Source organism: Hylobates moloch, unplaced genomic scaffold (assembly GCF_009828535.3).
Source record: "Hylobates moloch isolate HMO894 unplaced genomic scaffold, HMol_V3 SCAFFOLD_9, whole genome shotgun sequence".
Lineage (NCBI taxonomy): Eukaryota > Metazoa > Chordata > Mammalia > Primates > Hylobatidae > Hylobates > Hylobates moloch.
In genome coordinates this window covers 17,308,675-17,379,999 of record NW_026652284.1, presented here as the reverse complement: position 1 = coordinate 17,379,999, position 71,325 = coordinate 17,308,675, and the positions used below count along the sequence as shown (strand labels likewise).

The 71,325-nt window shown below is 48.0% G+C and overlaps 1 long non-coding RNA gene across 3 annotated transcripts; it reads left to right on the top strand.

The window, feature by feature from the left end:
* The first annotated feature begins 14,769 nt into the window (after nucleotides 1-14,769).
* On the top strand, nucleotides 14,770-55,106 carry LOC116812997 (uncharacterized). Of its 3 annotated transcripts, XR_004370859.2 has the most exons (8): nucleotides 14,770-15,414; nucleotides 17,736-17,821; nucleotides 17,932-18,017; nucleotides 31,689-31,940; nucleotides 35,910-36,118; nucleotides 39,639-39,771; nucleotides 52,959-53,224; nucleotides 54,546-55,106. It is a non-coding gene; the product is annotated as an uncharacterized LOC116812997 (long non-coding RNA). The 3 variants fall into 3 exon arrangements; XR_004370860.2 differs by lacking the exon at nucleotides 17,932-18,017; XR_004370861.2 differs by lacking the exons at nucleotides 52,959-53,224; nucleotides 54,546-55,106 and adding an exon at nucleotides 44,769-44,997.
* The last annotated feature ends 16,219 nt before the right edge of the window (nucleotides 55,107-71,325 follow it).

Here is a 71,325-nt window from a genome sequence, read left to right as displayed (position 1 = left end):
TGGCAGTTGTGGGTGCTTTTCCTGATGCAGGGGCAGTTGACAGGGCGAAGTGATGCTGATGATGTTGATGATGGTGATGGTGACAGAGAGGCTTAAGACTGATCAATTGTCAGTTAAACAAGCAGCATGTGTTTTGTGTCAGCAAATTTGGGGGAAAAATAAATACGACCCTTGATTTTCAGGAGTCATGAATAAAATAGAAAATTCACACACATATGGTAGGAATAAAACAAGGTGGCACATGATTGGATGTCAAGTGGATGCTTTCCATCAGAGGAGGAGCAGGGTGAAGGCACCAGGGGGAGGTGGTTCCGAGGCTGGGTGTTCCAGGAGGCAGGAAAGGGGTAAGCGCAGGGATGGTGCTTCTTGCAAGCCGAGGGAAGAGTGAGAGGTGGGAGCCAGGGCTGGGGGTGGGGGACCAGCGGGAGAGGAAGAGGAACCTTGGTGTTTAGTCTCAAGCTCTGGTTCTAGTCCCAGCTCCACTCCTGACCTTCTCTATGCACCTGGGCTGTCTCTGTCCCTAGAAATAGGCCCTGGTTTCCCCATGGCTTCAAGCCTCTTGATTTAGCGTCCATTGTACAGATGGACACACTGAGTGCATTTGAATCCTCATTTTAGCAAGCAGATGCTGACCTTGAAGAAGGCATCCTCGGAGGTAATCAGGTCGGCATGTGTGACATCAGGGTTGAGATCCATTTCTGAGGAATCACACAGGGATGTCTGAACATCCCTCCTTTCTTCTCATTTGCATGTTTAAAATGTATCTGCAGATGCATCTCTGGCCGCCAGCCTCCCTTCCCCCACGGCCAGCAGTTCTGGGAGCTACTTATCTACATGCATCAAAGCCTAAAAAAGCACATTCCATGCCAGTGCCTCCTCTTCTGATGTTGGTGTCCCAGATGTGTGTCATGACCAGAGAGGGCAGCACCTTGCCCGATGCCACACAGCCAGAGGAGGCAGAACAGCAGCTCAAGGGACACAGGTGAAAGCCACGGTGTGACCTCCACCTTGTCCAGGGCTCTCCCCTCACTGGGTTGACCACAGGGGTGGGGAGCAGTGGAGGACAGGGAGAATAGGGACAAAGGAAACTACCCCTTATCTAGTGGACACAGTGTAATTAAGCCTGTGGACTTTGGAGCCAGAAAGGCCTGGATTTGAATCCTAGCTTTACCACTTAGTGCTGTGTGACCTTAGGCAATCTACTCAGCCTCTCTGTGCCTCGGTTTAGGATTAAGTGAGTTTGTATGTAGGCCCTAGGGCGTAGCTGCCCCATGGAAAACCTAGCTGTTATTATGTGCCCTGCACTTTGTATATGCAAAGTTGCTTTGTTGAATCCTGTCCCCCCTTGGAGTAGGAATTATCCCCGCTTTGCAGATGAAGAAACTGAGAAGGGAGGTAGGAAGCTTGTCCAGCCAGGTTTCATGCCCAGGCCTGGCTGGCTCTGTGCCCGCTGAGCCGCCTTGGCAGAGGAGAGTGAGGGAGGGGTCTGGAGGGCTGATGGGGGGCTGGCGGGTTGGGGAGGGGAGTGGGAAGCAGCTAGCCTGACATAAGGCCCTCAAGAATGTGGTCTGCTTCCTCCTGGGCTCCCGGGACCTGGTTATCCTGGATGTGGGGAGACAGCTGTGGCGGGTGTGGGGGGAGCCTCTGGGAGCCTGGGCCCCCGTTCTCTGCTTTTCCTACAGGGGTGGGAGCTGCAGGCCAGTTAACCCTGGCAGGGCTGGAGTCGGGAGGTGGGGAAGTGGGAAGAGAAAGGCAAGCAGAGGCGACTTGGGGCTGGGGAGGGGAGTAGGTGAGGTCTGAAAGAGCCTGTGGGTGAGCCTGCCCTGGGTAGTCGATCCCTAGGAGGCCCTGGGAGACTAAACTTCTGAGCATGACAGAGTGGGAGGAGAAAAACAGGCTTTTCTTTTTTAAAGACGGAGTTTTGCTCTGTCACCCAGGCTGGAGTGCAATGGCATGATCGAGCTCGGCTCACTGCAACTTCCGCCTCCTAGGTTGGAGTGATGCTCCTGCCTCAGCCTCCTGAGTAGCTGGGATTACAGGCGCCCGCCACCACACCTGGCTAATTTTTATATTTTTAGTAGAGAGGGGGTTTCACCATGTTGACCAGGCTGGTCTCCAACTCCTGACCTCAGATAATCAGCCCGCCTCAGCCACCCAAAGTGCTGGGATTACAGGCATGAGCCATCGCGCTTGGCCAGGAAACTGGCTTTTAACAGGGTCACTGCTGGAAAGGCTACTGGGGGACTCTAGCCCTACCCTCTTGCTTTATAGAAGGGGAAACTGAGGCCCAGAGAAGGATGGGCATCAAGTGGCTCAAGGTCACCCAAGCATCAGTGGCTGAGTTAGGAACAGGCCCAAGGCTCCTGGCCCCAAAGCTGGAACCTCCTCTATTGCCCAAGCTGCTCCTCATCCTCCCCCGGTCTTGGGGAGGGAGTTTAACTGGACAGTGGACACACAGACCCCGTTGGCTCAGCTTACTTACACAGGGTGCCACATGTCCGCTCACCAGCCGGGAACTCCAACCTTGAAACAGTAATAATGAGGATACTAATAACATTTCATAGCTTTTTGATTTTATAAACATTGAATAGCTTTGGTAGTTTCTATTTTATAGTATTTCAGAGATTACCAAGCCCTTCATGACCATGACCTCGTGTGATCCTAACTGCGCACTCTGTGTATGCTGTGAATCCGTTGTGCAGTTGTGGACACTGGGCCTCAGAGGATTGAGGTGATTCGCTCAGTCACACAGCAGATAATAATAGTAGCAAATCTTCCTAGACACTGAATGCAGGCTAGGAATTGTGAACTCTTCACAGACCCAGTGGCTCCTGCTGGCGATACAGGAGTCATCCTTAATTTCTCCCATCCTCCTGCACGTCTCCCAAATCTTGACTCTATCTCCACGGGTGCCATGTTGAAACTGGCTGCCATCTTGTTTGTTTGTTTGTTTTGAGACAGAGTCTCTTTCCATCACCCAGACTGGAGTGCAGTGGTGCTATCATGGCTCACTGCAGCCTTGACCTCCTGGGCTCAAGCAATCCTCCCACCTCAGCTTCCTAAGTAACTGGTACCACAGGCGTGCACCACCATGACTGGCTGATTTTTGTATTTTTTGTAGAGACAGGGTTTCACCATATTGCCCAGGCTGGTCTTGAACTCCTGGGCTCAAAGGATCCTCCCACCTTGGCCTCCCAAAGTGCTGGGATTACAGGTGGAGCCACCGCGCCCGGCCTGGCTGCAATCTTTTCTTGCTCGGATACCTACAGCCTCTTTGCTTGTTTCTGCCTCCATCCTTCCTCCCACCCCACCCCAGGCCATTCATTCTTCCCAAAGCAGCCAGGGACACTTCCACTAGTGGGAATCAGATCGTGTCACTCACCTCCTGGTGGCTTCCACCAATTTTAGAAGAAACTGTAGGCTTTTCAGTCAGCCCATAGGCCCCCACGCAGCCCTGTGTCTCTCTGCTCTGATCTCATCTCCCACAACTCTCGTCATTATTCTTGCCACCCTCTTGTTGTGTCAGGCACAAATGCCCTCCTTCCGTTTTCTTGAACCCGCCAAGCTTGTTCCCACCCCAGGGCCTTTGCGCGTGCTCTTTCTTCTGCTTGGATTGCTCTTCGCCACATCTATGCACGGCTGTCTCCCTGTCGATTCAGCCTGGACTTTGCTGACATTGATCTCCAGTTACATCACTGGGCTGGACTGTCTTCACAGTGCTTAGCAACGTCTGAAATCATCTCACGTGCTTCTTTGCTTTTGAGTTTATGATCCGTCTCCCTGACCTAAAATATAGACATTCTGAGAGCGAAGACTTCGTCTGTTCTGTTTACTGCTGTGACCCCAGTTCCTAGTACAACGTCAGCACATCAGAGGTGCGCAACAAGCTAGTGATTGACTGACTGACTGACTACATGACCGAGATTGCCTTGAGTTCAAAGGTGACATTTCCTCTCTAGCCACCTGCCTGTCTGGCTGACACTCCCAGGCTGGGACCCCACCCCTGCTGTTGTCAGTGAGCCAAGGACACTTTGGGCCTAATCCCTGAAGCACTGAGACTCATGTTTCTTCCTGCAATACTCAAAGCATGAACTTCTTGCTATGTGCCATGTGGCCTACTAGGCCCAGGGCAAAAAAAAAAGTGCACAAAAAGAAGATTCTGACTTCAGGGTGCTTAAAATGCAAAGCATAAGAGAAGAGACATTGGCAATGCTCTAAAGCAAGCCAGGCAGCACCTACCATGTGGGAGGTGCTTTGCAAACATCATCCCATTGAGTCCTCATTGAATTAATAGCAGTTGGAGAGAGGATGAGATGAATTATCAAAAAAAAAAACCCATTTTACAGATGCGGAAGTTGAGGAATGCAAGGACAGTGCATTGCCTAAGCTGGCACATGGCAGAGCTGGATTCAAATCCAGGTCTGTCTGGCTCCAAAATCTATGCCTAAGAGAAAGCAGGAGGTCACCTGTGATTGGGATGGGGGAGGACACAATTGAGGGCCAGCGGAAACAGAGTGGGGAGAGAATTTCCGACAGGGGGTCTGGTGTGAGCTGGGGAAGGTGGTAGGAAAGAGCAACTGGCTGTGGGATCGGGGAATGGCTTAGTTTTCCTGGGGACATGGGATGACAGGAGAAGGGAGAAAGATGAAGGAGGAAGGTGGGCTGGGTTAGACCATGGTAGGCCCACAAAGCCAGACCCTTGGCGTTTGTCTCACTATCTTGGTAACAGTGTGGGTAATAAAGGGAAAGTGTGGGGTCGAAGCTGGACCCTAGGGCGTTTCCCAGGGAGTCAGTCCAGAGGGAGAGAGACTCAGGGAGGAAGCTTCTCTAAGCTCAGCTCCGTGTCAATTGTCAAGGCTTGTGGAGGAAAGGAGAGGTCAAGTGGAATATCATGTGAGTTGGAGAGAATTTGAGACTTCAGTTCACAAGGCTGTGAGGTGGTAACCCCATTGCCTTGAACAAGAAGCAGTAGGAGCTCCGAGTTTTTGGAGTCACTGGACTTGGGTTTGAGTTCCAATCCTGCCATTTCCAGGCTGTGAATATGATCTTTGTGTGCCAGGTCACTCTGAGTCTGGTGTCTTTGTTGATGGACTAGGAATTCCCATTGTTATAAGAACTAAAGGACTTAATATATGTGACATACCCAGAATAACGTGCGACACAGGGTTTTTGCTCAGGCAGGGACTGTGGGGAACTCTGCAGCCTGGACATTTGTTTTAACAGAGGCTAGAAATGCGAATTTTAATGCAAATCTCCCGCAGCTATGATGCAAGAACCCTCACTCTTCAAATAAAATGGCCGTGGGCCCAGAGCCTGCCAGTGTGGAACCTTGTCTACAGAACACCTGGCTGAAGAGATTTGGGACTTTCTGAGGTTGCGGCAGGGGGAGATAGATCAGTCCAGGGTATTTGAGGCAGTGCATTGTTAGCTGACAAGTTAATGAGGGAGAAAAGCTCTGTTGACCTGGTCAAGGTCACAGTCAGGGCAAATCACTGGCATTAGACTGGGATGCAGGAAGCAGCAAGGTCTGGGAGCAAGGAAGCCAGAGATCTGGCCTTGGCTCTGGACAAGCCTGCTCTGTGACCTTGGGCCAGCCCCTCTCCATCTCTGTGCCTCTGTGACATGAGTGAATAAATTCTCTCAACAGTTCTGCCTTTCCAAGCTCTGGGGACAAGGGCCTGGGTCTCTCACCCCCAGCAAAGTTGGGAGGGACGCGGGGGAGAGAGCCCCCCTCACCCTTCTTGGATCCTGGGAACAGTGTGGGGTCTAATCTGCTGTTGACAGTCCGCTGGGTCCCCAGGCTGCATGCGGAGCTAGGGTTTCTCCCAGCCTGTGTGATCCTCCGCCCCTCGCAGCAGGCGGGCGCTGGGATAGAGCACTTGCTCCATGTCACTCTGGGGGTGGATTAAGGACCCTGGGGCCTGGGGATTGGGGGTACTGAGAAGAGGGGGAGAAGAGGGGCAGGGCTGAGGGCCAGCTGCTGGGTCGGGGCTCCTCTTCCTGCAAAGACCATTCGAGGAGGCTGTGCTCAGATGACCAGGCTGGGCCAGGGTGAATAGGCAAGGAAAAGTCTGCGGGATCTCACTATTATTATTCCCATTTCACAGAGGGGAAAAACTGAGCCCCAGGGAGGGGAGATGACTCATCCAAGCTCATGTCATTGTTAGAGGATGGTGAGTCTGGAATCCAGCTAGCTGGACCCTCAAGCCTGCACATTAAACTCACCTGCTGGGTATGGGTGTCCATGGCTGCAGGGGCAGAAAGAGGAACCTGAAATGGTTTTCATGATTTCTCTCTGAGCTATGCCTGGAGTGCAGGCACCTGGAGCCAAGGCCCTTGGGTTGGCTGGGACCCCTGCCCCTGTCCCCTTTTCTGATCTCCCTCCTGCCTTCTTCTTTCTTCCCTCTCCTTCATGCCTTCTGGGTGCTTGGTGCCAAATGAGCAAGAAGAGGTCTCAGTGACAAACTGGCACCACCTCTGTCCCCAGCACACTCTTGATTGACTGGGAGAACAAAAATGGGGACCCCCATTATGAAAGTGGTCAGTCTCCAGTCGAGGCCAAAACTGAGGGCCTGGGGCCTGCAGGAGGAAGGGAATGCTTCTGAGAATGCCTCCTCAGTTTCCTCAGCATGGTTGGGGTTAAATGAGATATTTTGTAGGAAGCACCAAATGCAGCCTGGCATATCAGCTTCATTCATTCATTCACACAGAGTGCCAGACAGTCTCCCAGAATCCAAAATCATAATCGGCAACTATAATTACTCAATTACTCAACACCAGGCTCGATGTTAAGCACTCTGGATTCATTGCCTCATTTGTTCCACACCAGAATGCCAAGTGGTAGATGCTATTACCTGCCCATTTTACAGATGAGGCATGGAAAGGCTAAGCAACATGCCCAAGGTCACGTAGCTCCTAAGTGGCAGAGTTGGGATTCAAACTCAGATCAGCCTGGAGACGGAGCCCGGGCCCCAGTTGATGCTTGAGTCTTGGTCTGGTCTTCAATCCTGGACGCCGTGGGTGGGCACGAAGTCTCAGAATCGCGCTTTTCTGGGTCTGCTAGATGGAAAACTTCATGAGGCCAGGAGCTGTCTCTGGACTATGTCTGGCCGAGGCTCACCTCTGGAACTCCTTTGCCTGAAATAATCTAGTAGGTATTTGGGAAATGAATGAATGGATGAATGAATGAATGAACAACCACCCAGGCAAGTTTCCCGAGATTTCTGGAGGGGACTCTGTAGGCCACTCTCAGGGCTGGAGGTAAGCCCAGGCACCTCTGCCTTGTGGCGTGGCCTCAGAGGGTGATCCGACTTCCTCTCTTGCCTGCCTCTCTACTCCTGCCTCCTCCAGGGTTTGGAGGGCCCATGGAGATGGGCCGGTGGCAGCTTCTGGAAGGCCCCAGATAGAATATCAGTGGCTGAGCCCTTGAAAATCTGATCTCGCCCCAGCCCATCTCCCCAAGGTTTCCTCCAGACCATCAATCAGCAGCGAGACACGATTGTATTTTATAGCCAGACCAGGGTGGGGGTGGCATGAAACCCAAGCCCCGACTCCGCCTGGGGTCCTGCCTGCTTAGGGGGATCAAGCAGACCCGGGCAGAGCCTTAACCCTTTATGGTCCTGTTCCTACCAGCTGTGGGCACAGCTCCTCTCCTCCAACCCTACCAAACTAGGTCCCTCAGGGGTGACAGAGGGACTTACACGGAGGTGACAAGGTCTTCTGGGGTCTCGACTGCTCCCAGGGACCTGCAGGAAGGCCCGTGGATTAGAGGATGGTTTGGGCCCCACCTGGAAATCTGTGTTCTGGCTCGAGGTCTCTCTACTTTGTGGCTGTGTGACCTCAGGCAAGTTGCTTCCCCTCTCTGGGCTTGCTCCTCACCTCCCAGCAGCCCCCTTGCTGATCTCACCGTGGTTGTCCCAGTGTCTTCAACGTGGGTGAAACTGGCCTTGGGCTCCACCATCTTCACACCAGGGTCCTTCCTCTGGGAAGAGCTTCTCCACTGAGCCTCTTAATTCCTGTTTCCATTTTGGAAGCTGAGGCCCAGATAGGAGTTTCCATAACCCAAGATCATATAGCAGATTGCTGCAAATTAGGCTGGAGCTGCTGATCGCAGGGCTAACACGCTCCTGCCTTCTCCTTTCCTCCCTCCTGCCACTGGAAGGGGATCTGTGGGCCATTCCAGGGTCTTGGGTTGCTGTCAGGGCTAAGGTGATCAGATGGATGTCCAGTCTCCCCTGTGAATGGAGGCTTGGGGGACTCGGGCCAAGGAATAGAAGCTCAGAGTTGGCTTGAAGCCACTGCTCCCAGCTATGACCTTCCAGGGACATCCTAGGTGGTCTTCAGGGGAACCAAGTCTGGTGGGAGAAGCCATGGAGTGAAGGAATTTGTTTACTACCAGGAAGGAGAACTGGGGAGGCAGGGGTGACACCTACACCTTTGGGGTGAGCCAGCCCTTGGGCAGAACGGTTGACCTTGGAGCCTCAGTGTTGTCATCTCTCAAATGAGAAGGATAACACTGCCTTGCCTAATTATCTTGAGGCTTAACTACAGTGATGACCACTCCCAGTTGCTCCAGGATCAATGGAACCTGAGTTATCATCAGGGCTGCCCCAGGAGGGGCTGAGCACCCTGTCACTGAAGGGTATTCAAGTAGACCCAGTATTGTGAGGCTGCACAGGGCCTCTGGGGGAAGTGGTTGAAAGCCCCTTTCAGAGTGATGGGGTGGTGGGGGGAGGAGCAATCACAGGGGAGGTGCTGTCTTGGGTCTCCAGTTACCAGTTCCTGGAATCACAGAGGTCATTTTAGGGGTGAGGGAGGGCGTTCCAGGAGCAGCTTCCTTGGGTGGATTAGGCTCTGGGGACGCGGGTGTCACACCAACAGCTGGAGGTGCCGGGTTGATGGATGGCTGTTAGGAAATCAATTTTCTGAAGCCCGGTCAGTGGGGTGAGCAGGCAGGCCTTGGGGAACCTTGGGTCTAGGATGGGGAGGGGCTCTGTGTCCAGCAGGTGGAAGGCAGCCCCTCCCCTAGCGCTAGAAGTCCTGTCACTTCCCCTACCCCCCGCCTCTTCCCCTGGCTGTGCCTCAGGCTGAGACCCTCCCCTTCCCTCCTCCTGTGCTCCTGGGGAGGAAAAGAACCCAAGTCTGGGTACAAGGGTCAAGCTTCTAAATGGCTGTGTGACCCCTTTGAGTCTCAGTTTCCCCATGCATAAGTAGAAGAAGTTGGTCTAAATTTCTCTCATTTCCCAGGAAACAGTGAGCCAGGCTGGCTCCCGCTCATGCTTTAGGTCTCAGTTTAAACATCACCTCCTGGCCGGGCATGGTGGTGGTCGCCTGTGATCCCAGCACTTTGAGAGGCTGAGGCTGGAGGATCGCTTGAGCCCAGGAGCTCAAGGCTGCAGTGAGCTATGATTGTGTCACTGCACTTGAGCTTGGGCAACAGAGTGAGACCCTGTCTCTAAAAAAAATACAAAAGTATCACCTCCTTAGAGAACCTGCCCCTCTCCTCCACCCACCCTATTATCCTTCCTCCACTTCTTTCCCTCAGCACTGTCCCCAGTGGCTTCATCTTTGCCCATTTCTCCCTCCAGAAGGTAAGCTCCATGAGGGAGGGTATGGCTCCTTCTTCCCTGTTGTATTCCAGGGCCTACATCTGGCACATAGTAGGTTCTCAATGAATAATTGCTGAATGAACGAGTAATTGGTGGGCCCTCTGCTGGGCTCTCTGGAGGCCCCAGGAAGCAGTAAGATAGGTCCTGGCCTCAAGGAGCCATAACAGTCTAATGGGGCTGGTGGACGTGCTCTCAGATTACTCGAATTCTGAAGCAATAAGCCAAAGGCCAGGCAGGGGTTGGAGAGACGGTCTGGAGCACAGAGTGGGGTGAAGGGCAAGAACTGATTGGGGAGGGGATTGGGGAGGGTCTGGGGTGAGTCTGTGCCTCTCGGCCGCTGGTTTCACGTTGGAGCGTGGGCATCACAGTGGCCACAGGAAGGCCAGCCCTGGAAGCTGGGCCCAGGTTAAGGGTCCCTCCTCATGGGCTGCCCTGGGGGCTCCTGGCTTCGGCTCGGGGCCTTTAGCATTGCTTAGGTTGTGCATTCTTTGTGTCGGAGAAGGACACCCACAGGCAGCCAGAGGAGGCAGGGGAGCATGTCGGGTGCAAATCCCTGCTGCTCACTCCTGAATGACCCTGGGGCGGGCCTTAGCCTCCCTTTCACACCTGCTGTATGGAAGGAGGTCAGCACCTCTACTCAGCATAGACACTGCTGTGCTAAACACAGGGCTTCAGTGGGCCTGGCACATCGTAAGCACTCAGTCTCCTCTCCATAATCAGAGGAACCTTCATACTCATATCCCAGCAGGGAAAATTGAGTCCCAAGAGGGGAAATCCTGAATATTTAGTTAAGGTCCTAAGTTGTCCGCAGACTCAGGGGAGAAGCCTCTCAATGGTTGTCACCCTCTCCCCACTCTGCCTAATTTCTCTGCTTTGGATGAGACTTTTCAGAAACTCCGCTGGAATCCTGCCTCTGCTCCTGATGAATCCTGGTTTGTAGAAAATAGAGCTGGGAGGGCATTGTCCAATCAATCTGGCAGATGAGTGACTAAGGCCCAGAGAGCTCCCTGGCCCAAGGTCAGCCGAGCTTGCTAGAGGCAGGGCAGGTCAAAGATGGGACCAGGGTCCGTTCCGGGAGCTGCTGGTGTCTCCCGGCCATGCTTCTGGATATGGGATTGGGGGTAGCACTGCAGATGGTCTTTCCTCCTCCTCCTTCTCACTCTCTTTTTTCTTTCTTAAAAAGAAAACAAAACAATGGATCCCCCATGACTTGAAGAATGGCCCAAATCCTGTGTCTGGCCCCGGAACTTTTTATGGCTCTTTCCAGCCAGGGATGTGAAGCTCTGGCGACATGAGCTCCCCGTTCCTTGGCCCTGGCCCGGGAAGGCCCATCCATCTTCCCAGCTGGCGGCTGCATGTGGGAAAGGCCCCGCTGGCAGGGGCAACACCTGTCGCTCTCACTCTCCCTAAGCTCAGCACCGAGGATCCTTCCAGTCCCTCGTGGAGGGGGTGATAGGGGTGGGGAGGGGGACTGGGGATCCTCTGTCAGTCACAGACCCTGAGCATTGCTGACATGGTCAGGGTGACAGGGCTGTGATAAGAGTGGGGGTCCCTAAAAGCCTGGGCTTTCCCACTGCTCTAGTATGCTGGTTTCTCTTCCAGAAGAGGTGGCAGGCCCTGGGGGCCCCCAGAGAGGAGAGGAGCCAGGCCTGGCCCTGCTAGGACTTGAACTTCAAAAGCAAGACAGAGTCAGCAGGCAGTTACAGTGCAGAGGTGGCACGGGCAGCGAGGGGAAGGGCAAGCTAGGCTGCAGGAACAGCATCTGTGAAAGCCCAGAGGCTTGGCAGGGCAGGGCATGTTGGGAAACTCATAGGGTATGAGATTGGCGTGGGGAGCTGGATTAGAGACAGGGCATGCGTGTGGACTAATTTTGATAGTGATCGCGGGTGTCTGTGTGTTCACAAACAGCAGCGGTACACCTAAAAACCTCTCTGCTCTCAGAGCGGAGGAGGGATTGAGGTGAACAACAAGGCAGAGAACGATAGGGGAGGTCAGGGATGCGTTCCCAAGGAAGGCAGAGGGGAGACTGAGAACAAGCCTGAGAGTCAAATCCTCTTGGGCTGCACCCAGCCCGGCACTCCTGGCAGTGTCCCTTGTGAAGGTAACTCCCTTCTCTGGGCCTCAGTTTCTCCACCTTTGTAATGAGGGAGTTGGACAGACAAAGTGTGGTGGACCTCTGACCAGCCCGAGTTACTACGCAGCTCTGTCATTAATCAGTGATGGAGACCTGCCCCAGCCTCAGTTTCCCTATTTGTAAAATGCCAAACTCACAGGCATGTGGGAGCACCCACTTGCCATTTGTAAGGTGCCTAGCACAGGGCCTGGCACACATAGGGGAGCAGTGACTGAGAATTTCTTTGTTTTAAGTCCGTCCCAGGTTAAAGTCGCCCGTTCCTGTTATTGCTGTAATTGGAGTCTTGTTGGGAATACAAGAGCGCTTGGTGCTAAAGGAAAATGGTGGCCAAGGGAGCCCTGGGTGGGGCCATGGAGGCGCCACTCAGGTTTCAGCGATCCAGGGACCCGCGGAGCACTGAGGAATTTTCCCAGGCTGGGGGCGGCAGGCAGCTGGAAGCCATCCGTCCCAGGGAAGGGAAGGATCAGGGATCTTGCCAAGGTCTTTCCCTGGGAACAAGAACTCGGGAGGGAGGCAGGATTCTCCCATCCAGCCTGGAAAGACGAAACCCTTCTGCCCGGGCAGCTGCTCATGAGGATGCCAAAAACCAACCGGCCTGGCCCCTGGGCTCCCTTGGGGCTGTGATAGTTGGGGGGTGGCATTTGGATCCCAAAGAGCTCTGGGAGCCAAGAGGGCCCTGCCTGGAATCAGCCACCCTCTGTGTGCCTGAATAGCCTTTAACATAGACCTGCCCTGGGAGGGGACCTGAGGACATTGCCTCCAGGGTGCTGGGGTTTCCCCTGGGTATCCAGAGTGCCATGGCCCAGGAGACAGGGAGGTAGGGGCCCCGTGGCACAGCAAGAGCCCCACTTTGGAGCCTGGCGGACTCCAAGTTCAAGTTCATTTCAGGGTCAGTATTACCTGCTCTGCAAGGTTGTTGTGAAGATTAGAGATAATACCGGAGAAGCACCAGCACATAGTAGGTGCTCAGTAGAGGCTAATTATATTACTGGAGGAGGTGTAGACAAATGACGAAGAGCATAGGCAGAGCCTGGCTGCCTGGGTTCAAATCCCACCTCTGCCACTTCCCGGCTTGGTTAATTCATTAACATTTCTGAGCCTCAATTTTCTCATGTGCTGCACTTTGGACATGCCTGGCAACACAGTGAGTCCTCCATAAACACAAGCTGTTATGGCTGTGATTGTTGCTACCAACATCGAATGAATGAATGCAGCCTTTCAGCCCCAGTCGGCAGAATGAGAGTACTCTTTTTTTTTTTTTTGCCAACCCTGATAACAGTAACATGCCCCTTACTCCATGCCTTCTGTGCCCTGGGTACCCTGCCTGAAGACTTATGTGTGCAATCTCAGGGTCTGCCTGCCACTCAGGATAGAATAATGTACTGTCTCGTTTTGCAGGAGGGGATAGAAAGACCCTGAGATATGGAGAGACTCACCCAAGGCGTCAAGCTTGTGTGTGCCATGGAGAAAATTTCAGCCCAACTTCACAGAGCAAGAGGAGCAGGCTGGAGGAGGATGTCCAGGCAATGGAGATAGACACAGATACAGTGGGAAGGGCACTGGACTGGGAGTAAGGAGTCCAGCATTCTTGTCCTGATACACAGTGGCTAACCTTTGTGAGCCTTTGTATTCTCCTATATAGGTGGAGATAATAAGAGAGACACTGAATGGGGTTGGGATGAGCCTTCATTGAAATCATGTGTGTAAAGTGCATGGCACAGTTCCTGGCACGAAGTGAGTGCTGGTGGCAGTGGGGTGTTGGGAAGGGGGTTTGTGTTGTTGATATTCATGGTATTACCGGGTTTGCTACTAATGTAGAAGGTGTTACTGGTGGGTTAAGGTAGTAGCAGTGGCTGTTGTTGGAATAATTGTTGCTGCTGTTGTTGATGGCAGTGATATGGTATTGGTGATGGTGTTGGGGTGTTGATGTAGTTGGTAGTAGTGTTGGTATTGGTCATGTTTTGCTATTGGTGTTGGGGTTGTTGATGGTGGGGTTGACACTGACAGTGTTGGTGTTAATGTCACTGTTGGTAGCGTTGTTAGAGAGGGATCGTGTTGTTGGTATTGATCATGTTGAAGTTATTGGTGTTGGTGTTGAGGGTGTTATTACTGGGAGTGGTGGTGGTGGTGGTGTTAGAAGTGTTAATGTTTTACTGGTGATGTAGGTGTTAAGTTGTTATTGGTGTTGGGGGTATTGTCACTGCTGGCAATGTTGAAGTTATTGGTGTTGGTGTTGAGGGTGTTCTTTTTATTGTTATTGGAGGTGGTAATGTTATGGGGTTGATAGTGGTGGTGTTGCTATTAATGTTATTGCTAATAGTAGTGGTGGTGGTGGTGCTAACATGATTACGGGTGGTGTTAGTGTTGGTGATGGTGTGGGTGCTAACGTTATTACTGGTTTTGGTGATGGTGGTGGTGGTGTTAACATGATTACAGGTGGTATTTGTGTTGGTGATGGTGTTGGTGCTAATGTTATTAGTAGTTTTGGTGTTGGTGGTGCTAACATGATTACTGGTGGTATTAATGTTGGTGGTGTTGGTACTAGTGTTATTACTGGTTTTGGTTTTGGTGGTGGTGGTGTTAACATGATTACTGGTAGTGTTAATGTTGGTGTTGGTGCTAACATTATCATTGGTTTTGGTGGTGTTGGTGTTGGTATTAATGTTATGCTGATGGTGGTGTTGGAGGTGGTGCTAACATGGTTACAAGTGGTGTCAGTGTTGGTGATGTTGGTGCTAACATTATTACTAGTTTCGATGATGGTGGTATTGGTATTGGTGCCAACATTGTTGCTGGTAGATGGTGTTTGTACTAATGTTATTACCGGTTTTGGTGGTGGTGGTGGTGCTAACATTGTTACTGGTTTTGGTGGTGGTGGTGGTATTGGTGTTGACATTGTTACTGGTGGTGGTGGTGGTGGTGGTGGTGTTTGTACTAATGTTATTACTGGTTTTGGTGGTGGTGGTGGTGGTGTTGATGCTGACATTGTTACTGGTGGTGGTGGTGGTGGTTTGAGGCATGCTGTTGTGTTCTGGGTGTAGCACCCACCCAGCCATGCTGAAACAATGCCATGGCCAACATCCCTTCAGCTGTCCAGCCAGACTTGCCTGAGGGCATCTGTACCTGCGGCCATGCCTGTGTGCTTTCTTTGGCTTCTGGCTTTCTTTGCCGTTCCTTGTTTTCCTTTTGAAAAATCCAACATGGTCTGGAAAGCATATGACCACAGTTCAGTGGGGTTAGGGAGGGGATCAGGATGTCCGGTAAGGCTGCTAAGTGAGGTCCTTGAGTTGGGTGAGAAGTTGCCCTAGGTTGGGGGCAACCTAGGATGTGGGTGAGACCTGGGGAAGGTGAGGCCCACAGAACCTTCCCTACGGGGGCTTTTCCTCCCCACTTCCTCCTCCCCCCAACTCTCTTTCTGTCCACCCTTGTTGTTCTCTGATCCACTTATTCAACAGACTCAGTGGGGGCCCTTGGTGCCAGGCCCTGAGAGGGCCCCTGAGGTACAGAGATAAATACGGCACTATTTTAGGCCACAGGTGACTGCGAGCACCTTGAGCACAGGGAGCTGGCCTACCTTGTTCATCACAGCATTCCCAGCACCTGTTGAATGAACGAATGAATGAATGCGCAGATGCAGCCATGCCATCCCTGTCTCCGGGAGCTCACATACAGGTGAGACCATCAGGGCTGCACTGGCATGGAGCCCCAGGGAGGGAGGGATCAACTCTGCCTAAGGGGTCTAGGGAAGCTTTCCTCAAGAGGTGGCGCCTGACCTGGACATGACAAGGGCCTGAGCAGGAGGAGGGAAGAAGGAAAGGCCATACATCTGCAGAAACCAGCCTTTACTTGGGGCCAGCTGACCTCACTTCTCCCCTTCCTTACTTCCTGAGACATGGTGGGGGGTGCTGGTCAGTGAGGAGCCTCTTGGGCACGAGGCCCTGGTGAGCTGCCTCCTTGGGTCGAGTTGGGGTGGGGCTTGGTCAAAGCGTTGCTGGAGGGTGCTAGCATGGGCCCAAGTGCAGCTTGGGGATGGCCTAGAATCCTCATGGAGCCCAGAAGGGTCCTTAGAAATTGGCCACCCTAGTAGTTCCCAGCTGGGTTCCTTGAGGCCTTGGGATTCCACTGAGGCACTTCTGCAAATGAGAAGGGGACTGAAGTCCCCAGCCCCAGGCACAGAAGCACCTCTATTCCATCTTCCCCTTCCATGGCTTCTTGTTAGAGGATCAAAATCCTTACCGTGGCTGGCAGGGATGATGGCCCAGCCCCCCGGGGCCTTTTGGTCCTCCCCATATACCAGCTTCCCAGTCCCAGCCATGCTGTTCCCTGAGTCTGGGATATCCAGTGGATTCCTATGTATCCAGGTCTTTGCTTCCTCAGGGAAGCCCTCCTGATCCCCCAGGAGGACCCTGCCACATCCTCGCAGCCCCTGGCACCCCGGTCTGCCCCTAGCACCCTTTCACTTCCCGTCTCACATTCCTTATTGAAATCTTTTGTTCTCTGCCTTCCCACCCACAGTCAGCTCCAGGGGGCAGGAAGGAGGCCTGTCTCCTTTGCTGCTCTGCCCCCAGGGGCCAGCCCAGGGCCCGCAGCAGGAGGTGCTCAGTGAATTCTTGAAATAAACTGTCTCATCCAGCCCCTGTGGATTGTAGATGGACTGAGGTCCAGAGTGGGTCGTGACTGTCCCAGGGTCATGCAGCAGGTCAGCAGCAGTGGCAGCCTGTGTGTCCTCTGTCCCAGGCTCCTCCCACTGATCCCTGTGACCTCTCCAGGGCTCTTCTCTCACCTTCCCTGGGTGGATCCTCTCCTGTTCTGTCCCCTACTCTCTATCTTAATCCTTGCACTTCCTGTGAACACTCTCTGGAACATCTGCAAGCTGGGATGGGCATGGGAAGCTGGCAGTGGCTTCGTCTCCCCCTGGAACGCAGGAAGTACCCCACCCTCAGCTCTGACCACTTGGCCTAGACCCTTCTTCTCTAAGCCCCAGCCTGGGAAAGGCTCCCCTGGCCCCAGTGTGGCATTCCTGGCCCAGCCTTGCCAAGGGCCTCCGGGGGTGAAGGCCAGGACATGGCGGGCAGGGGGTGCCGGCATCCAGACCCTCATGGGTGAGGTCGGGGTATTTTCAGGAAGCGGCTTCCTGTCCCAGCTGCTCCCCCTTCTCACTTGTGATGGGGGCCCCAATTGCAAGAGGCGCTCAGGGCAGAGAGGGCTTGGTGGGGAGTGGCTGGCGGCCAGGGTGGGATGAATGACGATACCAGAGAGGCCAGACCACTTCTGGGAAACACCCTCGAAAATTGATTCTTGGTGTGGAAAACCAGCAGGCAAAGCGGGGTCTAGCGGAGTCTTTCGGGGTCTTGTGGGCTGTGGCATGTTCCACTCTCCTCTGGGGCTGCCATTCCCAGGGAGGCTCGGTTCCACCCGGTTCTGCCAGGTTCCCAAGGAACCACTGCCCGTCTGGATGTACAAGGCTGCCGCCAGCTAGGCAGGGACAAGAACAACAATAACAGCCGTGATGTTTACTTAGCAATTCCTACCTCACTGTGCTCCAGGAGGGATTTGAGGCAGCGTTCAGTTTTGCAAATGATCAAATGCTCTCACCTAGTAGGCACACAGCAAATATCATATCGGTGGAATATTACCATCTTATTCCATTGGATCTTCACAACAACCTTGACAAGCGGGAAGTATTACAATTTTGCATTAATTCCCATTTTGCAGATGAGGAATCTGAGGCTCCCAGGTTAAGAGTTTTGTGCCAGGGCTCCTAGTGTGTGTGAGTAGCCCTGGGGCTTTGACTGCAGACCCCACTGTCTACAGTGGGCAAGTGGGGGTGCGTGTGGCAGAAGGCCCTGGAGGTGGCTCCCGTCCTGGGCAGCCAGGAGAGTGCCAAGGAGACAGAAATCGTAGACTGTGGTGCCACAGGCTCCAGAAGAAACAGGCAACCCACCAAGGAATACTTTCTAGTGTTTGCTTATTTTTTCTTCTGATTATTACAGGAAGGCATGCTTATTAGAGGAAATACAGAGAAGTAGAAAGAAGAAAATAAACACCACCACCCATGGCAAATGAGACTAAAACAGAGGTGAGGGGCAGGTGGGGGGGTTGAAAGTAGGACACTTTGGGCTTAAATTTCTCTTCTGCCCCTGGGACAGCGACTCCAATTTTCTGAGACTCAGTTTCCTTTTTTGTAAGATGGGAATAAGAATCCCTTTCAACATCACGGGAGGATTGTCTGAATAAGATGAGCTGATGCTTGTAAAGAGCCTTTCATGGATCATGTGAGTCTACCATGGTGTTATTACGGAAGAGCGGCCTCCACCTTCCCCACAACCATCATCCCATCATCAGAGCCATGTGTATAGACTTTTGAATCCTGCTTAAAGGAAATCTTTATTTTGAAATCACTATGGATCCGCGGGGATTTGCAAAGATAGTACAGAGGGGTTCCATGTACCCTGCACCCAGTTTCCCCCAATAGTGATATCTTACATGGCTCTAGTTTATATCAAAGCCAGGCAGTTGACATTGGGACAATGTGTTGTATAGCTCCCTGCTTTTTTTCTTTTTTTTCCTTTCTTTTTTTTTTTTTTTTTTTTTTTGAGACAGATTCTTGCTCCGTTGCTCAGGCTGGAGTGCAGTAAGGTGATCTTGGCCCATTGCAACCTCTGCCTCCCAGGTTCAGGTGATTCTCCTGCCTCACCCTCCCAAGTAGTTCGGACTACGGGCGTGTGCCACCACGCCTGGCTAATGTTTGTATTTTTAGTAGAGACGGGGTTCGCCATGTTGGCCAGGCTGGTCTCAAACTCCTGACCTCAAGTGATCTGCCCGCCTTGGCCTCCCAAAGTGCTGGGATTACAGGCATGAGCCACCGAGCCCAGCCAGTTCCCTGCCATTTTATCACATGTGTAGATTTGTGTAACCACCATCACACCCAAGATACAGAACACAAAGACCCCTGTGCTACCCCTTTATAATCACACTCCCATTCCTCCCACAACCTCTGGCAGCCTCTAATCTGTTGATCTATGATTTCATCATTTCAAGAGTGTTATAGAATTGAACTCATACAGCATGTGACTTTGAGTTGGCTTTGTTTATTTTACCCAGCAGGGTTTTTTTGTTTGTTTGTTTTTCGAGACAGGGGTCTTGTTCTGTTACCCAGGCTGGAGTACGGGGGTGCAATCTGGGCTCACTGCAGCCTCACCCTCTCGGGCTCAAGCAATCCTTCTACCTCAGCCTCCAGTGTAGCTGGCACTACAGGCACATGCCACCACACCTGGCTAATTTTTGTAGGTTCTTTTTTGTTTTTGTTTTTGTAGAGGTGGGGTTTTGCCATGTTGCCCAGGCTGGTTTCAAACATCTGAACTCAAGGGATCCATCGGCCTTGGCCTCCCAAAGTGCTGGGATTATAGGAGTGAGCCACTACACCCAGCCCCAGCATGACTCTTTAGAGATTCACCCAGGTGCTGTATGTATCAATAGTTGATTCCTTTTCATTGCTGAGTATTATTCCATGGGATGGATGAGCCACGGTGTGCCTAACCATGTACCCACTGAAGGGCATTTTGGTTGTTTCCAACTTTTGGCCATTCCAACAAATACAGCTGCTACGAATCTGTGTGCACAGGTTTTGTGCAGACATCAACTTTCCTATCTCTGGGATAAATGCCCAGGAGTGCCACTCCTGCGTTGCGTCGTATGTGTATGTTTGGTTTTTAAAGGAACTGCTAAATTTGGTGGCAAGTGGCAAGAGATGAGGCAGCAGAGACAGAGGCTGAGGGACAGGACATGCGGTGATTTGTGCTAGAAAGATAACTCCAGCCACAGGGAGCCAGAGTGATTGGGGGAAAGAGGCAGGGAGATCGTGGAGACCCCCGAGCATCCAGGGACTGTGGGAATCATAGCCAGATGGAACCTCGGAATCCCTAAGCTTGGGGAGCCCCCAAAATGTTTGATCCCATCCCTTTGCAGTCATGGAAGTGAGCCCTGGAGAAGGCAAGGGACTGGCCTGAGGTCACAGGGAATGGTGGTGGCAGATCGAGAATAAGGGTGAAAAAGGGGGAGGCTGAGTGAGCTCCTGACCCCGTGATGGATGTCAGAGCACCACTCAGGGAACACTCCTCGCTGCCCCTAGCTTCCCCCACCCATCCCTCACCCCGCCCCAGCCTTCCCGCAGAGCTTGGACTGTCACATTGCTGAGACCCCGGATGCTGAGTCTCTCCCAGGCTTTCTCCTGCCCAGGCCTCTCTGGAGACCACCTTCTTGGGCAACAGCCAGGCTTCCCAGCTAAAATTTGATGCAACTAATGGAAGCTGATGGCCCAAAGGCCTCTCTGTGAATCGGGGCCTAATCAGAGGCGGCTGCAGCCACAGCTGGGCTGTGGGAAGGGTGCGGCCCACAGTGCTGGTCCCCCTGGCATCCCTCCTGCCATGGCCACAGAAGAAGAGGCCCAAGTTCCAGGCTGTGGGGTCTTCATGGACCCCCATTTGTTCATTCCACAGAGATTTACTGAAGACAACCACATGCCAGGTGCTGGCAACACAGCTGTGACCTAGACTGATGTGAGGCAGACGGCCGTGGCGCTGGCTTCATGGGGCTGGCAGCCTAAACAAGGGGGGGGGGGGGGGGGGGGGGTGCGGATCAGGTAGACAGGGCCCTCTCCGCTGGAGACAACACGCTTGGAAAGCAAGGCAGGGAGGGGGATGGATGCTGCCCTGGAGGGAGTGTGCCTGGGCTTGAGACGATAGGATTAGGGAAGGATGAGAAGGAGGGGGCTGGGCAAAGATCTGGGGGAGAGCATTCCAGGCAGGGGAAGCAGCAAATGCAAAAGCAGAACTTCGAACCAGAAGTCCTGAGTTCAAAGCCTGAGGCTGCCACGACGTGCTGAGGGGCCTCGGGTCAGGGCCCTTTCATGTCAGGTCACCTGTTGGAGTTGGACTTGCTCATGCTTCCAAGCCTTAGTTTTATTTTACTTTATTTTATTTTATGTATTTTACTTTAAGTTCTGGCATACATGTGCAGAATGTGCAGGTTTGTTACATAGGTATACACGTGCCACGGTGGTTTGCTCACCTATCAACCCATCATCTAGGTTTTAAGCCTTGCATGCATTAGGTATTTGTCCTAATCCAAGCCTTAGTTTTGGATACGGGAAGACTGGGAAAGCCACATGGGGTGTGGAAGGGGAGCTGAGATTTCAGAGGTGTGGAAAGTCCCCCGGAAGCCTGCTGGTCTGTGCTGCAGGCAGACAGCAGGCCCAAGCTTTCTGTGCTCTGGCTAATTGAATTAACTCTTAGCACTTGAGCTGCCAACGCCCCCAGCTCTAGGTTTCTCACATTCAGCCAACTACGATAGTAATTTAGGAAAGGGTATTACCATATTCATTTCTCCAAGGCGGCTGGAGAGAATCATCCTGCAGGTGGTGCCCCTGAGGAGGTAGACCAGATGGCTCCAGGAAGGGCTGGGCCTCTGATGGGAATTGGGGAGATTAAGAACAGGCAGGTGGAAAAACTGCCATGAGACCCAGAGCTCCACTCCTGTCCTCACTCTGGGGAACCCCCAGAATGATGGGGGAGATCAGCCCCTGTTTGAGGGAGCTACCGGATGGGGGAGGCATAGCAATTGCCCTGATAAAGTTTCCTGCCTGATTCTTAAAACCAAACCAAAAGACAGAAACACATACCAAGAAAGGTAAAAATAAAATGAGACCTGGTTGCCGTGGACTCCGAGAGAGCATTACAGAGGCGTTTGTTTTGCATGAACTCTGGGGAGGCGGAGCAATGCCTGATTGGGCCAAGGTGCTCATGGATGGGTGGTGAGAGACGCCAGCGCAAGGGGCTTAGGAGAGCAGGTACTGGAGCCAGACTGCCTGGCTGTGTGGCCTTGGGGCTGCTATTTGACCTCTTGTGTTTCAGTTTCTTTCATCTACAAAATGGGAGGTTGTGGAGCTTAAATTAACTCATATCTTCTGAAGAGCTTGGAACAGTGCCTGGCACATAGTAAGTGCTTGACAAATAGATACTATTTGGGCTATGTCTGCTCTCCCCACTTTGCAGCGAGAAGACAGGCTCAGGGAGAAGCAGTAATTTGCCTGCAGCCCCTCAGCCTGCTGGTGGCTGTACCGGGAATTGAACCCAGACACCCTGACTCTGTGTTGGGTCGTCTATTCTCTGCACCAACTGCTTTCCCACTATGCCCACCTTAACGACCCTCCAGGATCCTCACAGTCGCTCTGTGAAGCCATCCAGGGAGGGATTGGTGGCCCGTTCTGCAGATGAGAAACTGAGGCCCAGAGAACACTGACTATCTACAGCCGGGAACTGTATCTTATTCCCTGTAGCATCCCCAGCCCTTGGCCCATAGGCTGTGATCAGACAACACTTGTTAAGTCAAAGATGAAAAGAGGAAGGAACTGGGGTGAGGGTCGGGGGTAAGTAGAGAGCTTAGGATGATTTAATGTCCTCTAGACTGGGGCTGACAATCTAACCCATTTCTTTTGCATCCCAGGCTAGCCTCTCTCTCCCTGTGCCACGCGGCCCATCTCAGATTCAGACATCTGAATGGGGCTTCCACCCTAGGCCCCTCCTCTGGGCTGGAGTGTCTCATTTGCAGCCTGTACTTCTAAGCTGGGGAGGTATATGAGGACGGGATGGAGCATGGAGCCTCTGAGCCCGGGTGCTGAGGCTTCACGTTCAGGGCCTTGGGAAACCTCACACCTGGCTGGGGAAGATGACAAGCATGGCAGAACAGTGTCTGTGACGTCCTGTGAATTAATCTGAGCATCCTGGGCCCCGGGCAGTACAAGCGGTGGCAGCGGGGGGAATCCTGTCTCCAGCCTTGATTAAATCGGAACACGCTGCCAGTCCATACCCATTAGCACAGTCACAGAGGGCAGCTAAGGTGGAGAAGACGTGGCTGATGCATGAGGGGAGGGGGTGCCAGGGTGTGGGGCCCAGGGCCAGGCAGAGGCTTGGGCAGCCCAGACAGGGCAGGAGCATAAGAAGGGCTCACTGGCCTTGGCCCCGCATCTGGGCAACGGAGCTCCCCATCTCCAATCACCCTCACCTGGTGATGTAAGCTACTCCTGGGGGTCTTGGGTGGGTACCAGCTGAGCAAGTTCACTCGGTCCCTGCACACCCCAGAGGTACTTATTATTCTGTATGCATAGAGGAGACTTCTCAAACTGGGTGTTGCTGGATGAGTAGGAGTTTTCTTGGCTCGCTGGCCTTCTCTCTTATTTTCTCCACTTCCCATGGCTGGCTAATTCACACCTCTGTGCCTTTGCACATGCCGTTCTCTCTGGCTTCTTCCTTCCCTTATTGTGCCACCTGGCAAACTCCTACATCTTGTGGAACTAAAGAAGACTGACCCAATTAGAAAAGCAAAGGCTATTTCTTCTGAGCCTGCTGTAGCAAGGGAGTCAGCCTCCGTTACTTGTGTTTTGGCAGAGATTCAAAGAGAGGAGCGGTGGGGCGGTGAGGGGAAGAGAAGCCTCGGGTGTGGCCTGATAGGAGGCCATGGGCATGGGGAGGCTGGAGGTGGCTAACTAGAAGCAGGGCATCCCATGTGATTGATTAGGGGTGCACATTTGGCTTTCTCTGTCTGGTTGTAAGTTGGATGCAGGAATAAAAATTAGAGAAGCTGTCAGTTATTAATCAGGGCCTGACCATTTTGGGTCTATTGTTACAGAAGTTATTGTTTGGCTTTCTGGATTGTCCCTAGAGATAGCATGTGTGACTTCCAGCAGGCTGGTTTCCTGGGTTGTTTTTTCTTTTGCAGATGAGGGAGTTTGTTTCTTGGGTAGGGTGCTGTGGGTTGTGGGTTAAAGTTCTGTCTTTATATATGGTCTGGCCATTGTCCGTTTGTATATTCAGTCTTTCAACATCGTTCAAGAACAAGATCAAGGGCCACTGCCTCCAGGAAGCCTTCCCTAGCCTCCAAGATCAGAGTGGGCGTCCTCCTTCCATGCCCCCATACTCCTCTCCAAGGAGGCACCTTAGTCATTAGGTCAGACGATTACAGGTTTGAATCTCATTTCCTTTCCCATTAGCAGTGTGTGTCCTGAGCCATGGGACTTAACCTCTCAGCTTCCTCATCTGTAAACTGGAAGATAATAATAGCACTGAAGATTAGTTGCTTGGAAAACTGCTACTATTATTATTAGCACTATTATTGCCGCCAGCCCAGCAAGCATCTTGATGGTCGGTGATCATTTGTTTATGAATCTCTTTCCTCTTTAGACGTGGGGTGGGGGGATGCCGGGAGAGAAATATCAGCTCCAGGTCCTGCCACTCCCCATCAACCACCTACCTGAATTCAAGTGCAGCCCAGGTACTGCACAGGTATTCTTACCTGTCAGCCTGATCCCCACCGAACTGGAAGCTCCTTGAGGGCAAAAGTGATTTCTTATTCATAATGGTTATCCTTTTTTTGAGACAGGGCCTGGCCTCTGTTGCCCAGGCTGGAGTGCAGTGGCACGACCATAGTTCACTGTAACCTCCAACTCCTGGGCTCAAGTGATCCTCCTGCCTCAGCCTCCCGAGTAGCTGGGACTACAGGTACATGCACAACCATGCAGGGCTGATTTCTTTTTTGTTTTGTAGAGACAGGGTCTCACTTATCTTCCCCAGACTAGTCTTGAACTTCTGGCCTCAAGTGATCTTCCCACCTCGGCCTTCCAAGTGCTGGGGTTAAAGGCGTGAACCACTGTACCTGTCCTCCTTTCAGGTCTTAATGCTTAGCTCAAGATCTGCCCAGGAATGGGAGCCAAGAAGTTAACTGATAAGTGAATAAATGAGTAAGTGAATGAATGAATGAATGTACAATGTGGTCTCAGATTATCTTGTCCTTCCTTTCCCCACTCACAGGCATGAGCAGATTTCCCCTCCTTCCTTGGTTCTAACAGGGAACCTCTGTGTGTGTGTGTGTGTGTGTGTGTGTGTGTGTGTGTGTGTGTCTGTAGCTGAGACCCATGCCCCTTGGGGGAGGTTTATACTGAAGGAAGGTTGGAGAAATGGGAAGAGGAGGATGGAGAGGAGAACGAGGGCTCCATTAAGGGCAGCCTTTGCCAACTGGACCTCCTCAGTGGCAGGTCAGGCTTCCCCTAGAGGGGATAAGTTACCCGTCACCAGAGGTGTGTAACCAGGATCAGGGGTGCTACAGAGCCTTTGTTTCATTCATTCACTGATTTTTTTTTTTTTTTTTGAGGCAGGATATCTCTCTGTTGCCCAGGCTGGAGTGCAATGGTGCGATCTTGGCTCACCGCAACCTTCTCCTCCCGGGTTCAAGTGATCCTCCCACCTCAGACTCCCAAGTAGCTGGGACTACAGGCACTCGCCACAATGCCAGGCTAATTTTTGTATTTTTTGTAGAGATAAGATTTCACCATGTTGCCCAGGTTGGTTTCGAGCTCCTGAGCTCAAGTGATCCTCCCACCTCAGTCTCCCAAAGTGCTGGGATTACAGGTGTAAGCCACCATGGCCAGCCATTCACTGATTTTTGTATGCATTTGTTCGTTTATTGAGCACCTCTTTATGCTGATGGATAAGCAACATAAATTTTGGGGTGGAAAATTTAATCAGATCTGTAATTTCCAAAGCATGGGGTATATGGAATGAGAACCCTATTTATCCCTCCCTGGCCAAAAGTGTCTTGACCCTATGTTACAGGAGATTTCTGATAGCCCTCCGTCTCTCCCTGTCTCTATCTTTCTCTCACAAATCACAGAAAAGAGGAAAAAGCCATTCTCAGAAAAACACACACCTAACCACAAAGAAAGGCAGTTCTCATTAAAAGCTCAGCAACTAAGGGTGGACAGGGTGGACAAGTAGTTGTCACTTCAGGATGTCAAGGAGCTGGCGAGCTGAGCCCCTGCTGTAAGCAACAGATTTTTATTTTAAAGTTATCTTTTTCTAAAATTTTGTATTGCTGTACATCCTAAGCACAGAAAAGAGCACAAATTGTAGACATGCAGCTGGAAAATTTTTCCCCAGGTAAGTGCACCTGGGAAGCCAGCATCCAGATCAAGAAATAGAACATCACAGGTTTTCTGAAACTCCCTGATCCCTCCTGCCAGTCACCACCCCTCAAAAATAGCTACTTTCCTATACATGGAATCACACAACACATTCCGTTTTGTGCGTGGCTTCTTCTACTTGACCTGCTGTTGCGTATGGCTAGTTGATCTTCATTCACTGATTCTCAGTGTCTTGTAGTATTCTATTCCGTTGCATGAATAAGCCTGTTTCTTGATCTGTTCTACTCTTGAGGGACATTTGAATATGTCCTTTCCTTCTGAAGGCAAACACTGCCCCGATTTCTATCCCCATGGATTAGTTCTGCTTGTTCTTGAACTACATATAAATGGAATCCTACAGTAACACTATCCATTTGACTTGTTTATCTTGTTTATTGCCTGTCTGCCCGACTAGGATATAAGCACTGTGGGTATGGATTTTTGTTTGTCTTGTTTATTGCTAAATTCCCAGCTTCTAGAACAGTGCCCTAGATTAGATTTCCAGAGGTACTCAGGCTCTAGGTACATGTCATACACGGTAAAAGATTTGTTGAATAAATAAAGTTATAGAGTTGACCTTTCATTCACCCGTTGGCTCATCGTTTCTTCTAAGAGAGGCAGGAGAGAACATTAAGCAAGAGGGGCCTGGGGTTTTGGTTTGGGGCTCCATAAATAGCCACGAGCATTGTTGCAAAAGGCATAAGCACACCTGTTGAATATGTACTTAGGAGTGGCACTGGTGAGCCATAGGGAAGGCACACGTTCACCTTTACAGACACTGCAAAACAGTTTTCCAAAGTGATCATGCCAGTTCACGCCCTAATAGCAGAGCACGAAGAGGTCCACCACATCCTCAACGGTACTTAGTATCTTCTCCTGTGTCCTCATTCTGATATGTAGTTTTAATTTGCATTTCCTTAATGATTAGTGATATTGAGCATCTTTTCATGTTAATTAGCCATTTGGGTGTTTTCTTTTGTCAAGTATCTCTTCCAGTCTCTTGACCATATTTCTATGGGTTTATTTTTTTCACATTAGTAGAAAAACTTTTTAAGATATATAATGGGGCTGGGTGCGGTGGCTCACACCTGTAATCCCAGCACTTGGGGAGGGTGAGGTAGGCGTATCATGAGGTCAGGAGATCAAGACCATCCTGGCTAACACGGTGAGACCCCGTCTGTACTAAAAGTACAAGAAATTTAGCCGGGCATGTTGGCAGGTGCCTGTGCTACTCGGGAGGCTGAGGCAGGAGAATGGCGTGAACCCGGGAGGCAGAGCTTGCAGTGAGCCGAGATCATGCCGCTGCACTCCAGCCTGGGTGACAGTGTGAGACTTCGTCTCAAAAAAAAAAAAAAAAAAAGGAAAAGAAATATAATGGGTATGAGTCCCTTGTCAAATATATTCAAATATGTTATTTTTCTCTGTAGGTTGCATTTTCACCTTCCTAATGATACTGTTTAATGAATAGCAGCTCTTAATTTTAACATAGCCTAATTTAGATTGTTTTCTTTGACGGGTAGCACATTTTAGAGCTGTTGAAGAAATTTCTGCCTGCTTCAAGGTCACAGAGATGTTCTGTTTTACTGTAAAATTTTACTATTTTACCTTCCACATTTAGATCTGTGAATCCATCTGGAATGATGTTCTGTGTATGGCATGAGGATGGGTTTAGATTTTTTTTTCCTGTATGGATTTCCAATTCCCACTGCTGTTTATTGGGATGTCCAGTTATTGGTGGAGGTAGGAAGGGTGGCGTGGGTGGGAAATGTGCTGGTAGAGACATTAGGGTTGGGGGCAGGGTGAGCAGCGTTAAGGGACATCTCCTTTTCTTTAATTAGCAGAGTAGTCACCTTGGTCTGTCTGCCCTGTGATTTCTATCTCCTAGACCCTGGGCTTTAGGGTTTGTCCTCAAACTACTCCTTAGCAGGGCTCCATGAAAGAGGCTGCTCTCAAATAGACACCACCACTGCCCCTCCCACACTGGAGGACCCTGGTTCTCCAGGGCTTGAAGCTCTGGGAGCATGAGTCCCTGTTCATGGGGAGTGCTCCTTTCTGGACAAGATGTGGCTTTTACTCTCTCATTTGCCCCTCCCTCCCCCTTCTCTTCCTCCCTCTTTCTTTCCCTCCCCCTTTCCATCCCTCCCTCCTTCCCTGCCTCCTTCCCTCTTTTCCTCCCTTTTCACTCCCTCCTTCCTTCCTTCCCTCCTCCCCTCCTTTCCTTCCTTCCTTCCTTCCCTCCTTCCCTCCTTCCTTCCTTCCTTCCTTCCTTCCTTCCTTCCTTCCTGCCTTCCTGCCTTCCTGCCTTCCTTCCTGCCTTCCTTCCTTCCTGCCTTCCTTCCATGACACTCTATGTAAAATCTCCCTACCCTACCTTGGTTTTCTTCTTATTTTCTCCCTAGTATTTTGAACCACCCGACATTATCTTTATTTTCTATACATATTGATTTTACTTATTCTTGACTGAGGTTTACTTTATATACATACAGTAAGATGCACAGGCCTTACATATAAAGTTTGCTGAGTTTTGGTAAATATCTACCTCCGGCTGGGCATGGTGGCTCACGTCTGTAATCCCAGCACTTTGGGAGGCCAAGGCAGATGGATCATCTGACGTCAGGAGTTTGAGACCAGCCTGGCCAACATTGTGAAACCTCATCTCTACTAAAAAATACAAAAATTAGCTGGGCGTGGTGGCGGATTGTAATCCCAGCTACTTGGGAGGCTGAGGCATGAACCCAGGAGGTGGAGATTGCAGTGAGCTGAGATGGCGCCACTGCACTCCAGCCTGGGCAACAGAGCGAGACTCCATCGCAAAAAAAAAAAAAACAAAAAAAAACAAAAAAAAACTACCTCTATGTTACCAATATCCAAACAAGATAAACAATATTTCCATCACCCCAGAGAGCCCCTTCCTCCAATCCTCCTTCTGAGGGCAACCACTGCCCTGATTTCTATCCCCATAGATTAGTTTTGCTTGTTCTTGAACTTCATATAAACAGAATTCTATAGTAACACTATCCATTTGGCTTGTTTATCTTGTTTATTGCCTGTCTGCCCGACTAGGTTTTAAGTACCGTAGGTATGGATTTTCGTTTGTCTTGTTTATTGCTAAATTCCTACCTTCCAGAACAATGCCCTAAATTAGATTTCCAGAGGTGCTTAGGTTCCAGGTACATGTCACACTCAGTAAAAGATTTGTTGAATAAACAAAGTTATAGAGTTGCCTTTTCATTCACCCACTGACTCATCGTTTTCACCCACTGGCTCATCGTTTCTTCTAAAGAGAGGCAGGAGAGAAGGTTAAGGGAGAGGGCCCCGGAGCCAGACTGCACCTTGGCTCCATCACTTATCTGCTCTCTAAACTAGGCCAAGTCACCTTAGTGTCCTCATTTATAAAGTGGGGATGTGAATGGTTCCTACATCATAGGGTTGTGAGGATCAAAGGAGTCAATGGTTATAAGAAAATTTTGTGAGCATTCAGTAATTGCTAATTATTATAATTAATTAATTAGCTGTTTATTTACTCTCAGAGGTCATCTAGGACATTCATTCATTTATTTGTTCAATAAGCATTTATTGAGGATCTACTTGGTGACACGTGTTGGTGTTAGCACATTGAATGGTTAAGTCCTCACGTTCCTGGGGGCTGACATTTTGGTGAGAGAATTTGTTAGTTAGGGGTACAGTCTAAGCTACTAGAACAAATAAACCCAACAATACAGTGGCTTAAACAATTAGCTCTTTTTTGTTTATTTATTTGTTTGTTTTACCTTGAATAACACTCTAGAGGTAAGTGGTCCAGGCCTACTAGGGACAACTGTGTCATCCTCAACATGTGGCTTCTACCTCTGGGTCAAAGATAGCTGCTGCAGCTCCTGCCATTTCTTCTGCAACCCAGCAAGCAGGAAGGGGGAAAGGGCAAGATCAATGTCTGTCCTTTCCTTTTAACCAGAAGGGTCTGGTATCACTTTTACTCGCGTTCGGCTGACCAGAACTTAGTCATGTGACCACACCTAGATGCAAGGAAGTCTGGGGACTAGAATCTCTGACTGATGTTTCTAAGAGTTCAGGATCTAGTGGCCTGGGGCACTGACCCCAAATCTCCTAGGTGAGCCAGGCCCATTATGGGTTTGCTTGGGGTATCTCCAAGCTTGGACTACCAGATTTAGCAAATCAAAAGACAGGACACCCAGTTAATTTGAATTTCAAATAAACAATGATATTTGAGATATATTTACACTGAAAAGCTATTTGATATGGTTTGGCCTGTGTCCTCACCCAAATCTCATCTCAAATTGTAATCCCCACGTGTCAAGGGGGGGAACTTGTAATCCTAACCTGTCAAAAGAGGGAGGCGATTGGATCATGGGGGTGATTCTCCTGTGCTGTTCTCATGATGGTGAGTGAGCACTCACAAGATCCGATGGTTTTATAAGTGCTTGAAAGTTCCTCCTTCGCTCTTTTCCTGGCGCCTTGTGAAGAAGGTGTCTTGCTTCCTCTTCACCTTCCACCATGATTGTAAGTTCCCTGAGGCCTCCCCAGCCATGCTGAATTGTGAATCAATTAAACCTCTTTCCTTTATAAATTACCCAGCCTCAGGCATTTCTTTATAGCAGCGTGAAAATGGACTAATACACTATTCATTTTCTATTTGAAATACTGTTTTTTATTTGTCCTTTCTACTAAAAGCTCTCCCTTGGATAAGGCCCAAATCCGCTTTTCCTGGGTGCCCCATTCCATTCCAGCTCTGCCTCTGAAGCCACATGGGACAGATGTATACTCCACTGGACTTAGCTATGCACTTACTGAGTGGTAAACGTTGCAAGCAGACACAGAAGGCTCAGGTGATGGGCACCTGCCTTCTGGGGCACAGCAGTCTGGATGGGCAGCTGTGTCTTTCCCAGGAAGGTGCATTAAACAGAGGCCCACACTTTGGCACATGGGAGCCCAGAGGCTTCCATCCCAAGGATTTAACTTCAATAGGCAGAGAACTGCCTGGGAAGGCTTCTTGGAGGAGCTGAGCCTGGAGCCTGGAGTTCCCGTGTGGTGCTAGGGCAAGGCCCAAATCTCAGAATCACTCCAGCCAGGGGGCAAATCCCAGCTCTGTTCCTTTCTCCTTGCGTGACGTGACTGTGGGCAAGTCCCTTACTATGCAAGTCTGAGTTTTTCTCCTCTGTAAAATGAGGATCAGAATAGAACTCACCTCACATGGTGGTGGTGAAGATCAGTTGAGACAATGCTTTTATAATGCACCTGAGACATGTTTATCTTGCAAAATAAGTTTCAGATGGCTATCTCTTGGTGTGTTGTTAATATTTTTACTGGGTCTCTGAAGGGAGCAAAGGATTGGGGTTGCTATGTGGGAGGCAGAAGACTTTCAGAGCAGGATAGGGGTGGGGGGAGAACAAAGGTGAAGAGGTAAAAGGGTTTGGGGTCACCACCCTGGGCACCCCGAGGCTGGGCTTGGCATGGCGGGTGGCCAGCTTGGGGACAGATCGGAGCCAGCAGGACACCTAAAGGCCAGCAGCGCCGTTCCTCCCCTTGTCCCTTCGCCTTGCCCCTGGGCGCCCCTCTTGCTCAGTCCCTTGTGCCTCTTGGTTTCCGAGCCTTGCTCTGGCCCAGCCCACCGCGGCCACGGCCACAGCCACAGACACGCTGTGGAATTTCCAATTTTCAGCTAATGTGCAGGTCGTGACAGAGGCTCAGAGGCCCTGGTCGGACATAATGGCAGAAGAATTGTAAATGTCGCCCTGAGTGAATGGCAATGAGGAAGGGCGGGGAGGGGACATTTTCCATCGGCTGCGGCACCGAGCCCGGGAATACATTTTCTCTCGGAGTGTGTCGCATTAGATTTCCAGAGGTGCTCAGGCTCCAGGTACATGTCATTAGTAACAGTTTGGACGATAATGAATCCTTTTATTTCTTTTCCTCACAGCTCATGAATACATAACGAGGCCGCGCTCAGGCGCATCTGGCCCGGCCAGCGCCTCCGCCACCTAATCTCGTCCATGCTCCAATATCCAGGCGGCCCAGCTGGGGCCTGCCTTAAAGGAGCCGCTTCCCTTTCCTGCCTGGGGATGCCAGGCCAGCCTAGCACCAGGCACCACCGAGACCCGGCCATGAAGGGGGATGGCAGACCTGGGGAAGGAAGAAGTCCTAAGACTCTGGATTGCAGTGTATCCAGCAGGTGCTCAACAATGTTGCTTAGTGAAAAGTGACTGCCCGGCTGGGGTGGGGCTGTGTGAAGGCTCTACACAGACTATCTCCTTGAGCTTGGCTAACCACTCCACCAGTGGGGGCTTGTGATCCCATTTTACAGCTGAATCAACTGAGGCTTAGAAGGGTAGAGGCTCTGTCATAGGTTTAACAAGGTAGACGGAGCTCGTGCCTATAACTGGCTATCATTTAAGGGCATTTGGCCAAGTGATTCTTGATTCTACAAAAGGGTTTCCTACCAATAATCCAGTTTTTATATGTATCATGAATCTGTTCTATTACTTTCCTGAGCAAATGTTTAGTGGAAACCAGAAAAGTTAGTTCTTTTTAAGTCGTTTTTCCAGATGTCTACAATCTTCTTTTCCCAAGATTCCCTCCTCCCTCTCCACCCCTTTGACCCACTCTGTTTCTCTTCACTATACTTATCAGTTCCTCATGTTATCATATTAAATCTCACACTTGTTTATTTATTTATTTTTATTTATTATTTATTATTATTATTATTTTGAGGTAGAGTCTCGCTCTGTTCCCCAGGCTGGAGTACAGTGGCGCGATCTCGCATCACTGCAAGCTCCACCTCCCGGGTTCATGCCATTCTCCTTCCTCAGCCTCCTGAGTAGCTGGGACTACAGGTGCCTGCCACCACGCCTGGCTAATTTTTTGTATTTTTTTTTTTTTTTTTTTTTAGTAGAGATGATGTTTCACCGTGTTAGCCAGGATGGTCTTGATCTCCTGACCTTGTGATCCGCCTGCCTTGGCCTCCCAAAGTGCTGGGATTACAGGTGTGAGCCACCGCGCCCGGCCACACTCGTTTTTTTTTTTTTTTTTTTTGAGATGGAGTCTCGCTCTGTCGCCCAGGCTGGAGTGCAGTGGCGCAATCTCGGCTCACTGCAAGCTCCGCCTCCCGGGTTCACGCCATTCTCCTGCCTCAGCCTCTCCGAGTAGCTGGGACTACAGGCGCCCGCCACCACGCCCGGCTAATTTTTTGTATTTTTAGTAGAGATGGGGTTTCACTGTGGTCTCGTTCTCCTGACCTCGTGATCCGCCCGCCTGGGCCTCCCAAAGTGCTAGGATTACAAGCGTGAGCCACCGCGCCCGGCCCCCTTTTTTTTTTTTTTAATTGCCCATCACTGACTCTGCTAGGAAGTGAGCTCTATGTGAGCAGAGACTTTGTTTTCGGCCTGATCTCCAGTGCCAAGGACAGTGCCTGGCACACAGTAGGCATTCAGCAAACACTTGCAGAGCAACTTAATCAGTTTCTGTCATGGTTGTGGTCCCCCCAAGGCTGGGCAGCTGGGCTCCACTGGCTTCAGGAACAAAGATTAGTTGGGGGCTGGCTTGACATCTTGGGCCTCCAAATCAGCATGCAACCTCGCATCTGGGGCTCTCTAGGACTCTCAGGCAGTCTTAGGTCTTGGTGGCCTCCTGGACTAGGGGTGGAGGAGAGGGAGCAGGCAAGCAGGGCTTCCTGGCAGGTAGAGTGGGAATGAAAAATTTAGATCCTGAGACATCAACGCCCTTGCTGATGGCCTGGGTCTCTGCACTCCCTGATGGTTCCATTTCAGCCAAGTGTCCTCTGCCTTCCAGAACCACATGGCCCTGATAGCTGAGACCTAGCCTGGGACACCCCTATTGAATGCTTGCTGTCTACCAGGCAACATTATAGGCACATTACAAGCATTAAAAACCATCTAAAAATTTAACCTCCAGAACACCTCTGAGATCCAGGCATGATCATGAACCCCATTTACCCAGATGAGGAATTAGAGGCACAGAGAAATTAGGCAACTTTCCCAGGGACATGCAGAGGTCAACAACAAAGGGAAGATTTGAGCCCAAACTGTCTGGCTTCAGCAATCAGGTTCTTAAAACACCAGACCTTCTCCCTTTCTGAAGGGCTTCACGAACAGGCAGGCAGGAGAAGAGTACCCTCTCCTCAAAGCCTGCCAACCTTTCTGGAAACCCACAGAATACTGCAAAACTCTCTACAATTCCACTTTTTTTTTTTTTTTTTTTTTGACGAGTCTTGCTCTTTTGCCCAGGCTTGAGTGCAGTGGCGTGATCTCGGCTGACTGCAACATCCACCTCCCAGACTCAAGTGATTCTCCTGCCTTAGCCTCCTGAGTAGCTGGGACTACGTAGCACGCCACCACACCTAGCTAATTTTTGTATTTTTAGTAGAGACGGGGTTTCACCGTATTGGTCAGGCTGGTCTTGAACTCCTGACCTCGAGTGATCCACCTGCCTCAGCCTCCAAAAGTGCTGGGATTAAAATCTGAGCAATGTTGGCGTGAACTTTTGAATACTGGGCTGAGGAGGCAGCTCTGGGAGATCAGGTGTCTCGGCCCCAGAATCAGACAGACCTGAGTTAGCATCTTGGATCTGCTACTTACAGCTATGGGATCTGGGGCAAGCCATTTTGCCTGCTTATGCCTCAGCGTCCTCATCTGAAAAATGGGGATGGCACAGTACCACCTCACAGGGATACTGGGAAGATCGATGTGCCGATGCGTGTAAAGCTTTGAAAACAGTGCACACGATGGCTCAGTCAGTGTTGAATTTTTTACCAAAAGTGTGGGGGTGGGGTGAGGGAAGGACTCAGATTAGGGCTCCACAAGACTTCATCACCTCCGCCATCCTCCTTGTCACCACCCCTACCACCACCATTGTTATTTTGATCCTCACCTCAGCCCGCAAGAAGCACTGGCCTGGGACCCAGATGTAGGTACCTGGAATACCTGCCGCCCCGTCCTAGGATGGGCACACACCTGCCTTGGGACGTGCCGACACCACCACGTGCTATCAGGAATTCTGAGCTCCCCGAGGAACTTAGATCCAACTAGGATCACCCACGGTGTCCCATGATCATGGGGGTGAGTCCCCAGGCTCTAACCTCTTATTTATTGAGTACCTACTATGTGCCAGACCTGAAGCTAAGTGATTTACATTTATTACCTCATCTAATGCTCACAAAAAATCCTGAGAGGAAGGCATCAACATTCCTTTTTTATAGACAAGGAAATTGGGCTCAGAGAGGTTAAATAATTTGCCCAGGGTCACACAGCAGGTACAAGGAAGAGCCTGGATTCAAACCTAGATCTATCTGACTCCAAAATCCATCATCTTAACCATGATACAGCACGATGTCCACTTCTTGTCCCTGAGGTTCCACTCTGGCTAAGAAGTCTTCCTAGATTAAGGACAGAGTGGGAATAAATATCCTCTGTCCTCTTGCTGCCATCTGTAACCACTTGCCCCATGATCCGAGGTTTGTCTTACATAGGCCTTATGCAAGGTTTGTCCCATGGCCAGTGCCTTTAGGTCCAAGCATCTGGAGGGCAGACTTGGCCCTGGAAGGCTCAGGAATGTGGGGAGCTGGGCGTCGGTGCCTCGGTGTCCAGCCCTGCCCCTTTAGGTACCAGTGCTCTTGGCCTAGACCTCGCCACCCCACTTTGGCTATTGGCACCTCACACTTGTGGGGAGACAGTGTGGTCCGGGGAAACAGCACTGTTGGGAGAGTAAGGAGGCCTCCATCCCAGCCCCAGCTCAGCTGCCTCTTAGCTCCCTGGCCTTCTGGCAAGTGGTCCGTCTGCATCTCGGCGTCCTTGTTTATTGAATCTGCCACTTCCCAGGCAGATACTGCACGCACTCAGAATGAGGCTCAGTAGATGATGGAACTCAGTAAGCTTGGAAGCTCTCAGTAAACATTAAGCGATTGATATGGTTTGGATCTGTGTCCCCAAATCTCACATTGAAATGTAGCCCCCAGTGTCACAGGTGAGTTCTGGTGGGAGGCGATTAAATCGTGGGGGTGGATTTCTCATGAATGGCTTAGGACCATCCCCTCGGTGCTGTCCTTGCAATAGTGACATCTCCTGAGATCTGGTTGTTTGAAAGTGTGTGGTGCCTTCTCCACATCCCTTGCTCCTGCTTTCACCAGGTGACGTGCCCACTCCCGCCTCACCTTCTGCCATGAGTAAAAGCTTCCTGAGGCCTCCCCAGGAGCCGAGCAGATGCCAGCGTCATGCTTTCTGTACCGTCTACAGATGCCAGCATCATGCTTTCTGTACCGTCTACAGATGCCAGCGTCATGCTTTCTGTACCGTCTACAGATGCCAGCGTCATGCTTTCTGTACCGTCTACAGAACCGTAAGCCAATTAAACTTCTTTTCTTTATAAATTATCCAGTCTCAGATATTTCTTTTTTTTTGAGACAGGGTCTCACTCTGTCACCCAGGCTGGAGTGCAGTGGCACGATCTCGGCTCACTGAAACCTCTGCTTCCTGAGTTCAAGCCATTCTCCTGCCTCAACCTCCCTAGTAGCTGGGACCCCATGCATGTGCCACCACACCTGGCCAATTTTTGTAATTAGCCAGGCAGTTTTTTGGTAGAGGTGGGGTTTCACTGTGTTGGCCAGGCTGGTCTCAAACTCCTGGCCTTGAGTGATTCTCCTGCCTAAGCCTCCCAAAGTGCTGGAATTACAGGCATAAGCCACCGTGCCCAGCTCAGTCTCAGGTGTTTCTTTAGAGCGATGCAAGAATGGCCTAACGCCACTATGATTTCAATCAGAATTATTCTTTGTTTTCCTCCTTTTCATGACGTATTTGTGCAGTAGCCCATTCATTCAGGGCCCTGTGAACAGAGTCCTTGCTCGCCTGCCTCTGTGTTCACTCTCTCCTCTCTTTAACCCATTTGTTGAGAGTTGCCCTCGTGACTCTCCTGATAGCCCATCTCTAATCGTGGCACTGCCATCTTTACGAACTTTCGATGGTTCCCTCTTGCTTCCAAGACAAAGTCCAAACCGCTTACCTTGACATTCAAAGCACTTCAGAAACAGTCTTGAACCTCCCTCCTCACTGTCCAGTCTGAATTCTTACCCTGCCCAGGAGAACCTTCTGTTTCCCCAGAAGGCACCCACCCAATGCATGGGTGTCCTGCCACCTTGCTTTTGCTTCTGCTGTGTCCTCTGCCTGGAATGCCTTCTCCACCTTCTCTCTCTCTTGCTCCAGCTTGAGTTTCACCTCCTCCCAGGGAGTCGCTTTCTTCACCAGCCTCTCTAAGCCTCTATTTTCTCATCTGTCAAGTGGACACTCACCATGTGGCATTTTCTTGAACACCAAATGTTCTCCAAGCACAGTAAGTGCTTTGAAAGTGGTGCCCACTGTGGGGTTTCTTCTTTTGATCCTCCCAACCTGCCAACACAGAGTGGGCCATACTGGGTAGCAACAGTGAAGCCCCTTGGACACCCCCATGGTGTGGACCTCCATCCATGCTCCCTGCACAGCCCATCCCAGGCTCCCTGTTGACTTTGGTACACGACGGGGCTTCCTTGACTGGCCTGGAATTTCAGGCTGAATTTGATGTGACCTGTCCTTAAGGGCTGGCCTCTAAACCACACCATATTCCCACTGAACTCCCAGTGCCCAATGACCCCTGGGAGGTGGACGCAACCTGGCTGGGCCATTGCCCGGGGCCACCATCGCCAGCTCCTGCCCAAAGCTGCCTCCTGAACTAATTCCATAATCCTGCCTCCTGCCTGGCCCCAGCGGCTCAGGAAGGGTTTGCTGGTCTGCTCTGATCCCACCTTCCTGCCCAGCCCGGATCTGCGGCCCCTTGGCCCCTCACCCGCCCATGCTAGGGCCCTGCTGAGATTCTGAATCTCATTTAGAGCCCCTGCTCCACTGGCTTTGCACCCCTGCCCCCATACCTCCAGCTAGGCCCTGTAACAGGATCCAGATGTTTGTTCCCCTGTCCCCAGGGTCCCTGGCATAATCCGTGACAGTTGAGGGGGCCAGAAGGGGCAGGCACAGCTGCAAGGACTGGGGCATGGAGGACAGAAATGAGGTAGGAGCCCCACTGTCTAGGGTCAGCGGAGGGATATACAGACACACCCAAACCCAGGTACCCCCTGTCCAACCAACTCTACCTTTTCCAGAAAGCGTCCTCTTCTCTCTAGTTGAGGGTGAGAGTGCCCACGTGTGCTGGCTGTGTGACCTTGGGTGACACAGCCTCCTCTGAGCCTCTCTGATCCTTGTCTTCCTCACCTGCCGGACCAGCTAGGCTATCCCAGCATCGCTCCAAGACCAGTAGGTGGGGGCTAGTTTGGCACATGGTAGGACTGGCACATAGCAGGTATTCACCAAACACTCTTGGGCAAGTCACTTCATCACTTGGAACCTCAGTTTTCTCATCTGTAAAATGGAGATGATAATCGTGCCTACCTTTCAGGGTTCCGGGGAGAACTGGCATGTAGTAGGAGCCTGACAAAGGGCAGATGCTTCCCTCCTGCCTTCCAGGGTTGCAGGCCAGCACCCACGCAGCCAGAGGTGTGGCAGCCCATCTCCCGGAGTCTGTAAGAAAGGCCTGGCCTGCCTTGGGAGCTGCTCTCCCAGTGGAGAACTCAGGGCAGAGAGACCCGGGTTCTAGTCCCAGGCCTGCCTCTAGACAAGCCCCTTCCCATCTTTGGGCCTCAGTTTCTCTATCTGAAACATAAGGCCTGTTGGGTTCCTTGCAAGCTCCCAGAACACAGTAGATGCTCACTAAATGCCTGTTCAGTGATTTTCAGAAGGCTCTCCATCCTTTTCTCTCTTTCTTCCATCCACACCCGCCGATCTTCTCCTTCCCTTGCTGTTTCCCAGGTGACTGAGGCACCCCTTGGCCTGACCACCCTTCCCAAAGCAGCCCCATCAGCACTGTCCTGCTCACCAGTCCATCACACACTCAGCCGAGGAGGGAGCGAGGACCAGGGGAGGGGCAGAGAGGGCAGGCCCAGAGGACCTGTTGGCCTCCCCAGCCCCCTGCAGATGTAGGATGGATCTGAAGCGGGGAGAGGGAAGACTTCCACATCAACTCTTTACAGGAGAACTCTTTTCTTTGATTTTAATATGCAACAAATTCTTCATTCTTTTGGTAATAATTCAAACAAGACAGGGAGACAAACCCTTCACCCAGCATTGAAATGAGTCTCTCTGCCTAACTCCAGCCCTGATATCACTGCTGGTTACTCTTCCAGATATCCTTCCATGCACACAATATATAAATGCACATGCAGAAATACAGCTTTTGGAGGGTCACTGTATTGGATAGTATTGTATGTAATTTTCTGCCATCTCTAAATGTTACTCACTGTATCTTAAAGATCTTGAGTTATCGGTCCCTGTAACTCTAATTCATTTTTTAAAATTCACTCCTAATTTTTACTCCATGAACGTTTATTAAACACTCACTAAGAGCCAGATGTAGGATATGAAGATGAATAAGATCTAAACTCTGCTTTCAGGGAACTTACATACTAGGAGGGAAGCCAGACATCAAAACTAGGCATTTAAGTACCTGGGGATTGAAGGCTGAGAGGGAGGGATGTCATATGTTGGGGGAGGAGGGAGTTAGGCCAACCTGGCTGTGAATGGAGAGGGGGCGGGACAGAGAGTGAAGGATGGGCTAGCAGGAGTTTTGCAGGTGAAGAGGAAGAAGCGTTTCAGATAGAGGTCACAACATGGGCAAAAGGGTGGAGGCGTGAAAAAAATGCAGATTCGGGAATCACAGTGGCCCAGTCTGGCTGGTGCCTGTGGTGCACGGAGGGAAACAGGAGCAGGTAAGGCCAGGAGCTTGGGTGGAAAGGGCCCGGAGAACCAGAATTTCTAAAATTCTGTTGTGTGTTCCCTGGCAGGTGTTGTTCCAATCTTTATCTACATTAATATCGTCAGTCCTTTCAACCATCCTGGAAATGTATTGTCTCTGTTTTAAAGATGAGAAATCAAGACACAGAGAGGTTAAGAAACTTTCCTGAGAACACATAGCTGGTAAGTAGAAGAGCCAGGATTCAAACTGTCTGTGTGTGTGTGTGTCTTTTTTTGTTGTTTTTGAGATAGAGTCTCACTCTGTCACCCAGTCTGGAGTACAGTGGCATAAGCTCGGCTCACTGCAACCTCCGCCTCCCTGGTTCAAGTGATTCTCCTGGCTCAGCTTCCCGAGTAGCTGGGATTACAGGCAATTGCTATCACACTCTACTAATTTTTGTATTTTTAGTAGAGACGTGGTTTCACCATGTTGCCCAGGCTGGTCTCAAACTCCTGACCTCAAGTGATCTGCCTGCCTCGGCCTCCCAAAGTGCTAGGATTACAGGCATGAGCCACCGTGCCCAGCCTCTGTGTGTTAAATCGCTTCATTTCACTTACAAAGGAGATGGGCCCCCTGGATGCACATGTGGCTGGTGAGTCCCTAGAGAAGGGGAGAAGGGGCAGGGGCATCTACCTGCTGGGACCTTGAAGGCATGTAGCAAAAGCTGCTGATTCAGGACCACAGAAGGGCCTAGCAGTCAACATTGGAGAAATTGGGAAGTGGGTGACTTGTTAAGGGATGGTATCAGAGGAAGTGCTAGACAAGAAGGGTGAAGAGGATGATGGTGACCATGATGTAGATCTATGGTTTTTGTACCGGAGTTTGCGATAAGCATCACCAGGAGGGCTTGTTAAAACATAGCCTACTGGTCCCCATTTCCAGAGTTTCAGATTCAGGGGATCTGGGGTGAAGCTGGGTAGTTTGCATTTCTAGCAAGTTCCCAGATGTTGCCGTTGATGGGAGCCACTTTGGGAACCACTGGTAAAGCTGAAGGAGGAGGAGACAGGCTCATAAGGGGCTTCACACAGCACCTGTGCAAAGCCTTGGGACTCTGGAGCTACTGTTATTCCATTTCCAGGGAGGGATTTAAGGCTCACAGAGGTTGAATGACTTGCTGAGACCCCTACCACAGTCAGGGTGTTCTCACCCCGGAGTGCATGATTTCCCACTCTGGAAGATTCTGCCACAGGGCCTTTGCACTGGTGGTTCCTTCAGCCAGGGAATGCCTTTCCCAAGCTTCTAGGTGGCTGCCTCTTGGACATCATTTAGGTTGCTGTAAGAATGTAGCCTCCTGAGAGGCACTGAATGCAGCCCCGCTAGCCCCTCCCAGAGCCCTCTGCTCCCTTGCTAGGCTTAAGACAAGTTGCAATGACTATTTTCAATACGTAATTGCTCAGCGACTTACCATCTGCCTCCACCTGTTAGAACGTGAGCTCCCTGAGGTCAGGAACTCTGTGCTGTTCCTGCTGCATCCCAGTGCCCAACAATGCTCTGGGATACAAAAGGGCTTATGTAATGTTTGTGGAATAGATCAAATCTTTGTTAATCCTCTCTCTCTCTTTCAGTGAAATGTTCTTGAACTTTTTTGTCTCTCTTTTTGTTTTGAGCTTCCTAGTTCAAATCTCAACCATCAAATACGTTCTTGCCCTTGGAACTAATTCACTAACTTGGGCTCCTTTAAAGAACTACCTGATGGTGCCAATAAGCTTTTATGGGCAATGACAGGCAAGAAATCCGGGTCTAATGCTGTGAAACCCAAGGGTTGCCCAGGAGGGATGGTTCACAGCCTGTCCTAACGAGTACGTGGCTGGTGACATCTACCTGTTTGTACCCTCAAGAGCAATGAGTTCTTTGTTTTCCTTAAATTTTAAGAATTTGTAAATTGTATATGTTTAATATCATGCATTCACATGATTCAAAATTCTAAAGGACAAAGGCATTGCTCCCAGTCACCCTCTCTAAAGGTAACCAATGTAACCAGCTTTTCACATAGCTTCCAGAGACTTTTTTATACCTGTAAAGGCAAGCACATAAGTTTATTCTTTTTTATTTTTCATACAAAAGTGGTATACCATGCATTTTATTTTTTTTAATCTAACTGGATATCTTGGAGATCGTTCTATAATTAATAACTAGAGAACATCCACATTCTTATTTATGGCAGCAGAAAAAGGAGCAATGTTTCCTTCTGTGCAATGGGTTGGTTGATATTTCCAGGGCTCCTGCCTAGGGAGCTGGGTCTGGTGGTGGTGAAGGTCAGAGGCCAGGGTTTGAATTCTAGCTCTGGCAGTGGCCCCGGGTGGGCTACTAAAGTGGAAAAACCTCAGGGCACACCTCTCCAAAGGACGACCTCAGCACCTGTCTTGTGAGTTGCCATCTAGATAAAATAAGGTCAGGCATGTTGAGGTGTTGACCCTGTACCTGGCACACAGTAGGTACTCAATACGTAATGGCTGCTTTGACAAGTATGATTCATTTTAAAGTAAGTATTATTGCTCAATCCTGTGGCAGGGCATGAAAATTGTTGAAGGTCATGACACACGTGCTGTGTTGAAGCTGGAATCCTCTGTTTAGAAACAGCTATGCTGATGGCTCATGAATGGTGGCCTCAGTCGTGGAGACAGATGGGGTGGGAGTTTGCTTTTGCAGGCTTTTATTGGTTCTTAGTCATGGGGTACATTTGGGCTTGAAGCTTTCTGATTTTGTTAAATCCTTTTCCTCTATTTTTCTTTCTATGGGGCGACTTCTGCTTTCCTTGGGAAGCTGTCACTCAAAAGAAGTGACAGCCAAGAACAGGGCATTTTTCTTCTCGTCTTCCTTCTCATATTTATTCCTTGTCTGCTTTTCTCTTTTTAATGAATTTCTAGTTATCAAAGCAACAGAGCATCCATTTGGAGGTAAAATAATCCCCATAATCCCATTCTCCAGGGCAACTTCTACGGACACGTTCATACTGTCCCTTCTAGTCTACCTTCTTAAGGTCACATCATAAGGGCCAGTTTCCTGTCCTACGTTATCTGGCTCATCAGTGGAGTATCAATATCTCCCTATGTTAAAAATATTGTAAATGTACATTTTAATGGACATTAAAGAGTAGCCCGTTGAGTGGAAATACCACATTTTCCTTAATCATCCTTCTATTGTTGAACCCTTGGGTTGTTCTCATTTTACTTCACTATCCCAGGCATCTCCATGAAGAGAGCTTTGCCCTTATCATAGGTTTTTCTCTGAGGCTTGAATTCCCAGGAGTGGCCAATGACTATGACGATGGCCAAGGACCTATGAAGATGGTTAAGGCTTTAGGGAGAGAGTGAAGCAGCTATAAAGATGGTTAAGGATCTTGATTCTCTTGATTCACATCCCCATTACCTCTAATTAGCTTTATTTTAATCTGTGGTTTTAAAAATCCTGCCTTTGTAACAGACAGGGCTTTCACTTGAGAGACACAAATTTCACACTTGTTTCCCTAAAGCGTCTCCAAGTTACCTAAATCCAAGACCGTCTGAAGCCAGTGCAAGCACATTTCCAAGGTATCCAGTGTGGTCCTGCCAAGGCTGGGCACTGCTCCACTGTTGGAGCAGCAGGGTGGAGAACAGAGAGCTCTGCCACCATGTGAAGCAAACCTGGGTCCCAGCCGTGTCCACCCACCATCCCCATCCCTGCCACTTTGTTGCTGCGTGATCTTGCAAAACATCTTATCTTTAAAGTAGGGTTAACCCTTCACCCATCTGAATGCTGGTGAGTGATTTCCTAGGGTTGGTCCATTTCTAAGAGTACTGTTCACTCACTCAATCATTTACTCAATAAATATTTAATTAGCACTGTGTTAGGTTCTTGATTCCTTATTCCCCAAAGTTCCATCTGTGCTCATTAGTTCAACAGAGGAATGAACTGAGGTCAGACAATCATGGGTTAAAATCCTTTCTCTCTCACAATTAGCTGTGAGACTTGAGCAAGTCATTGAACCTCTCTTAGTCTCAGTTTTTCCTCTGTAAATTGGGAACAATAATAGCAGCCTGTAAGGTGTTTGGGTGGATTAAATGATAGAATGCATGTAAAGTTCTTAGTAAGCACCCAGCAAATATTAGCTATAAACTGCTATTACATTGCAGAAAAGGATCTCAAACAACTTCTAAGATAATCATTTTGTCCTGTTTTCAGGATGAACAAATTCAAGTCATGTGGCTGTGGAGGTTGTTAATTGCCTGGGTGCTGGCAGAAAGGCTCCCACGGGTTCCTGGGGGCTCATTTGCCCTCCCAGGACAAGGAAGCACCTTCCTGTCCATCCATGACTTAGAATCAAATACCAAAAACAGATGAATTGAAGATTAGAGGATTTTTCAGTGTGGTAGAGAGGTTGAATATCAGAATGAGACAGTGTCTGCGCATTAGAAAAATATCATAATCAAGGGTAACAATGTTATAATGTTAGAGTGTTAAAAACAACTCAATATTAGAACGTGTGGGTGTTATAATAATGGATAGAACATTGTCCTAGAAGAACTTTGGCTTTATTTTATTTTATTAAATAAAATAAAGGGCTATTACAGAGGATCTGGCCTTTTGCTGAATTTGTAGACATGAAAAAAGCCACAGAAAAAAATATGGTATAACTTTTCTGGCAGTTGGTAGTAGTGGTTTTAGATAGAATTTTGCAGAGAAAAATTCCAAACTGAACTGTCACCGTGTTTATAATATAGTGCGCACTGGGGAACAGAATGCCAAATTTGCATGCATTTTTGACACTTAAAAAATTTGACCATTTAGACTGGGCACGGTGGCTCATGCCTGTAATCCCAGCGCTTTGGGAGGCCGAGGCAGGTGGATCACAAGGTCAGGAGATGGGGACCATCTCCTGACTAACATGGTGAAACCCCGTCTCTACTAAAGAATACAAAAAAATTATCCAGGCGTGGTGGTGGGTGCCTCAGCTACTTGGGAGGCTGAGGTAGGAGGAGGCATGAACCCAGGAGGCGGAGCTTGCTGTGAGCTAAGATGACGCCACTGCACTCCAGCCTGGGTGACAGAGCGAGATTCGTCTCAAAAAAAAAAAAAAAAAAAAAAAATGACCATTTTGACCATTTAAGTAAATGTTGGCCTGGGGTGTGTTACCTGGGGTTATTTCCCCACTCTGAGTGCCCTGGGTGTGGGCACTCACAGTTCCTTTCCTCTATCCTAGGGTTGCTTCTGGAAATATGTGCAGATCACTGATTTCAGATCAGTCCCTTCATTCCACCAGTGAAGATGGGGAGGCCCAGAGTCACTAGGTGATCTGGCCACACCACATGGGGGCTTTGCAGAACCAGGAGTGGAATCTGACCGCCTGACTATGCATGTGCTATCCTTTCTCCCAGCCCCGTGGCTCAGCTGCTCCCTGGGTCATAGTCTGACCAGAGTGCCATGGGTGCTTGGCAATCCCACCTCCTGTGCTTGGCATCAGTAAATTTTGCCTTGGAGTAAAGCTAAGTGTGTACTTGTCTTACTTAACCAGCTAGCTGTTGATGTGCCTTAAGTTCCTAGGGCACATGTCATTTGTTTATATATTTTAACTAAGAAAATACATAGTTGGGAGAAGATGGTCATCTGGTCAACCCAGAACACTTGAGTAGAGCATTTTGTTAGAGCCAGGAAGCCTGGGTTTAAATCCCAGCTCTGTCACTTCCTAGCTGTGTGATCTTGGGCAAATGACATAACTTCTCTGTGACGCAGTTTTTCCATCTGTTAAATGGGGTTAATATTAACTTCACAATATGATCGTGAGGATTAATGAGATGAAGACCCTTAGCACAGTGGCTAGGACGGAGTGTGGGTGTTTAGTAAAACATTGTTATGATCATCCCTTGCCCTCCTGCTTCCCCTCAACTCCACCACCTCCTCCCTGGATGCTGGCACATTCATCTCTCAATACCCTGGTATCTGGTTCAGGCATAGACACTTAACTCACTCCCAAATACCAACAAGTTTCTAAGTGATGAACACTTTGGGGCTTGGGCTTTTCTTAATGAACCAAAAGAATTAAAAATAAAATCTCAAAATCCCTAAGCAAGCTGGGAGTCAGAACATGAGAGGGGAAGTTTACATCTGCTGAAGGTCAGCCACGCTCTTGTAAAGTTCATTCCCACAGCCTCCATGCAGAAGAGATCATTTTCTATATCTTACAGATGAGAACACTCGAGGCACAGAGGCAAATTAATTTGGCCAGCGTCGGAGAGCAAGAAAGAGGTGGAGATCAGAGTCTGAGACTCTGAATGTTTGATCCTAAAACCCATTCTCTTTCCACCAGGATGTCCCATTTTGCTCTATGAGCTGGAGTGTGATCCAGTCTTCACCTCGCCCTGGGCCGAGGAAGGAGAGTAGGGAGGGTAGAATGTAGGGTAGGCTGGGGTCAGAGGAAGAGAGTGTGGTCCATGCTCCAAGAATGAGTGTGGACTTGCTTTGATCATTTCCCACATTGGTCTAGAATACCTGGTTACTCCTCTGTAAAATGTTGAATGCTTCCTTTGTGAGTGAGGTCCACCGTACAGGGCCGTTGCAAGATGGGATCGTGTTGAAGCAGGCGAAAATGCTTGGAAAACCAAAACAAATGAGCTAAGCAAAAGCAATGGGCTTTAAGAGCTGCATCTCATCGTCAATCTTCCTCCACAGGCTTCGTTTAGGTAGAAGGACAACCCCCTGAAGTGGAGGAGACTTGGGCCAGACTAGACTGGCCAGGATGGAGGAAGAGCCAGAATAATCCTTAAGGAGGGAAAGGCAGGCCACAGCTGGCCCAAAGAGTGTTATGAGACCACGCGACAGATAGGAACGAAGTTTTGGGGACAGCAGATGCAGAATCGGGAGTGGTGAAGCGTGCCTAGTGGATGCTGGTTCAGAACAGAAGACTCAGACCAATACTAAGAACCAAGGAAGAGGACGAAGGTCTGCCTGTAAGTGTTTTGGATGCAGATCTAATGTCCCAAGAGATCTTCCACCCAAAGCTCAGACCAAAGGGATGGGTTGTTCAAGATGGCAGGTTTACAGGCATAGGGAGGAGACGGATTCGGGTAGGAATGACCTTCATCAAGGTCACTCAATTAGGACAAAGAACAGAGAGCTCCACCCAGTTTGGTAGCTGAGACTTGCTGGCTGCCTGCCCCATCCACTCCTTCTGAACTCCAAAGTTCCATGGGGCTGGATCCAGCCACAGGCAGTGGCTTTTCATCCTTCCATCTCCAGCCACAAAGAGACAACACAATGGAAAAATAATTAAAAAATAAGAGTGCAGGTTGAGGCGGGGGGGAATGCATTGGTAGGAGGGATGGGGGAGCCATTTCCAGAGAAGAGCGGGATGGAGGGTTGGAGCGGTTGGCATCGTGATAACCAACAGATGCGATTCTGCAGATAAGCGTGGCAACTTAGATAAATTTCAGGCTTTGGAGGTGGGCGCCTGTGTCCCCTATCCTCCGTCTGCCTTTTTTCAATTTTATCTCTGAGCAAGGGAGGGGGAGGGGGAGGGCAGAGAACTCTGAGGGGTGAGGAGATAGGAGGAGGGGAGGGCAGGGAGGGGGGCCACTTCATCTTCGGGGACTTTGGCTTTTCTTTTTAATGTGTTTTTCCCAGAAGGTGGGAAATGCCAACACATACTCGGAGACCTAGAAGGCGGCCTATGTTTTTTAAAAAGCAGCGGACAAAAATCAAAATATTTGAAAATGTATTTCATGGTAATTATGTCATATTTCATGGGCTGGTGCCACTACTGAAAGAGAGGCTGAATGCCTTAATTTGTATAGAAATTGTAATCATTTGTTCATTTCAAGGTGAAAATTGCATTTTTTAATTTAAATTGTATCCTGCATGATAGTCTATTATCTAGTAAAATTGTCTCCATGTCTGAATGCCTTATATGCAGCTGCAATGCTTGTTACAAATCCACTTATATTCATAAAAGCAGGTGGACATCTCAGGAAATGGAAGCCGTTGTGTGTGTGCGTGCATGTGGATGCGTGTGGACGCGTGTGGAGGTAGGAGCCCCTCTTGACCACCTCCCTCTCCCGCCTTGTCAGTCAGCCACCCCCACTTCCAACTCTCATGTCGGCATTTCCAGATCTGCTTAACAGATGATAATTAGTTGGAATAAATGAGGAAGCTGCCTGATGTGGAGGAACCAACCCTGGACTGAGTCAGGGAGCCAGGCGGGGCTCTGCCTCTCCATCACTGTGTGTCTCTGTTAGGTTGCAGCCTTAATCCCCTCTCTGGGCCTCAGTTTCATGCACTTAAAGTTTCCTCCACGTAAAGGTTCTGTGTCCATATGGCAACTGAGTGGTTAAGAGCCTGGCTCTGGAGCCCAACTGCCTGACTCCGAGTCTGACTATGACTCCCAGTTTTGCTGCTTGCTAGCTGTGTGATCTTACGAAAATCCCTGAACCTCTCTGGGACTCAGTTTCTTCATCTTTAAAATGGGGGTAACAACAAAATCTACTTTGTATGGTTTCTGCCAGCAAACTATGGCCCTTTTGGACCAAATCCTCCTGCCCCCTGTCCATACAGGCTGGGAGCTAAGAGGAGTTTTTGCATTTTTTAATGGTTGACAAATAAATTCAAAGAAGAACAACATTTTGTGATATGTAATTATGTGAAATGCAAATTTAACTGCCCACATATTAAATTTTCCTGGAGCCGAGCGCAGTGCCTCACGCCTGTAATCCCAGCACTTTGGGAGACCAAGGTGGATTGCCTGAGGTCAGGAGTTCGAGACCAGTCTGGCCAACATGGTGAAACCCCATCTCTACTAAAAATACAAAAAAGTTAGCCGGGTGTGGTGGTATGCACCTGTAATCCCAGCTACTCGAGAGGCTGAGGCAGGGGAATTGCTTGAACCAGGGAGGTGGAGGTTGCAGTGAACCGAGATCATGCCACTGCACTCCAGCCTGGGCTGGAAAAAATTTTCCTGGAACACAGACATGCTCGTGTGTTTACATGTGGCTGCTTTTGTACAACATTCAGAGGTGAGAAACTGACAGAGACTGGATGGTCCAAGAAGTCTCAGATATTTACTAACTGGACCTTTGTGGATAAAGTTTGCCAGCCCCCGAAATAACATAAGTAAAGCACTTAACCCAATCTGGCATGGAATGTGAGGGAGTTTGGATGTCAGGAAGAAAATTAACCAGTCAGTGTTCCTGCGACAGTTTCCATTGTCCAGCTTATACCTGGTACATACCGGTCAGAGATGCAGAATTTCTCTTTGGGATGAACACCAGAATGAGGACTTTGTTTCCCCAGAGAAGTTTTACCCAGAATTTTCTTGAAAATTCCATGACTTTTTTTGAACTCTGGGATGTCAGAAAGGGCTCTGGATCAGAAGTTAAAGGATCTTGTCCATCCACTGACTGTGGGCCTCAACCTCCCACCTGTAAAATGGGTCCCTTCCAGCAGAAGTATGACTGTGAGTGCCCCATGCTGCGTGTGAACAGCTGGCCTGTTCCTGGTGCAGCCGCTGCCTGGAATGGTTAATTTCTTCCTCTCCTTTCACTGGGGTAGGGGCCTTGGTCACTACAGGACCCTGTTTAGAAGCATCTCCTGCCCATCTTTTAGCTCATTCATTCATTCTGCAATTTCCAAGCCTCTCCTATGTCCCAGTCACTGTCTTGGGCAAAGCTCCATCGTGGGCCTTCTTAATTCCAGCCTCCTTTGGCAAAAGAGAAAGAAAACCTGCACTCAAAACATAGCTGAATGTACTTTGGCAACTGACTTCATCTCTGAGCCTCAGTTTCCCCAACTAGAAAATGGAACTAATCATTTCCCTCTTCCTTACAGGATTGTGGGTGAGAATTCAAAGAGATGGTGTATATCAAAATGCCTTATCAACTGTATAGAGTCGTGCAATGGTTATTGAAGAATTGATCTTTCCCAGGAATCAGGCTGGAGAGAGCTTGACTAAGGCCACATGGCTAAAAAGTAACTCAGATGGGTTTAACCCCATGCTGGGGGTTCTTAACTACCCATCACACTTCCTCTCTGGAGGTCTTTTATGCAGGGAAGAGAAAGCCAGCTTTGTTTTTCATCCTGCAGAAACTCAGGGTAGGAAAGACAGGGTTAGAGCTCTAGGGCTTCAGGTTCTCCATCGGTTTTCAGGACTGGATTGTGTCAGAATCAACGGGGGACCTAAAATTATGATGATGATGATGATGATGATGACGATGATGATGATGACGATGATGATGATGATGATGATGATCCTGATGCCTGGGCTTTATTCCCAGAGGTTCTGATTTAATGGGGCGGGGGAGAGGCCTGGACATTGATATGTTTTAGTCCCCTTCCCTCTGCCCTCTTCACCTACCCAGATCTGATTCTAACAGGCAGCAGCCAGAATTGAGAACAAGTGGACTCAGTGTGCTTGAAGCAGGGCCGCTGTGTGGCAGAAATCGTCAAGAATAGCGCCTCCAGGCAGCCCTGTCTTCAATGCCCCTTCAGCAGCTCCCTCCTGCTATGGGAATGGCTGCCATGCTATGTCATGGAAAGACAGTGGGCTCCGGGGTCAGCAGAAGTGGATTCGAATCCTAATTCTGTCCCCACATTCTATCAATAACCCTGTTACAGATGAGAACACGTGGGCTCCAAGAGCTTCTGGAACGTGCTCAGGGCCACACCCCCAGGGCAGGCAGAGCTGAGAATGGATGCTGAGGCTGTGGGTGCTGGAGCCTGAGACCCGACGTCCTCCCAAAAAGCATCTGCCCTGTCAGGCAAGGGCCGGACTCCCGCATCAACTGGCTGATGGTGGACTGATATGTGGCAGCCATCTCCTTTATCTCATTAATCATCATCATTAGATTAGGTATATCTCCTAAATTCTCCCTTCCCCACCCCACAACAGTCCCCAGATGGTTTCCCATTGTTCAATTCCCACCTATGAGTGACAACATGCGGTGTTTGGTTTTCTGTCCTTGCGATAGTTTACTGAGAATGATGTTTTCCAGTTTCATCCATGTCCCTACAAAGGACATGAACTCATCATTTTTTATGGCTGCATAGTATTCCATGGTGTATATGTGCCACATTTTCTTAATCCAGTCTATCATTGTTGGACATTTGGGTTGGTTCCAAGTCTTTGCTATTGTGAATAGTGCCGCAATAAACATACGTGTGCATGTGTCTTTATAGCAGCATGATTTATAGTCCTTTGGGTATATACCCAGTAATGGGATGGCTGGGTCAAATGGTATTTCTAGTTCTAGATCCCTGAGGAATCGCCACACTGACTTCCACAATGGTTGAACTAGTTTACAGTCCCACCAACAGTGTGAAAGTGTTCCTATTTCTCCACATCCTCTCCAGCACCTGTTGTTTCCTGACTTTTTAATGATGGCCATTCTAACTGGTGTGAGATGGTATCTCACTGTGGTTTTGATTTGCATTTCTCTGATGGCCAGTGATGATGAGCATTTTTTCATGTGTTTTTTGGCTGCATAAATGTCTTCTTTTGAGAAGGGTCTGTTCATGTCCTTCGCCCACTTTTTGATGGGGTTGTTTGTTTTTTTCTTGTAAATTTGTTTGAGTTCATTGTAGATTCTGGATATTAGCCCTTTGTCAGATGAGTATGTTGCAAAAATTTTCTCCCATTCTGTAGGTTGCCTGTTCACTCTGATGATAGTTTCTTTTGCTGTGCAGAAGCTCTTTAGTTTAATGAGATCCCATTTGTCAATTTTGGCTTTTGTTGCCATTGCTTTTGGTGTTTTAGACATGAAGTCCTTGCCCACGCCTATGTCCTGAATGGTATTGCCTAGGTTTTCTTGTAGGATTTTAATGGTTTTAGGTCTAACATTTAAGTCTTTAATCCATCTTGAATTAATTTTTGTATAAGGTGTAAGGAAGGGATCCAGTTTGAATCTCTGAATAGACCAATAACAGGCTCTGAAATTGTGGCAATAATCAATAGCTTACCAACCAAAAAGAGTCCAGGACCTGATGGATTCACAGCTGAATTCTACCAGAGGTACAAGGAGGAACTGATACCATTCCTTCTGAAACTATTCCAATCGACAGAAAAAGAGGGAATCCTCCCTAACACGTTTTATAAGGCCAGCATCGTCCTGATACCAAAGCCTGGCAGAGACATAACCAAAAAAGAGAATTTCAGACCAATATCCTTGATGAATATTGATGCAAAAATCCTCAATAAAATAGTGGCAGCCATCTTCTAAGCATGTTTAAGAGTTAATACCAATATGGACCAGTTACTGTAGGCCTGCTATGTTCCAGATGCTTTATGCATGTCGCCTCATGGAGGACATGCTATATGCCGGGGCGTGTGGCCTCACCCAGCGCTCTCTCCTGCGGCTCCGGCATCCTTCTTCCCTGCTCTTCCTGTGTTGTCTGCTGCTACTTTGCAGGCTGCTTTGGTGGAAGCTGATTTTCTTTTGAACTCTAAAGGTTGGAGCACCCAGGGTCCAGTCCCTGGCTCTCTTTTCTTCTTCCATGTTCTATCTTACCCCCTCCCTAAATGATCTCAATCAAATTTGCATCCCAGCCAAATTTCCAGAGCCACATGCATCATCTTCTCCAGGCTACAAAATTGTCAGGCAGCGCCATCTTTACTCAGGGTCTCCCATGGAGCTCCCAGCTCTGCCATGGCTGAGCAGACCTGTTGAATCTCTGCCCCCTGCACCCTACCCCTGACGGCCTCCTTTCCCAGCCTTTCCTGTCTCAGTAAGTGGCCTCCATATCTCCCCAACTGTAAAGGAGCAAAGCCGAGGAGTTACTCTCCATTCCCTCCTTTCCTAACCCCCACCATATCCCAATTCATGAGCAGGACCTGCTGGCTTCTCCTCCAAAATGTGTCCTGAATCTCTCTCCTCTTCACCTCATCGCAGCCACCACCCCGTCAAAGCCACCACTGTCACTGGGCCCCTGGCTTCTTGCCTGTCCAGCTTCATACAATAGTCAAACAGACTTTTTCTAAGTCTGATTATGTCCCTCAAGACCCTCCATGGTTTTCATTCATTCTTAGAATAAAATCTAACTTCTTTGCCAGGATCTACAAGGCCCTTCATTCTGTGGCCACTGTCCATTTCACCCTTCCAATCTCCTATCACAAATGAAAGGCTGATTGAGTAAATGGATGAACACATGAATGAATGCATGGGGAAGGGCCTAGACTGAGAATTAAGAGACATGGACTCAAGCCCTGGTTACTTTGGGACTTTGGACAACCCCTGCTTGTCCTGTCAAAGGAGTCTTGGAGGGGGTAAGTTCCATGCCAAGGTCATCCAGTGGTAGCTGAAAGAGCTAGAATTTGAACAGCTGCCCATCTGGTTCCAAAGCCCATGATGTCCCCGTCATGCTTTTTCTCTGAATGTGCCTTCTATCCCCAGATCCCTCCTCTTGTCTCCAGGTTAGGACCAGAAGCACATCCAGCTGCTGCCAGAAATCCCCACCTGACCCTGCATTCTGTCAGGGAGCTGGGCCCCCGTGTCCTGCAGAACCTTCCACTCACCAGGGCCTGGCCACTCCCAAACCAGCTGCAGAGGCTTGGAGAGGACACTTCATAAGACAAAGTGTACCCAACCAAAAAGGGCATGCTGCCACATCCAGCTGTCTTCCGGAAAGAACCAGATCAACTGCTACTCTGCTGAAGATGGAAAAAATCCCATTAATTTCGTGAGTCTGGACACAGCCCCAAATGACTGAAGCGTCAATCTCCCAGCCTCTGTGCAATGGAGCTAACCCCCTCCCAATCCTTTCTCTAATCCAGGGTTTCTCAACCTTGCCACTGACATTTTGGGCCAGATAATTGTATGTTGAAGGGACTGTCCTGTACCTCATAGGAAGTTGAGCAGCATCCCTGGCCTCTACTCATTAGATGCTGGTAGCAGCTCACCCACCCAGCTGTTATAGCCACAAGTGTCTCCAGGCATTGCCAAATGTCTCCTGGGGTCAATAAGACAACAGATTGCCCCCAATTAGGATTGCAGTAAAATTGCCCCCAGGTAAGAATCATTGCTCAAATCTTAAGCATAGCTTGATCCAGAACTGTTCGATGTTGCAGGATTATAAACCCTACACTGGACATTACTTTTCCACACTGCGGGCTTCTAGTGATTACTAACTCACATGGAACACTTACTAAGTGCCAGGCATCCCACATCTAACATAGATCAACTCACTGACTCCTCACAGCAGCCCTTTGGGGCAGGTACTGTTATTACTCCATTTTACAGATGAGGAGACTGAGGCACAAGAGTTTCGATGAGTTACTCAGGGTTATGCTATTGACAAACTACCCCAGAAAGCCAGGCTCTCTGCAGGGCATGTGCCTGCATTTATGTGCTCATCGAATCCTAACAACTTTACAAGTCACAGTGTCATGATGTGTGGATTTCAGAGGAGGAAACCGAGGCTCATGCAGTTTCCATGAACTCACCCAGTATCCCATAGCCATGGCAACTGCCAGAGCTGGGGTTTGAACCCAAAGCTTATGGTAAAGCCCATTATCTTCCCACTACTCCTGACTGCCTTTTAGAGATGCACAAATACACTTTTGGCTTGACAGGTGCTTAGAGATTTTATTCATGTAGATAATAAGTGAAGATTTATTGAATAGTTATTGATGTCCACTCCATGCGAGGTCTTGTAGTTAAGCAGACAGGCCCTTCCTTATAGAGACAGTGCTGAACTATCTAAAAATGATGTGAGATCTGTAGTTTGCTTCAACGTAACCCAGGGTGTGGAGGGGTGATTGGTAGGGGGAAAAAAGGAAATGGGATGGGTGGTGAGCTGGTAACTGTGGAGGCTGGTGATGGCTATGTCTTTAACTCTTGTGAGATTTTCCATCTCACGATGACTTTTAAAGTGTGAACACTTGAATTCTTGTCTGGGTTCATGCCCTGGCTTCACCACCCAGGGTGTCATCCTGAATCCTTTTCTTTGCTTCTCTAGACCTTGGTTTCCTCCTCCCTAAACTGAGCATAATCATTTCCAGCTGACAGGGTTGTTGTAAGGATCGAGTGAGATGACCCAGGACAGCATGTGGACCACCTGCACAGAGTGAGGGCCTGGCCAATAGCAGCGCTCCTCAGGGCTCATAGCAGCTCCTCTGACATCTCTACAAGGACTTCACTGTCTGCAAGTAGACAGGGAAGACAGCTTCATCCCAGAACCTCACCTTAGCAGCATCCTCAGTCTACCTTCAGCCCAGATCGCGAGGGCAGCCCTAAGCCTTGTGATGGCCCTGGAGGGAGTCTGAGCTATGCAGACAGCAGGATGGAGACAAAGCTTCTAATCGCCATGAAGGACTCTGAGTTCATGCAAGCCCTCCACCCCTCTGCACCAGCTGTGAAAAGGCCTCATCTGGAATTCCTGGTGGTTGAGCAGACAGCAAGGTCCTTGCTGAAGCCACAGATGAGGGGACCCTCCCACCCATTCAGCCCTTTCCCCTTGCTTCCTCTGCACTCTCGAGGGGCTGGCCCCTTTCTCCCATCAGCTGTCTGGGCTGATTGAATTATTTCAGTGTTTTCGGACTCTCAGGAGTTGGCACAGAGTGTTGGAAGCCCTCCAGGAATTCCAGCTGGGTATGGAGCATGGATGAACTTGGCAGGTCACCTGCTTCCTACTCAGTGCTTGTCCACTTCCCCTGGGCTGACGGGAAGAGATAGGGATCGTCTCATGATCAGTGGGTGGCTTCTTGGGGACTGGCCCTCCATTCAGCAAATATTCCATGAGTTGCCCTCCATGTCCCAGACTTCCTTACAGTAGTAAGTTGCAGCCATGTGACTAATCCCCATCAATGGGCTGTGAGAGGAAATGACACGTGTAACTTCTGGGCCACGGCGGTTAACAGCCAGAGTGCCTTGGCCTCCCTCCTCTTCCCCAGATGCAGTGACCTTGGGTGTCATGCATTCCAAATGACATGGGACCGCAATGGAGAAAACAAACCCTTATTGTCTAGTGCTGCTGAGCTTGGGGGTTTATGTGCCTCTGTAGCAGAGCCAAGCCTAACCTGACTAATAACAGGGCCTGTTGAAAATATCAGCTCAGCCTCCAGGGTCTGTGGTCTAAAGGTCAGCCATGAAGGCAGGCAGGCAGGCATCGACCATGATGCCCCAGTAAAAACTCAGAACACCAAGGCTCAGATGAGCGCCCCTGGTTGGCAATATTCTGCTTATTGTCACACGTCATACCTGGAGGAGTCAGCACTGTCTGTGACTCCACAGGCAAAGGACAATGGGAGCTCTGACATGTGTCTTCCTTGATTTGATCTGTATCCTTACACGGTAATAAATCATAACCATGGGTATAAACAGTTTCAGTGACTTCCATGAGTCTTTCTAGCAAATGGTCGAACCTGAGAATGGCCTTGGGAACGAACGCCCAAACTCCACAGTTAGAAGTGAGGGTGGTCTGTGGACTGCCCCCCTGACTTCAAGCTGCCTTTGCTTTCCCTCATGAAAGACCTGGAGCCAAAGGTGGCACCATGTGAATGGACCTTGCCAGACCCTAGAGATAGATTCATGGGCCAATCTGTCCTCTGGGGCCAAAATCACAAATGAGGAAAATGATGGAGACTTTCCTTTGACAACATTGGGTCATCTAACAGCATCTGATGAACTTACAGTCCCATTTGGATGTTCAGGTCAGATCTGCAAGGGGTCTGGTATGAAGTTGTTCATTTTAGCACTGCTGGTGGGAGTAGGAGCTGGAGGGAGCTCAGGTGTGCGTCCCTCAGGGACTGGAGAAGTGAACTGTGATGAAATGTTCATTAGCACACAGAGGTGATGCTCGAATATAGTCACATGGAGGAGGGTCAGTGCCACCTGAAAATGAGCAGAAACAGAGGAAATCTGCATCACAAAGACATTGCTGTAAACTTATAGCACACATAAAGCTATTTTTCAAGACTCTAAGGACATACATTCAACAAGGAGGATGCTAGTGGATGAAGAAAATAATAAAATCAGACAATGGAAAGTCACATTTGATTAGAAATTATGGAACTAGGGGAGCACCATATGCTATAGGATTATTGGCATGACTTTGTGGCCTGTATGTCTTGTTCCCTTTGTGGAGTCTTTGCATTGGTCTTTCCCCCTCTTCCAGCCCTCCTTTCAGGCAAGTACACCTGCTCTCACCCACGTTGATGAAGATCCGTCTGCTTCCTGCACTTTTCATTTCCCTGATTTCTAGTCTACCTTCAGCGTCCCATGAGACCAAATGCACTGTTGGGTAGATCTAGATGCCTCTACCTAGGTGGTTGGGGGTCTTCATCTTGGCTACAGTTTGCAATCACTTGGGACACTTTAAAAATTACTCCCACCTCAGGCGCTGGCTTATGCCTGCAATCCCAGCAATTTGGGAGGCCAAGGCCAGAGGATCACTTGAGCCTAGGAGTTCAAGACCAGCCCCTTGGGCAACACAGTGAAACCCTGTCCCTAAAAAAGATAGAAAAATTAGCCAGGCATGGGGTGGGGCAGGGTGCCCCTGTAATTCCAGCTACTCAGGAGGCTGAGGTGAGAGCATAACCTGAGCCAGGGAGACTGAGGTTGCAGTGAGCTGAAATCATGCCACTGCACTCCAGTCTGGGCAACATAGTGAGACCCTATCTCAAAAATTATTGCCACCCCCCCAACCAAGATGCTGATACAATTGGCTGAGGTGGAGTCCCACCAGTAAGCTTTAGAGGCCTGCCAGGTTTGGATTCTGACCCAGGGATCAGAACCACTGAGGCGCATGCTTCTCCCTGGCCTACCTCTCAGAGCCTCTCTCATGCATCATTGAAGTTTTCTACTTGTCTCTCCCCAGCTAAGCTGTTTCTGAACCATCTTGGGCAGGAGCTGGCATAGGCCAGGCTCTCAGTAAAATGTTGGTTTGAGATGAGCTGTTTTAAAGATATTTAAACAGATGAGACACACAATGTCATTATTAAGTTCAGACTAGCACAACATTCATTTTCTTTTTCAGCCACCCCTAAATTAAGCTCCTAATTCCCACCTGCGTCTTGGACCTCTTATCTACAGAGAAGCAAAAGTTTTCTTTTTTATTTTTAGGACTACCTACAAAACTGGGGAACCAAGAAGGCCAGCAGATCACGAGGTCAGGAGTTCGAGACCAGCCTGGCCAGTATGGTGAAACCCTGTCTCTACTAAAAATATAAAAAATTAGCTGGGTGTGGTGGCTCATGCCTGTAGTCCCAGCTACTTGGGAGGCTGAGGCAGGAGAATGGTTTGAGCCCAGGAGGTGGAGGTTGCTGTGAGCTGAGATTGCGCCAGTGCTCTCCAGCCTGCGCAACACAGCGAGCCTCCATCTCAAAAAAAAAAAAAAAAAAAAGGCCCAGCGCAGTGGCCCATGCCTGTAATCCCAGCACTTTGGGAGGCTGAGGCAGGTAGATAATGAGGCCAGGTGTTCAAGACCAGCCTGGCCAACACAGTGAAACCCCATCTCTACTAAAAATACAAAAAAATTAGCCGGGTGTGGTGGTGGGAGCCTGTAATCCCATCTCCTCGGGAGGCTGAGGCAGGAGAATCGCTTGAACCTGGGATGTGGAGGTTGCAGTGAGCTGAGATTGCACCACTGCACTCCAGCCCAGGTAACAGTGTGAGACCCTGTCTCAGAAAAAAAACAAAAAGAAGGCACAGAATGCTGGGCAGTGGACAGACAGTTTATGGAGGGTTCAAAGGATCACGCCAAGACTGCATCCTGACACATAAGGACCAGGGTCATATGGACTCCACTTACCTGCAGGTGGGACAGATTGGAAACTGTCTTTTTGGCCATAGGATCAGGAAAAAAATATCCCTCTGGGCTGGAAAACATAAGAAAAATATTTGTTTTATTTTTCTTCTTCTCCTTCTTCCCTCCCCCTCCTCCTCCTCCTCCTTCTTCTTTGACACTGAGTCTCTCTCTGTCGCCTAGGCTGGAGTGCAATGGTGTGATCTCTGCTCGCTGCAACCTCTGCCTCCCCTGTTCAAGCAATTCTCTTGCCTCAGCCTCCGGAGTAGCTGGGATTACAGGTGCCCGCTACAACACCCAGCTAATTTTTGTATTTTTAGTAGAGTCAGGGTTTCACCATGTGGGCCAGGCTGGCCTCAAACTCCTGACCTCAAATTATCCACCTGCCTTGGCTTCCCAAAGTGCTGGGATTACAGGTATGAGCCACTGTGCCCAGCCTCATTTTCTTCTTTTAAAACGTTCTCTGCTGTACTCTGAGACCAACCCTAGTAGTGAGGCCACACTTCTGTAATGATGCTAGTGGCACGTGGGGACCTAAGGGCCAGAGAGAAAACCTGTCACCCTTGACAGAGAAGCCAGGCAGAAGCGCCCCTTATTTTGTGGAGTGTGGAAAGAGTTTAGAGTTTTTTTTTTTTTTTCCAAATACGTGAGACAAATGGTGAATCTCTTTATGACTAGAGTTTTAAAAATCTTTTAAAATATCTTGTGCCTTCTTCCTAAGGGCAGACCACTCACATGCATCTGTGTGATAGCAAGGGAGGTTAAAACACTCAGAGAATGTCATTTTTCTGGCCAGAGGGACCAGAAAATGGGACCCCTGGAAGTGATAGGATGTGGGCGAAATCTCCAAGAGGAGAGGGATGGAGAAGGAAGCCCCCTAATTCTGTGTATGAACTGACATAAGTCCCAGGCCCATCTTCAAGTGATGCACGCATGAAATACATATTAAAAAAAAAGCAAAGGATCTGAGAAGTGAATGATGACATAAAACACTGCCCAAGTCTGAGACCAACCTCTGGATGGGACAGACCCAAACAGCATAGCAAAGGCTTTGAAAATTGGACTGAAGTTGAAGCCATCATTCGTGGAAGGCAAGATGGATCTTGGGTTCTGAACATCAATAGGTTGATGGCCTGCTAAATTAAAACAATAAAAAAACCTAACAAACAAAAATTCCATCCTCCAGAGGATTTTAACAGGATTGAGAGTCTCACCACATAATATTCAGAAAGTCCAAAATTAGTTGATAGACCAGGAACCAGGAAAAGCTAAACCAGTTCTCAAGGGAAAAGACAATCAACAGATGCTAACCCTGAGATGACCCAGATGTTGGAATTATCAAAGACTTTAATGGGGCCATTATAACCATACCCCATGAGGTAAAGGTATTAAAATGAGTGAAGAGATAAAAATTCTTAGCAGAGAAATACAAGCTATAAAAAGGAACTTAAAAAATTATAACTGAAACATATTATACATATATATATCTTAAAATCACTGAATGAGTTTAATAGCAGAATAGAACCTATGGGACAAAAACAAACAAACAAAAAAATCCAAAACTCTAACCTTTCTGTCATTGGAATACTTGAATAGGAAGAGTAAGAGATGGATACAGAAAAAAATATTTTTTGAAATAATGGCTGGAAAGTTTCCAAACTTAATGGAGAAAAATCCATAAATACTCAGATTCAAGAGGTTTGGTAAAGCCCAAAGAAGATAAATTTAAAACAAACCCATGCCCAGACACAACCTAACAAAAATTCTGCAAGCCAAAAACAAAGAGAAATTGTTAAAGTAGTCAGAAAAATGGTACATGTTACCTAAGAACGAACAACCGTTCAAATAACTGTGAGTATTTCATCGGAAACCATAGATGCTAGAATAAATATTAGGACATCTTTTCTGAAAGAAATAATTGTCAACCCAGAATTCTTTATTTAACAAAAATATCCTTCAGAAATGAAAGCAAAAGAAAGATATTCTTAGATGAAGGAAAACTAAGAGGATTCTTTTTAAAAAAATCTTATAGAAACCATGTTGAAAGCATTTGTGATGAGCATTTAATCCATTTATTAAATAGACATGTAAGACATAACAACTATGAAAATTATGTTTATAAAACAGAAGGTAATTTGATATGGGCATAATAAAGTAAAAAGAATAATGTAATTAACAAAAATTTTGTAAAAATTTGAAGAAACATTGAAGGAAATGCCAATTTTCTCATTATAGGAGAGAAATAAGAAATAGATATCAACATTAAAATGTGTGGTTTAAAAAATACAATATCTGAATCTGCGAATTTTTTTTTTTTTTTTTTTTTTTTTGAGACGGAGGAGTCTCGCTCTGTCACCCAGGCTGGAGTGCAGTGGAGCGATCTCGGCTCACTGCAAGCTCCGCCTCCCAGGTTCATGCCATTCTCCTGCCTCAGCCTCCCAACTAGCTGGGACTACAGGCACCCACCACCACGCCCAGCTAATTTTTTGTATTTTTAGTAGAGACGGGGTTTCACCACGTTAGCCAGGATGGTCTCAATCTCCTGACCTCGTGATCCGCCCACCTTGGCTTCCCAAAGTTTTTTTAAATAGACCTAATTTTTTAAGAGCAGATTTAGGTTTACAGAAAAATCAAGCATAAAGTACAGAAAGTTACCATCTACCGCTCACCCCCACACATGCACAACCTCCCCAACTCTTGACATCCCCTGCCAGAGGGATACATTATTAAAACTGATGAGTCTACTTTAACACCTCTGTATTAATCCGTTCTCACTCTGCTGTAAAGGAATACCTGAGACTGGGTAATTTATAAAGAAAAGAGGTTTAATTGGCTCATGCTTCTGTAGTACAAGAAGCATAGTGGCTTCTGCTCCTGGGGAGACCTCAGGAAACTTCTATTCATGGCAGAAGGAAAAGTAGGAGAAAGTGTCTTCACATGGCTGGAGCAGGAGGAAGAGAGAGAAGAGGGAGGTGCTGCACACTTTTAAACAACCAGATCTCATGGTAACTCACTCACTCACCTGTCACGAGAACAGCATTGAGGGGTGGTGCTAAAGCATTCATGAAGAATCCACCCCCAGGATCTAATCACCTCCCACCAGGCTCCACCTCCAATATTGAGGATTAAAATTCAACATGAGATTTGGGTGGGGACACAGATCCAAACTGCACCAACGTCATTATCATCCAAAGTTCATAGTTTACATTAGGGTGTATTCTTGGTGCTGTATGTTCTACAGATTTTGACAAATGTATAATGATGTATTCATCATTGTAGTTCAATCTGTTAATTCTTAGTATCATTTTTTAAACTCTAGAGACATGTTTTATAGACTAAATATTTCTCATGTGGGATATTATTCAGGATTAGTGGAGATAAGTTGCAGTAATCTACAACGTCAAAATCTCAGTTCCCGAATACAGCAAGGTTTTATGTTTTTATCTCACAAAGTCTGCTATAGGTCTCAGCATCTGCATCCATTAGATTTCATCATCATGTAGCTGCATTTTCTGGATTATGCAGCTTCTCTGATGAATATGGTAGGGGAAAAGATTGTTAGAGAAACATATATGACAATTTAATCCTTTGGCCTGGAAGTCACATTATCACTTCCACCCCTGTGTTAGTCTGTTCTTGTGTTGCTATAAAGGAATACCTGAGGCTGGGTAATTTGTAAAGGAAAGAGGTTTAATTGGCTCACAGTTCTGCAAGCTATACAAGCATGGCATCAACATTTGCTTGGCTTTTGGAGGGACCTCAGAGAGCTTTTACTTATAGCAGAGGGCCAAGTAGGAGCAGACATGTCACATGGTCAGAGCAGGAGCAACAGGGTTAAAGGCGGTGGTTTGCAACACTTTTAAACAACCCGATCTCATTATTGTGACTGAGAGAATTCTTAACCAGAATAAATGCTCTGAAAGAAAAGTTAAAGGGAGTTCTTCTTGATGATGGGAATCGATACCAGAAGAAAACTTGGAATAAAGAAAGAGCAACAGAAATGTTAGATATCTGGGTAAATATAATACACTATTTTTCTTCTCTTAAGTTCTTTAAAATATATGATTATAAAATATAACATTGTCTGGGAGGGTTCAATGTATGTACATAGGACAACTATAATATCAAGGATTGTAAGGCTTCTATGTTTTATTTTTATTTACAGGTACAAATTAACTCTAAGTAGACTGTAAAAAGTTAGGTATGTATATTATAATCTCCAGGTCAATCACTAAAAAATAATAGAAAGAGATATAGGCAAAAAGCCAATAGATAAATCAAAATGAAACACTAAAATATATTAAATTAATAATTTAATATATTAAATTAATAATCTGAAGGAAGGCAGCACAAAGGCAACACAGAAACAAATGAACAAAAGAGGTTAAAACCAGGAAGAAAAAAAGATAAAATGGTAGACCTAAATCCAACTACATCACTTATTACATTAAATGAAAAAGGTCTAAACATAGACCTTAAAAGATAGAGTCAGATTCTGATAATGCTGTCTATAAAAAACCTAAATATCTATATAATTGACACTCTCTAAAAATTTTCCAGAGTGTATATTGTTCAGTTCTTTGCCATTAAACAAAAGTCTAGTTCTTAAAAGGTCATGTTAAGTATGATTTTCTTGATGGGATTACCCTCCTTCTCTAGATGTTCCCAAATGATCCCTGGATCAAATGAACACATCAAAGAACTCAGTATCTAGATTATATCCTGTTCTCATATCTCCTCACCTGCCAGCAGGGTTATATTTACTAAACTGCTATCAACCTATATTGAAGACCATTGTGAGAAACAATGCCTCACAACTCATCTTTATACATTTCACAAGTTTCCTGAGTTTTTATTTATTGCATCACACAGTCTCTTCCCAGAGAGAAATTATTTGAACCTGCCCTTTTGAAGGGTAGAAATCTTTGAACCTTCCCTTAGTAAGATTCTTATTTTCTCATTGGCATCAGTGGTTGTGTAACTCTTCAGATTTCCCACTTTCCATTGGCTGCTAGAAAGCTCCAAGCATCTCCCTGTAATGTTAATAAGCATTCCTACAATAAAAGGCCCTATGATCAAATAAATGTGCAAAACATAGGGCTAAAGAGAGTTAGGTTGATTTCTTTATTCTGTGATCTCATTTAATCCTCACAACCACCTTGGAGGTTGGTGCCATTATTATTTTTTTATTTTTATTTTTTAATTATACTTTAGGGTTTTAGGGTACATGTGCACAATGTGCAGGTTTGTTACATATGTATCCATGTGCCATGTTGATTTCCTGCACCCATTAACTCGTCATTTAGCATTAGGTGTATCTCCTAATGCTGTCCCTCCCCCCTCCCCCCACCCCACAACAGTCCCCGGAGTGTGATGTTCCCCTTCCTGTGTCCATGAGTTTTCATTGTTCAATTCCCACCTATGAGTGAGAACATGCGGTGTTTGGTTTTTTGTCCTTGCGATAGTTTACTGAGAATGATGTTTTCCAGTTTCATCCATGTCCCTACAAAGGACACGAACTCATCATTTTTTATGGCTGCATAGTATTCCATGGTGTATATGTGCCACATTTTCTTAATCCAGTCTATCATTGTTGGACATTTGGGTTGGTTCCAACTCTTTGCTATTGTGAATAGTGCCGCAATAAACATACATGTGCATGTGTCTTTATAGCAGCATGATTTATAGTTCTTTGGGTATATACCCAGTAATGGGATGGCTGGGTCAAATGGTATTTCTAGTTCGAGATCCCTGAGGAATCGCCACACTGACTTCCACAATGGTTGAACTAGTTTACAGTCCCACCAACAGTGTAAAAGTGTTCCTATTTCTCCACATCCTCTCCAGCACCTGTTGTTTCCTGATTTTTTAATGATGGCCATTCTAACTGGTGTGAGATGGTATCTCACTGTGGTTTTGATTTGCATTTCTCTGATGGCCAGTGATGATGAGCATTTCTTCATGTGTTTTTTGGCTGCATAAATGTCTTCTTTTGAGAAGTGTCTGTTCATGTCCTCTGCCCACTTTTTGATGGGGTTGTTTGTTTTTTTCTTGTAAATTTGTTTGAGTTCATTGTAGATTCTGGATATTAGCCCTTTGTCAGATGAGTATGTTGCAAAAATTTTCTCCCATTCTGTAGGTTGCCTGTTCACTCTGATGATAGTTTCTTTTGCTGTGCAGAAGCTCTTTAGTTTAATGAGATCCCATTTGTCGATTTTGGCTTTTGTTGCCATTGCTTTTGGTGTTTTAGACATGAAGTCCTTGCCCACGCCTATGTCCTGAATGGTATTGCCTAGGTTTTCTTGTAGGATTTTAATGGTTTTAGGTCTAACATATAAGTCTTTAATCCATCTTGAATTAATTTTTGTATAAGGTGTAAGGAAGGGATCCAGTTGCAGCTTTCTACATATGGCTAGCCAGTTTTCCCAGCACCATTTATTAAATAGGGAATCCTTTCCCCATTTCTTGTTTTTGTCAGGTTTGTCAAAGATCAGATAGTTGTAGCTATGCGGCATCATTTCTGAGGGCTCTGTTCTGTTCCATTGATCTATGTCTCTGTTGTGGTACCAGTACCATGCTGTTTTGGTTACTGTAGCCTTGTAGTATAGTTTAAAGTCAGGTAGCGTGATGCCTCCAGCTTTGTTCTTTTGGCTTAGGATTGACTTGGCGATGCAGGCTCTTTTTTGGTTCCATATGAACTTTAAAGTAGTTTTTTCCAATTCTGTGAAGAAAGTCATTGGTAGCTTGATGGGGATGGCATTGAATCTATAAATTACCTTGGGCAGTATGGCCATTTTCACGATATTGATTCCTCCTATCCAGGAGCATGGAATGTTCTTCCATTTGTTTGTGTCCTCTTTTATTTCATTGAGCAGTGGTTTGTAGTTCTCCTTGAAGAGGTCCTTCACATCCCTTGTAAGTTGGATTCCTAGGTATTTTATTCTCTTTGAAGCAATTGTGAATGGGAGTTCACTCATGATTTGGCTCTCTGTTTGTCTGTTATTGGTGTACAAGAATGCTTGTGATTTTTGTACATTAATTTTGTATCCTGAGACTTTGCTGAAGTTGCTAATCAGCTTAAGGAGATTTTGGGCTGAGACAATGGGGTTTTCTAGATATACAATCATGTCATCTGCAAACAGGGACAATTTGACTTCCTCTTTTCCTAATTGAATACCCTTTATTTCCTTCTCCTGCCTGATTGCTCTGGCCAGAACTTCCAGCACTATGTTGAATAGGAGCGGCGAGAGAGGGCATCCCTGTCTTGTGCCAGTTTTCAGAGGGAATGCTTCCAGTTTTTGCCCATTCAGTATGATATTGGCCGTGGGTTTGTTGTAGATAGCTCTTATTATTTTGAGATACGTCCCATCAATACCTAATTTATTGAGAGTTTTTAGCATGAAGAGATGTTGAATTTTGTCAAAGGCCTTTTCTGCATCTATTGAGATAATCATGTGGTTTTTGTCTTTGGTTCTGTTTATATGCTGGATTACATTTATTGATTTGCGTATGTTGAACCAGCCTTGCATCCCAGGGATGAAGCCCACTTGATCATGGTGGATAAGCTTTTTGATGTGCTGCTGGATTCGGTTTGCCAGTATTTTATTGAGGATTTTTGCATCAATGTTCATCAAGGATATTGGTCTGAAATTCTCTTTTTTGGTTATGTCTCTGCCAGGTTTTGGTATGAGGACGATGCTGGCTTCATAAAACGTGTTAGGGAGGATTCCCTCTTTTTCTATCGATTGGAATAGTTTCAGAAGGAATGGTACCAGTTCCTCCTTGTACCTCTGGTAGAATTCAGCTGTGAATCCATCAGGTCCTGGACTCTTTTTGGTTGGTAAGCTATTGATTATTGCCACAATTTCAGAACCTGTTATTGGTCTATTCAGAGATTCAACTTCTTCCTGGTTTAGTCTTGGGAGGGTGTATTTGTTGAGGAATTTATCCATTTCTTCTAGATTTTCTAGTTTATTTGCATAGAGGTGTTTGCAGTATTCTCTGATGGTAGATTGTATTTCTGTGGGATCGGTGGTGATATCCCCTTTTTCGTTTTTTATTGCATCTATTTGATTCTTCTCTCTTTTCTTCTTTATTAGTCTTGCTAGCGGTCCATCAATTTTGTTGATCTTTTCAAAAAACCAGCTCCTGGATTCATTAATTTTTTGAAGGGTTTTTTGTGTCTCTATTTCCTTCAGTTCTGCTCTGATTTTAGTTATTTCTAGCCTTCTGCTAGCTTTTGAATGTGTTTGCTCTTGCTTTTCTAGTTCTTTTAATTGTGATGTTAGGGTGTCAATTTTGGATCTTTCCTGCTTTCTCTTGTGGGCATTTAGTGCTATAAATTTCCCTCTACACACTGCTTTGAATGTGTCCCAGAGATTCTGGTATGTTGTGTCTTTGTTCTCGTTGGTTTCAAAGAACATCTTTATTTCTGCCTTCATTTCATTATGTACCCAATAGTCATTCAGGAGCAGGTTGTTCAGTTTCCATGTAGTTGAGCGGTTTTGAGTGAGTTTCTTAATCCTGAGTTCTAGTTTGATTGCACTGTGGTCTGAGAGACAGTTTGTTATAATTTCTGTTCTTTTACATTTGCTGAGGAGAGCTTTACTTCCAACTATGTGGTCAATTTTGGAATAGGTGTGGTGTGGTGCTGAAAAAAATGTATATTCTGTTGACTTGGGGTGGAGAGTTCTGTAGATGTCTATTAGGTCCACTTTATGTAGAGCTGAGTTCAATTCCTGGATATCCTTGTTAACTTTCTGTCTCATTGATCTGTCTAATGTTGACAGTGGGGTGTTAAAATCTCCCATTATTATTGTGTGGGAGTTTAAGTCCCTTTGTAGGTCACTGAGGACTTGCTTTATGAATCTGGGTGCTCCTGTGTTGGGTGCATATATATTTAGGATATTTAGCTCTTCTTGTTGAATTGATCCCTTTACCATTATGTAATGGCCTTCTTTGTCTCTTTTGATCTTTGCTGGTTTAAAGTCTATTTTATCAGAGACTAGGATTGCAACCCCTGCCTTTTTTTGTTTTCCAGTTGCTTGATAGATCTTCCTCCATCCCTTTATTTTGAGTCTATGTGTGTCTCTGCACGTGAGATGGGTTTCCTGAATACAGCACACTGATGGGTCCTGACTCCTTATCCAGTTTGCCAGTCTGTGTCTTTTGATTGGAGCATTTAGCCCATTTACATTTAACGTTAATATTGTTATGTGTGAATCTGATCCTGTCATTATGATGTTAGTTGGTTATTTTGCTCGTTAGTTGCTATAGTTTCTTCCTAGCCTCGATGGTCTTTACAATTTGGCATGTTTTTGCAGTGGCTGGTACCGGTTGTTCCTTTCCATGTTTAGTGCTTCCTTCAGGAGCTCTTTTAGGGCAGGCCTGGTGGTGACAAAATCACTCAGCGTTTGCTTGTCTGTAAAGTATTTTATTTCTCCTTCACTTATGAAGCTTAGTTTGGCGGGATAGGAAATTCTGGGTTGAAAATTCTTTTCTTTAAGAATGTTGAATATTGGCCCCCACTCTCTTCTGGCTTGTAGAGTTTCTGCTGAGAGATCAGCTGTTAGTCTGATGGGCTTCCCTTTGTGGGTAACCCGACCTTTCTCTCTGGCTGCCCTTAACATTTTTTCCTTCATTTCAACTTTGGTGAATCTGACAATTATGTGTCTTGGAGTTGCCCTTCTCGAGGAGTATCTTTGTGGCGTTCTCTGTATTTCCTGAATCTGAATGCTGGCCTGCCTTGCTAGATTGGGGAAGTTCTCCTGGATGATATCTTGCAGAGTGTTTTCCAACTTGGTTCCATTCTCCCCATCATTTTCAGGTACACCAATCAGACGTAGGTTTGGTCTTTTCACATAGTCCCAAATTTCTTGGAGAGTTTGTTCATTTCTTTTTATTCTTTTTTCTCTAAACTTCCCTTCTCTCTTCATTTCATTCATTTCATCTTCCATCAGCGATACCCTTTCTTCCAGTTGATCGCATCTGCTACTGAGGCTTCTGCAATCTTCGTGTAGTTCTCGAAACTTGGCTTTCAGCTCCATCAGCTCCTTTAAGCCCTTCTCTCCATTGGTTATTCTAGTTATCCATTCTTCTAATTTTTTTTCAAAGTTTTTTACTTCTTTGCTATTGTTTTGAATTTCCTCTCGTAGCTCAGAGTAGTTTGAACGTCTGAAGCCTTCTTCTCTCAACTCACCAAAGTCATCCTCCATCCAGCTTTGTTCCGTTGCTGGTGAGGAACTGCGTTCCTTTGGAGGAGGAGAGGTGCTCTGTTTTTTAGAGTTTCCAGTTTTTTTGCTCTGTTTTTTCCCCCATCTTTGTGGTTTTATCTACTTTTTGTCTTTGATGATGGTGATGTACAGATGGGTTTTTGGTGTGGATGTCCTTTCTGTTTGTTAGTTTTCCTTCTACCAGACAGGACCCTCAGCTGCAGGTCTGTTGGAGTTTGCTAGAGGTCCACTCCAGACCCTGTTTGGCTGGGTGTCAGCAGCGGTGGCTGCCGAACAGTGGATTTTCGTGAGACCACAAATTCAGCTGTCTGATAGTTCGTCTGAAAGTTTTGTCTCAGAGGAGTACCCGGTTGAATGAGGTGTCAGTCTGTCCCTACTGGGGGGTTGCCTCCCAGTTAGGCTGCTCAGGGGCGAGGGACCCACTTTAGGAGGCAGTCTGTCCGTTCTCAGGTCTCCAGCTGCGTGCTGGGAGAACCACTACTCTCTTCAAAGCTGTCAGTCAGACAGGGACATTTAAGTCTGTGGAGGTTCTTGCTGAGTTTTTGTTTGTCTGTGCCCTGCCCCCAGAGGTGGAGCCTACAGAGGCAGGCAGGCCTCCTTGAGCTGTGGTGGGCTCCACCCAGTTCGAGCTTCCTGGCTGCTTTGTTTACCTAAGCAAGCCTGGGCAATGGCGGGCGCCCCTCCCCCAGCCTCGCTGCCGCCTTGCAGCTTGATCTCAAACTGCTGTGCTAGCAATCAGCGAGACTCCGTGGGCATAGGACCCTCCGAGCCAGGTGCGGGACACAATCTCCTAGTGTGCCGTTTTCCAGGCCCGTTGGAAAAGCGCAGTATTAGGATGGGACTGACCCGATATTCCAGGTGCCGTCTGTTTCCCCTTTCTTTGACTAGGAAAGGGAACTCCCTGACCCCTTGCGCTTCCCGAGTGAGGCAATGCCTCGCCCTGCTTCGGCTCGCGCACAGTGCGCTTCACCGACTTTCCTGCACCCACTGTTAGGCACTCCCCAGTGAGATGAAACCAGTACCTCAAGCAGAAATGCAGAAATCACCCGTCTTCTGTGTCGCTGGGGCTGGGAGCTGGAGACCGGAGCTGTTCCTATTCGGCCATCTTGGCTCCACCTGGAGGTTGGTGCCATTATTATGCCAGTTCTATAGATGATGAGGAAACTGAATCTTCAGAGAAGTTTAGACCACTTGCTCAAGATTATACAGTAGTGGTGTCAGGACTGGAACATAGGCTGCTTGGATCCAGAGTCTGCTGTCTTAAAACTGTAGTCAAATCTTGTATGTAAAGTGCCTGACACAGAAAAAAACTGCTTATTTTTTATTATTTTTTTTTGAGACAGAGTCTTACTCTGTCGCCCAGGCTGGAGTGCAGTGGCACAATCTCGGCTCACTGCAAGCTCCGCCTCCCGGGTTCACGCCATTCTCCTGCCTCAGCCTCTCCGAGTAGCTGGGACTACAGGCGCCCGCTACCACGCCCGGCTAATTTTTTGTATTTTTAGTAGAGACGGGGTTTCACCGTGGTCTCGATCTCCTGATCTCGTGATCCGCCCGCCTCGGCCTCCCAAAGTGCTGGGATTACAAGCGTGAGCCACTGCGCCCGGCTAAAAATGCTTATTCTTACAGCATGGGCAGCTAAAGTGCTTACCTCAAGCCTGGCTTCACAAAAGGAGGAAGGGATCTGTAGGGTCAATTAGGTGGGACCCAGCACAAGGTCCCAGGGAAACCAGCCACCTCTATGTCAACTTTTCTACCCTTTTGCCTGGGAATGCTCCTGCTGGTGTTCAAATGTCCAAAGCGTCTCCTGATACCCCACAAACTTCATCCTGATACTCCTACTGATACTCTGACATTCACCGGACTTCCCCTAAGTCCCATATGTCTGTCTTGGCGGCCTATCTTCTGTGGACCAATGTGACAGGGCTGGTATGGGGTTTCATGAACTTTAAACTCACCATGGAGGTAACTGCTTATTGATCAGTTGTGTATCCATGGAAGTGGAGGAGGTAGAAACAGACAGAGGGATTTTCCCCTAAATTTCCTGAATAATGGGTCCTAATTCTTCACTATTATAGAATTAGACATTTATACTCTTTTCATACCTTAAGATGGGTGGAATATACATCCCAATTCCTTGACTTTGAGCTTGGCCATGAAACTTGCATTGGCCATGGGATGTCAGTGAATCTGACAAAAGAAGGCTCTTGAAATGGAGATTGAACTGGAACCCCCACAATATCCATTGAACTCATGATTCGTAATCATTGCCTAGAAACTGCCTTCTTAATGGGCTCCCAGAACAAATATTGTCAGACTTGCAGCCTGAAGCCAAGCTGCTTGTCTGTATCAGTTTTCTATTGTTGCATCACAAAGTACCACAAACTCCATGGATTAACTCAACATTCATTTTATTTTTTCACAGTTTCTGCAAGTCAAAGTCTGAGTGCAGAATAGCTAGGTATTCTGCTGAGGATCTGACCAGGTTGAAATTGGGGGTTGGCAGGGGCTATGATCTCATCTAAAGGCCTGTGTGGGGAAGAATTTGTTTCCAAGCTCATTTGGGCTTTTGGCAGAATTCAATTTCTAGTGGCTGTAAGACTGAGGTCTCCATTTTATTGCTGGCTGTTGGACAAGGGTCATTCTCAGCTCTTAGAGGATGCCTTAACATCCTAGCCGTGTAGCCAGCTTACTTCTCAATTCCAGCAGGAGGATCTCACTGCAGTCTGCTGTGATGAAGTCTTATGTAATGTAACATAATCATGAGAGTGACTGACTATTCCATCACCTTTGCCAGGTAACATAACC